This window comes from Desmodus rotundus, chromosome 4 (assembly GCF_022682495.2).
Source record: "Desmodus rotundus isolate HL8 chromosome 4, HLdesRot8A.1, whole genome shotgun sequence".
NCBI classification, from domain to species: Eukaryota; Metazoa; Chordata; class Mammalia; order Chiroptera; family Phyllostomidae; genus Desmodus; species Desmodus rotundus.
Genome location: NC_071390.1, coordinates 155664882 through 155736970, shown reverse-complemented (window position 1 = coordinate 155736970; position 72089 = coordinate 155664882). Strand labels below are relative to the sequence as shown.

The window sequence follows — 72089 nt, the reverse complement described above, 5'->3', positions numbered from 1 at the left end:
TATAGAAGCAACAGAGAGGTTCATTCTCTTCCTTCTTTGGGTGATGTATTGTCCTTTAAAGCAGCATGCAGTTCAGTATTCTCTCTCTTAGCCTCTTAGGTTCTTGTCAATCAACTTTACTTTGTTGCTTCAGTGGGCAGACTCTGTGTTTGGGGTCTTGTAGCTAGAAAAGCACCAAGCACTTCAGTAGCTTTACTACGCGTTCTTTTGGAGGCAAAACTGTCATGTATATGCTGATACGCACTGAGTGTGGGACATGCCATTAAAAATCAACTTGTCTTTGAGGAGCCGGAATCTGAGGGTAGAGTTGTTAATTTCTTAAGATTCTGGTGGGTCATGGAATTGCCATTGAGGGTTTTGAATGTGAGGTTTGCGTGCCTTTTGGTTGTGAGGTTAGAATGGTTGGAATTTGGTAGTGTAAAAAGTCATTGGTTTCCTGAAAATTGACTTTTACCAGGATTCTCTCGGGTTCCCATGGGCCAGTTTCACTAGCAAATATTAGCATGTTTGCATGAATAATCGCACAGGGCTAGCAGGTAGTGTGGACATCTTCACCCAGTTTGGAAAAAACTGGGACTTAAAATGTATTTCCAGATCAACTTGTTTTTTCCTCCCATCCTCAGTGCCTGCCCCACCTGTGCCCACCAGACAGACAGCAAGAGGACAAACAAAGGCAGAGGAGGAGAAAAGGAACCCACAGGTCTTGGAAACCTGACTAGACTGCAAAGGAGCTGCGATTCATGATGCAGAAAGTAGATTTGGCAAAGCTCTTTGACTGAACTATTGTTACTGAAATCTATGGAGCATCGAGTAATTCAGAGCAGAAAATGATCTTAGAATTCTGAAAAGATTGCAGGTGATTAGACAGAGAGTGTGTCCGGAGCTGGACCACTCACTTCATTTAAGGTTTGGGGAGTGACTTAAGTCCTTGCTGAGAGCTATAACAGTTTCCTTTAGGCTCCTTGAAGATAGGGCCCAGGTCCTACCTCTTTCTACACCTACAGTGAATTACATACTTCTGTAGTGGGTGCTTCCTACATGTCTGTTGGATAATTGAACTGTTGGCTCCTAGTGTCCCAGGAGGATGAGACTGTCTGTTCCCATGTGGCCGTGGTGCCCCAGCATTCAATTGTGTGGTCCCTTTCAGTTTTTCCGGATCCTTTCTGGAGTGTGGAGGGATGACCACTCCTCTCTAAGAAAACATGAAAAATAGAAGAGAATATTGACTCACTGCAGACGCTGAGTTTCCGGCCTCACCAGTTGAGTGGGAAGAGAACACTAGACAGAGGAACAAGCTGGAAATGGGAGGAGGCAGAGAGATCACATACTTCTACTTTGGATGAGCTGAATTATGCTCCTATAATAAATACATCACAAAATCAAGGGACTTAACCCAACAAAGGCTTAATCCTTAATCACACAATGTCTGTTGTGCCTTTGGCGGCTCTTGAGGACAGCTCTCTTCCAAGCAGCGAAAGAAAAGCAGTCCCTTTCATCTGGTGGCTCTGCTGTCTCACCACGACTCTCAGGTTCCCAGGGCAGTGGAAGAGAGACCGAGGTCACTGCCTCAGGCTGGAAGTGATGCACATCACTTCTGTTTTCAGTCCTTGGGTAGCACTAGCCACGTGACTGTGCCTAACTCCAAAAGCGGCTGCGAGGTGTTGCTTTCCATGTGGATGGGGAGGAAGAAGGCAATCGGATGTTAACATTGAGAATATCCATTGTGTAGATAATGCATTTAAAATACCTGTTAAATATCCACATAGACATATCCCGTAGGAAGTTGGATACGTGGGCCCCACACTCAGAGAGTCTATTTCAGCAGATCTTGGATTAGGCTCTGGAATCTTAACTAACAGTCTCTGCAGAGACCAGACCATAATTTGATAAACACTAGTCTAGAACATTAAAAATTCATTAGTATAAGGGTAGTACTTGCTGCCATTGGGGGAGATGAGGTCACCTACAGAAAAAATAGAGGAGGGTAGGATGAGAAAAAAAATCCAGCTAGCCCTGACCCGGGTGGCTCTGCTGGGCATTGTTCCACAAAGCGAAAAGTCACCAGTTCAATTCCCAGCCAGGGCAATTATCTGGGTTGTTTTCAGTCCCCAGTCAGGGCGCGTGCAAGAGGCAAACAATTGATGTTTCTCTCTCACATCCATGTTTCTCTCCTTTTGTTTCTCCCTCCATTCCCCTCTCTCTAAAAATAAATAAACAAAGTCTTTTTTAAAAAAAGATACAGCTTAAAACCTCAGGAAATTCCAAAGAAGAGAAACTGTTCTGAGACAGTGGGGAGTGGAGGGACCCCTTATGGCAAATGCTGCTGAGAGATCTCATGGGATGAGAACAGAAAGGTTGATAGTGTTTAGTGACAAGGTCGTTATCGGTAATCTTAGCAAGAGCTGGGGACTGACACCAGGTATGTGTTCGCTGAAGAGTGAGTGGGATAGAGCAACAGTGTAGACCACTCTTTGAGGAAGTTTGGCTGCAAAGTGGGGGGATGATGTGGGGCCATGGGGATTTATAAAATATGTGAGATTTGAACATGGGAGGAGCCAATAGTGAGTGTGAAGTTGAAGAAAGAAGAGACAAGAGATCACCACTAGATTTCTTGACACGGTGGGTGGGATGGAATATGGAAGAACAGTGAGGAAGGATTTGCCTGGGCTCCGCAGAGCAATGCCCCCTTCACTCTAACAGGAGAACAAGAGGACAAGATGAGTATAGATTGGCTGTCGAATTTAAATATTTAGTGTGATCGCCTAGGAAGCTTCAAAATATACATCGTTGCCTTGTCCCGGCTTTGAGACACTGCTGTAACTGGTCCGCCGCACAGCCTGGGCATCAGGATTTCAAACAAGCTCTCCCAGATGACTCCAGTGCACAGCCAGTGCTGCCAAGGCGTCCACTGGGTGAGAAGCGGGCACACTCAGCTTGTGGTGAGTGTAGATTCGTCGATCACAGCTTAGGCAGCACTTCCTTAGAGAAGACTTCGGACACCCGTTAGGTTAGGACCCTGATGTATGTTTCAACAGCACTGTGCTTACTTCTTTCAGTTTTAATTTCCTATTTAAATCACGTTTTCTTCATTCGATTGTACACAGGTAGCGGTAGCCACCTGTCCTCTTTGCTACTAAATCTCCAGCTGGTAAAGTTGACATTCCTGGATGTTTTCTGAACAAATGCGTCGCTCAGACCTGATGTGGCAGGAGAGGGCACAGGCTGCAGGAACCCTGCGGTGGCCCGGGAAACTGTGCCCACGCCGGCTGCGATGGGTCTGGTGGCTGCTGCGCAGCAGCTGTGCGCGCTCTGCGTCTCTACACAGCGAACTCACCCAAACAGCAGCAACGTAGAAGCCCACGTAATTGTAGCTGCGGGGCGAAGTTGATTGCAGTATTAGGCGATAACAATATCGAGCATTTCTTGTATAATCGAGCATAGTTATTTTGTCTGTAGTTTGAAGTAGTTTGGAGTTTAAAATTACTTAATTATAAAATTCTGGTTTGTTTCCAAATGAGTTCAGGGACTGGGAAAGAAAGGAGCCTTTTCATGAGATAATTCAGAAGCATATGTCTTCTTAAGGGAGCATCACAATCCACGTGTCAGTTTCTGTAACTAAATGGGTAAGATAAACTGTTATAGAGAGACATCTGTTATTTGTGCAACCACAGCGTGACCCTTGTCATATAGTTGTAGTGCGGTTGGTGTGTGTGATGATGCTGGGTTGTACTTATAGAACCAGGGGGTTGCCGACTTTTTCTGTAAATATTTTATGTTTTGCAGGTTTATGTGGTCAAATAGGTTTCAGCTACTCAGCTCCACTGTTATAGCCTCAAAGCAGCCATAGACGATACTTAAACAAATGAGCACGCCTATCGTATTGCTTTTATAGTCCTGTAATAAGTTACTACAAACTTAGCGACTTAAAGCAGATTACGTTTATCTTTTGATTTCCGTGGGTTAGGAGTCACCTTAGCTGGGTTCTCTGCCCAGGGTCTCACATGGTCACAATCAAGGTGTCAGTATGGGCTGCAGTCTCATCTGAGGCTTGGGGTATTTTTCCAAGTTCAAGTGTTTGTTGGCAGAATTCATTTGCTTGCAGCTGTTTAACTCATGGAAGCCGGGCCTACCTAATTAGGGCAGGCCCACCCAGGGTAATTTTCCTTTGGATACCTCAAACACAACTGCTTAAAGACCTTAATCACATCTGCAAAATCCCTTCATCTGCTTTCTAAGGGAACATAGTCATGAGAGTGATAGCTTCTGTTCACTGGTCCCACCCACACTTAAGAAGAGGAGAGATTCTGTAGAGCATGTATACTGGGGGGGAAGGGGATATTGGGGACCATCTTAGAATTCTGTCTGCCACATCTGTGTTCAAATAAAACAACAAATGGATGCTGAAATGTGAAGATCAGATAATTTTTCATCTGTGACACAAATAATATTCTTTTGATTATTTTTCTAAGACTTTAAAAATGTAAAAACCCATTGTTGCGGGCTGCAAAAAAACAAAAACCAGACAGTTGGCTGGATGTGGCTTGTGGGCTGTCATCTTCCATCCCCTGAAATGATTTGTGAAATGGGGTAAGACAGCCGTGGTCGCTCATTTAGAAGTGGTTCCCAGGATTTGATGCCAGGTCTAGGTCCTGCGACTTTGCGACATATGTGGGAACAATGCTGAAGTTTAAGGGGAACCTGTTGGTGTGTGAGACACTAGGTTCCAGCCCTGATTGGTGTGGTTCAGTGGATTGAGTGCCAGTCTGCACACCAAAAGGTTGCCGGTTCGATTCTCAGTCAGGACACATGCCTGGGTTGCAGGCCAGGTTCTCATTCGGGGCACTTGAGAGGCAACCACACATTGATGTTTCTCTCCCTTTCTTTCTCCCTCCCTTCCCCTCTCTCTAAAAATAAATAAATAAGATCCTGTTTAAAAAAAGACACAAGATTCCTTCCTTCACAGGTTGCTTCCTGTGACCCCACAGGATCCGGCCCTGAACAGAGTGAAGACCAACCACCGACCAGAGCCTCTGCCCCCAGTGCACCTCTGGTAGGAGGCCAGGGGGAAGGCCGAGAATGTGCTCACTGAACAGCACCCAGCCTGCTATCTCTCATTTGCTTTGTGAAGTTGCTTTTTTGTGCTTATTGATGCAAATTGTAGCTTCTTTGCTTTTATTTGTTCAGGTGCTTGTTTTCTTCCAGCCTGTAACCTAACCCTCCGCAGAGCTACTGCGGCTCGCACACTCAAAGATCAGCATGCTCTTTAGTTTCACTGGAAGGACAGTTCTGCTGACGTGGAATGTGTGGCAGAGAAAACAACCCACAAGGCACCGTCACAGATTCAGATACTCAGATTGTACATCCAGGCTAATTTTCATATTGTTTAAATCCAAATTTTCGTCTTCACAAACAAAAAGATTAACAACTGCGAAACACATCCTTGTTCCGGAAGCTTAAGAAAACTGTAATAATGTGTGAAGCGCTGGAGCTTAGAATCAAGAGATAATCGAGGCACAAGTGCCCTTAAATGTTCTTATGGTGCTTCCTATGTGCTGTTCTAAACACTCTACAAATATTCATATATTTATTCTCACAGTAACTTCTTGAAGGCAGTATTATTATCCTCATCAATAATAAGGAAACTGAGACCCAGAACACAGTTAAGTAACTTGACCAATCTTTGACTAGTAAGTGGCTGAACTGGGGTTTGAACCCAGCAATTTCTGCCCAGAGTCTGGTCCCTCAAACACCATCCACACTACTTCTCCAGCACATAATAATTTAAAAATGTTTCCTGAATATGCTGGTGCTATTCAGTGTACAAGTAATTAATAAGGTATTTTAATGAAAACACTGAAATTAGTGTGAAAGTTCTTGAAGGTGACACCTGGCCAGGTGACTAAAGTGGCCAATGCAGTGACCACCTTTCCTTCGGTCTGAGCCTCAGCAGCCTTGTTGGTTAGCTTGTCAGGGTGTCATCCGATATTTCTAGCGGCAGCTTTGAGCCTCGTTTCCAAGAATGGCAGTATCAGAATCCTGGTAACGGCCAGTTGCAGGCACACATCTGCAACCATCACATTAATAATTCATCAGACTTTTCAGTTGATGTAGAGGTTATTGTAAAATTATTCCAAATTTGTTACATTTCTATAATACAAGTAAAGACACTAAAATAATCGTGTGATTTTATCAGACAAATTTGGTCCTATTCAAACAAGATTTCTGGCACAGATGCCTGTTCTTGGAAGAATACTAATAATGTTTCACTCGTCACAGGCTTCGTTTTTATCAGCTGAAAAAGTTCCATTGTCAAGACATTTTCCAAAGACCCTAAATCAAAACAATGCCATCGCAATTTTCCATGACACTTTTTTCCTCCAAAATGAAGGGGCAGAATATTTTTCTCCATGTGAATCTTTGCATTTTAATCAGAATTGAAGAGAAAGATAAAAATGTGACTGGTTTCATTCCAAAAATAAAAGATTTAAGAAGAAAATTGCTGATAATGGTAAATATTCATTATGATGTGGATTTAGGGAACAAGGGAATGGGAATCGAGTTACCTACCTTTAAAAGGCACGTGTGGAAAAGCCCTTAACAGTGCTGCACAAGGACTTGTTAAAGGCCCTGGAAAGAATGACCTTGAAGGAAGCGTGGGATGATGTCTGGAGCATTTTATTTCGTTACTGTGAAGACTTTTCAAACTGAGACCCCTGTCTTACATTATAACTTGAATACTTGTTTGTTGAATAGAAACAGGGAAAAAAACACCCCGAAATTCCCCAGAAAGATTTCCAGGGAAAAACATGTTACTATTCTGAGATTTCTTGCACACCACCTGGTGTGACTCCAGTTCATCGGGTCATCTTTGCTAACAACTTTTGGAAATTTCTCAAGTAATTTATAGAAAGTCTCTCTTGATAATCCAGATGAAGTACTCAGACTTTCTAAGAGAAGTTTGAAAAAATACAGAACAAATTCTAATCTCACAGGTTGATTCTACAAATCAGCACAAAAGCGGAAAACCCTGTGATTAGCGTCAACAAAGATAACTGAAAATGATAAAAACTGTCTTAACCCATCTGCACTTCCCCCAGAATTTTGTATTCATTCTCATGCACCTTTACTGTCGTCCATAAAAGGTGATTGATTAAATGGATAACTCATAACATTGAATTTTTCTAGTTTATGAGTCTTTCTACAAATAAAAATCATTTGTCAAAATATGAATTCAAATTTGGGGCTTATAAATATGGTCACTGTGTGAGCGTTCTGGACCAGAAAGAATATTCTAAGCCAGAAAGAATGAAGCCAAGGAGTCAGAGTAGATGAAAATGAGAGAAAATGAAGCGTGGGTGACTTGAGGATTAATGGGGACTTTCTTCTGTCCAGAAAAAAAAAACAGTGAAGACACAAGATGATTCTTGATGAGGTAATAATTGCTTACTATAATCAAACTCTAAGTACTTCAGCCAGAAACCACCGAGCACCAGGAAAGAGCTATTAGGCATTGTTAAAGCAATTGATCACTTCCAGTGTTATTTGTGTGGCTGGAACTTCACAATCAGAACTTATCATACTGCATTATGAGGCCTGCTGAAATTCACAAATTTGGAGGGACAAATTGGCTGGATGATTACAAAGCTCTAAGGCTATCATTTCTGAATTGAACATCGACAGAGAGTAAAAAAACATCATAATGCACATACATTATCTAGGCGCCCGTGTTGGAATAATGCTTATAAATAAGACATTAGGCATGAAGAAAAGGAACAAACAGTCTAAAACGTCTGCTAGTTAGTGTTTGGTAACAACTAGAGGTTTCTGCCTGGGAGGGTGGAAGACACTCCTATTTCCTAATAGAAAGTTATGAAATGGTTCATTCATTAGTCCAACAAATACTTATTGAGTGTGTACCATGTGACAAGCACCGTTCCAGGTGTCTTGTCCACTGGGGAACAAGATGACTCGCAGGGCTACGGGGCCAGCAAAGCCACAGAGAGATAAAAATATTACTGTGTGAAAGTTGGACTGCCTCTAGTCAAAAAGGAACATAAAGCCTGTGAAGAAAAGGTATCTAATTGTATTGCTACCATTAAACACTACTTAATGTCATATAAACACAATAAAGTTCTAATTAAAATTTCTTTTGCATGGAAGTTATATTTGAATAACACAGGTTATGCCAGGGAATTGCATGTTCTTCTTTTTAAAAGCGTAATATTTGAATTTTGTGCAATCCCAGAATTCTATCCACCTACTTTTTCAAGAAAATTTAGGCCTGTATACATGATTATCAAAACGAAAACCAATTTGCAAAAAAGTGGATTTAGCTGGCATGTATAACCTAGAAAAATTCCAACTTTGAAGAAAACACAAGTTCCATATAGTTCCACTTTCTACCTTCTTATAGTTAAAAGTGTGCCCAAGGAATCTACAAATAGTAAAAAGTATTTATAATGTACTGAATTCTAGATGTTTGCATTATTTCTTAGACGCACCAGGAAAATATTCTGATAGTTTTCTGTAAAGGGCTAGCTCTGAAAAGCAAGTAAAAAATTACAAGCACTTTACACAGTGCTTGGCACATAATAAGTAAATATTAAACGTTTATAGACAAGAGCAAGTAAATTGGATATGACAAGTTAGCATTTAATAGGTAGGTAGTAGGGGCAAATTCAATTTTATGGAACCTAAAACTTAGGCTATTTTGGGGTCCCTCTTTAAAGAAATACAAAATTATATGTATATGTGTGTGTGTGTGTGTATATATACACACACACACACACACGAGAGTGAATATCCCATTTAGAATGAGGAAATAAACCACTACAAATTATAATATCTCAAAGGATTGAAGGGGTGGAGGGAGGTAGAAGAGGGTATAGGGCAGATTAATGGGGGTAGTTAAACAATACAGTGAATAGATGATGTATTATAGAACTGTACCCCTGTAAACCTATATAATTTTATTGACCAGTGATACCTCAATAAATTCAATAAAAAAGGAGATACAACTACAAACTTTGTTTTGATATTATGCTTTCCTTTTTATTGAATTTATTGGGTGACAGTGGTTACCAAAATTACCCCAAGTCAAGTCTCCTTCCATCACCATTTACCAGCCCATCCCCTCCTCCACCTATCCCCCACCCAAGGCCCCCCACCTTGGCCATCACCACACTGTTGTCTGTGAGTTTTTTCTCTCTCTCTCTTTTCTATTCAATTTGTTTTCATGTTATGTTTTTGGCTTTGATCAGAATGTTTCATTTAGTAATATTTAATCAATAGACTGCAAAGATACATGAAATGACCCTGAAATTAAGGCATACAAAAGAGAAAAACGAATGCCTTGTTTAGAAGGCTGCTGTGTTGAGTTGAGCTACGTAATTGTGTAATGAAATTACTCATATTACATGCAGCGACTTAAGATTTTTGTCTCTGGAATGCTTGTTTTTCAGGCTCTTCTGCTGTGATGGTGGCAAATGTGTGTGCCATTTCATCAGGAACTGCCAGACTTCATCAGGACAAAATCTATCAGATAAAGTAAGGCGTGATCCAGTACACGTTGAGATGCATAAAACGTGTGACTTCACACACAGACGTACTCGCTGCTTACGGTACTGCTGCGGGTTTGTTGCCTTCAGTCTCGGGAATCCTAGTTCATCTCTAAATTCTAGTTCCTGAGGTTGCCATCAGCACATGGAAACAGTTGTATGGTATATTTATAGTTGTATATGCTGCATTATTGAGCATGTCCCTAACGGAATAGAACTCCTGTTTTGACTAGGCATTGTTGAGAACTGAATCCTCCACTTAAATTGTACATGTGTGATAACTGGAAGAATTTTCCAGAGACTAGCTATATTTAAAGTTCTGTTTTTCCTCCACTAGCCACAATCTGTCCGTGCTGGATGCCACAGGTCACGTGCATATTGCAGTTCTAACCCTGGCCTTGAACTTTCATGTCCTGACACCTGGTGAGTCAGCACAGCGGGTGAGGGGGGTGCGGAGGTGGAAAGGGGTTGAATGGCCTTCTAATTTTAGGCAGACCACTTTATTCAATATGTTCTCAGGCTGGAGGTCAAGTATAATAAATAGGTCCTTAACGTGGCTGACAGGTTCTGCGACCTTAAGCAAAAAGACATAGAATGAAACCACTTTCACCAAAGGCTACTTGATATGAAGGAGTTAGGCTTCTTCAGCATCTCATCGATGTTGTGATGAACGACCTTATTTGAGGACCTGCTGTATCAGTGTTTGAGACCATGGCATTGAGATAGCTGCCTGGGGCCAGTACCACCTGCTGGGAGGCCAGCTCCCTTCCCAGACCCGAGCTCCGGCCAAGGACACTTTACCAGCGTGGACACTGATGTGCACAAATGGTACAAAAAAGGGCATCTCTCAAGTCCTTTTTGTTTGTCACTTATCAATAAAAGGAAATTAGAGCTTACACGGCCACTTGGAGAGGAGGAGCCGTGGGCGGATTGTGTTTTTGAACTTGGGGCAACCATTCGAGAAAAGGAAGCTGTCAGCGGGGGCTCTCAGCCTGAAATACCACCTCTTCGGCACTACTGGCGTGCCCTAAACCCTTGGGCTCAGACCTGCCAGTTCTCTTCCTTCAGGGCTGGACGCTACCACCCACCCCTGCCGTCCCTGACTAGGGCCCTGTTCCGTGCTGCACGGACAGCCTGGACTTGGGAAAGCTGCCACCCTCCTGTCCAGACACTTTGCTCGCCCACCCAACCTCCAGATCCATCCAGCCCAGCTGGATCCTGAGTTCTCTTCCTCTGGGTGCTGAGATCAAAGAGTGCCTGTTTCTTTCTCCACAGAAAGCAAACCTATGACTGAGCTTGCCTTCTAAGCTCAGGCACTGACCCTCTTGTCCTCGCCAGGCACCAGTGAGGCCTCCGATCCCTGGTGGTCGAGATCCCTGCTGGGCTGTCATGGGCTTCCTGGTGGATCCCATGACAGCTCTCCTCACACCCGTGCCTGAGGAGATGGCACAAGACCACCTGGAGGCAGGCTGCACCTTCCTGCGTCCCGTCACCAAGGGATAGCAAAGCTTTACCTTTTGGGGGGCTATGAGGACAAGTACAGTCTACAGACAGCGGGGGGCCGAGGCCGGGAGGAGCTGCCCACCCCGGGTGCTGGGGGCTGAGCCCGGCCCAGGGCTCTGCATGATGCCCCCTGGGAACTAGTGACCTTGTGGTGGTGGTGTGACACTGAGTCGGGTCCCTGTGTGGTTCTGTAGGGAGTGGCGGAAGCAGAAAACTCTGGGGACGTCCAACACTCCTGTCTTCAGGGTGTCTGTGATTACACATGGTCTGTGCACCTGTCTCTCAGTTTAAAACCTGACGTCTTTATATGTATGGTATCGATGTCCACTGTAAAAAAAAGCGCCCAGAATGCATTTGATTCCCCCAGATCCAGACATCTACTCCTGATAATAAGCTGCAGATGCCACTTGCCTGACACTTTCCCCACTGTCCCCCTGGATTCCAGGGGGAAAGCTTGTCATCACACTGCACACCTGTCTTCTCTCATGTGACTTTCTCCTCTGCCCAGGGTACTCTTTCTCCCCTTCTTCATCTGGCTAATATGTCACCCTTCAAAATAGTCCTCATCCATCACCTTTTCAAGGAAGTCTTCCCTGACGGCCCCAGTCGGATGCCGCTGTGACAGCCACGCTGGCCTCCAGATGGCACTTAACCCACTGCAGTGAGACGGGCTGCCCGCTCTCCTCCTTCCCAATAACTCTGTGGCACCTTGAAGAGAGAAACTGTCTTTTATCTTTGTATTTCTATGTCAAGTGCCCAGTAAATATGCACTAGATGTTTGTTGAATGAATGAATGAGATTTATTGACCTTTTTATCTTCAAACTATTCCAGACCTCAGTGATCTCAAATCCATCATCATATTCTGCACAAAGTGATTGAATATTGATCCCTTGCCATTGCTTCAAGTTTTAAAAAAGATCCTTTGGAAAATAGGAGGTGCAGCTATAAAACAACAAACCGGACTCTACAAGCCGCACATAAATACCAGTTTCTTTAGTTTATACGTATCCCTCACAAGTGACTAAGAACACGGAAAATGACTGAGTCACAGTCAGACTCAAGCACAGGCCTCGGGAGCCCTACCTTTGACGGCTCCGTATCAAGCTGATCGCTCCCATTATAAGTGTTGGAAGAGACAGGCTCGGCTGGAGAAGATTTGCAAATAGTACCTGATTTCATTTCCGTTGTAGCTTTACCTGGTTTTTTCCTGTGTCCTGATCCTCAAATTCTCTTTCTCAGTGAAGACTATACCTGTGTCTTGGAGACTCTCTTTGTCGACGTGCACCTACCGCACCTGGAGGGAGGACTCTCTGCAATTTACTCAATTCCACAAAAGGTTATTGAGTACTTACTATGCGCCTTGTGCCGCCAATGAGATATGGTCCTGCAGTGGGCGTGTCTGTGTCCAGGATCTTTGTGTCTCCCATTCCTTCATTTCTGTTTGTTTTAATTTTTTTATTGTTGTTCAATGACAATTGTCCCCATTCTTCCCCCGCTACTCTCCCCTGCCCTACCCACCCCCCACCTCCTACAGTCAATCTTCCCCCAACCCATTGTCCTTGTCCATGGTCCTTTATACTTGTTCCTCGACTTGACCCTTCCCCTTCTTTCCCCTGTCATGCGCCTCCCCCCTCTGGTCACTGTCAGTTTGCCCTTTATTTCATGTCTGTGGTTCTATTTTGCTCACTTGTTTGTTTTCTTGATTAGGTTCCACTTGTAGGTGAGATTATATGGTATTTGTCTTTCACCGCCTGGCCCTTCATTTCTTAATGCAACAAATATTGTATAGCTTTCACGAAAGTTCATAAGGCACTCCTCTGAATGCCGTGGGGGGACAACAGATCAACATGTCCTGGATTCCAGAGAACTTATCACTTAGGTAGGGAGAAAAGGCACACAGGCATAACAGGTTTAACATCGACACTGGAGTTTAGTAACAACATGAACTGATGCTATAAGAATCACGCTATGATGAGCTCCCATCCTCTCTGGCCCTCCCTGCCTCTCGGGTTGTACTAGAAAGAGGCTTCAGACACAGGCCAGTGTTTGAAAATGGGGGCAAGTTACCAGCTTCAGTTGCTACAGCTGTATCTGCTATGCATAGAATGATCAAGAAGAGATGTGGAAAAGCATGGAAAATGGTGGTACTTGTGGAGGAGGGAAAACATCCTGTGTGCCTCCCTCTGGGGAGGAAAGGCCCACAGGGGACTGAAGGACAACAGTGTCCCAGGCCCGAGGAGGAGCTCTGACAGCCAATTCCTTACAAAGCAGGCAGAGAAGCAGCACCAGCCTCTGCTGGACTCTGTAAGGAGGTCTGGAGGGACTTCCTCTTTTGTCCTATAATCGGGGCTGAGACTTGAAAACAAGGAACCGAGTACAGCCCATGCTAAAGTCACTGTATTCCAGTTGACGGCCACCCCTTCCCCAGGCATATGAAGCAGCCTGGCCACAGCTCCCACACAGTCAACCCCCAATCACCCTCCCAGGGCCAGAACACAGGGTGGGGGTGGGGCGGTGAGAGAGGGGTCTCCAGATTCTTCGGTCTGCACTGTGGTGCTGGTGAATGAAGACTTCCACTCTGCACTGTTGGGGAGGGAAAGGCCCCCTCCAGCCCCAAGCCTCATTAGGGGAGAGGGGCCTTGAGAGACTCTTGCACAGACTGGGGATGTCTGTCATAAGGGCAGTAAGGCATCTTGCTGCCCCGCTCAGCTGCCATTGCCCACCCTGGAGCTGCTATTGGCACAGCACGGGGTGTGTGAAGCATCACTTGGGAGATCTGAAGATGAGGGTTGTCCTCAGCCATGGAAATTAGTGTCACTTCTCTTCAAGAAGTAGGAAGCATAGTGAATGAACCTGGGAAGGAAAGGTTGAAGGCGGACCCACTCCCCTTCCCAGAGGCCCCTGGAGGATATGGAGGAAATAAAGCAGGACCACAGGTTCCCCAGATTCCTGGGGAGGGGCAGGGAGTTGGAGGAGGGGTCAGAAGGGTCACAGAGTGAGTGACCCAGGTAGCTGCCGGGTCCAGCCAGGCAATGCCTTATGCAGGGAAGTGGCTGAGCGCTTGGTCTCCTGGTGGGGCCAGGAGTCATGGCTGCCTCTTTGAGGTAGTCCTAGAGGCCGAGGAGCCAGGTTGGAGCTGAACAGCACCCCACGAAAACCATTTCCATTGTCTGTACAACTACCATATGAAACCAGAGCAAACCAGAGTGAAGTCTGAGACTCTCCCTACCATCAGGGAAGCCATCTTTGACGGGGAGGGGACTGGAGGCATTTCAGAGCGACACTGGGCCTGATGCTTTTCCCAGGTCTGTGCTGGAAGAAAGGGCAACATGTGAGATTCAACGTGCTTTTGAGATAAGCCTGCAATTGGACCGGACCTTTAATAATCAAAAGTGATTGCACATTGTGGGGGAGCTCTGCCCGCAGGGTGAGGAAAGGTGGCCAATCTGTCAAAGGAGAAGGGCCAGAAGCCTTTTCCTCAATGGGCTTTGATTGGGTTTAATTTGCATAGGAATACAGGGCGTATATCACTGTTAGGCAGTAAGGATCAAACAATAGATAACAAACAAAGAACTCTGAGGGCTTATTCTGAGTCAGGGTCAGTTAGCTAAGGGGCTATAAAACTTTGGGAAACAAACTCATTTCATGCTTGGACCCTTATCATTTAAATTGAGGGTATTAGCAAAGCAGGTTTCACAGGATTTTATGCATTCTTTCTTAGGCCTGATGGCCCCAGGGAACCCACCCTTTCCGGCACAGGGCCGCACCCACCTCCAGCATTGTTTCAGGCTTAAGTCAGGCAGGGGAAGTAAGGCAGCCAAGAGATAGGAGACTTCTTGCAGGCAGAATGACTCAGGCTATGTCAAAGCTGAGGGGTGAGGCTCCATCACCCTCTTTTTCTATAGCCCCCCAAGTCCTTCCCTGTGGGCCTCTCTGTGACCATGCCTGTCTCAGGTCATCCCTCCCTTGAGGAATCTTACCTGTCATTGGCTAACCGGTCTGGCTCAGGGCCAAGCAGGGTAAAGTGAAGTGGGCAGAGGTGGCGCCCCTGCCAGGGAGATAAGCTTTGTCTCCCTAGTGGCTTAGGGTCCCAACGTCTCCCACTCAGCCTTAGCCATGGGGGGTTACAGCTTCTGAAACCAGGCAGGGTGGTTGCCAACAGCAAATTATAAAGTCTACCCAAGACATCATTGAGGAAGAAGGAAGGGGATTTGATGCAGCACAGTTGGAAGGAGTAATGGAAGAGTAGGAAATGATTTTGTGTTTGTACCACTACTGACATCTTTTAACAAGCTCCAGACCCACCCAGGACACACACCAAGAGAGCTGTTCTTCTTCAGGGAAGGAGTAGCCTTGGGCAGAGACAGTGCTGGCTGATGACTAAGGGTGCCCTCCCCACCTCCACCCCCATCCCATGGTCTTCTCTGATTGCCACTCCCCACAACCCAAGCAGGAATAAGAACCTCCAGCTTAGGAGCATGAAGGCTTGGATCAAATGAGATGAAATTGAATTGATGAAGGCTCCCTGTGTAGTGTTGGCACCCAGAGTCCTGTGTTCTTGGCTAATTTTTTCAGCCTCAGTTTCTCCACCTGTAAAATGGGGATGATGAAAAAAACCCTGCCTTTGAAGGTTCTTTGAGGTTGCTTTGGAAAGAAAAAGTTTGTATTTATAAAGCACTTAAAATAGTGCTTTGCATATATTTAGCACTATACATATATATTTAAAAAATAAACATAAAATAATGGGATTTTTTTGACTATCTTAATTTATAAAGTAAAAGATATACCTGCAACTTTCAGTTTCCAGTTTGGTATGCAAGAAACTGAGAAGTAGCCATCCACCCTAACAGCAAGTAAAAGGATAAACAAACTGGAAATTAACAAGACTTAGCTCTGGGGGGGAAAGGGCAAACCTAGCTGCAGAGAGACAGATGCGAGAATCACACCTTGTTGGGGCAGGAAACCCCAGGCAGCAGGTCAGGTAACTGCATTTAGTAAATAGCAGAGGTTGGTTTTGACCACAGGCTCTCCCCACATAGCATGTTTTATTCATGCAACGAAGTTGTTACATAAATACCAAGATCTTTGATATGAAATGGGTTAAGATGGTTATGTTCTTACCTTACCTGCATGGTCGGTGACCTTGATGTCTACCTGGGCAGAGGCTGTGTTTAGGAAGATAATTCCCTGGGTAAACAAGAAAAGCAAGTGAAGCTCCTGGCTACACGCTCCCACCACTCTACCGGTGAGGTGGGCTTGCTTCCCAGGGCTTCGCATGCATAAGCTGACATCCCTGCCGCACGAGAGTCATCCTTCCCCTTGTCTCACCTAACTTAACAGGCATGTCTGTAATGGACAAAATGAGCGTCTGCTCTGAAGGAGCCAAGATAACCTTGAAGGGAATAAATGAACATGCATATTGATGGAGCAATTTGAGTGCATATTGATTCCTGGTAGCTGGTGCCTGGATTCTTAGCTCATACAACAGGTGGTAAGGGTTACTTATAAATAAAGCTATAGAATACTTTTTTTTTTTTAACCCAGTAAACCCTTGAGAGATTTTGTTGTTTGTGTTTGTGAATACTCAATTGGTGGAGAATACAGTGTGGCCTGTGGCTTAGTGGCCATTGATTTATAGGCATGATTAACAAAGCTCAAATCCTATAGGTGGCCAGAGAGACAATCCTGAGCAGAAAGTGGTCATGCTAGTGGGAAATTGCTAATGAAAAGAGGAAGTCTCCAGATGGGGGTGCCCGTTGGACAGGTGCCATGTTGACTTTCCTTCTGGAAGGAGGAGGCTGCAGCCCGGGAAGTCTTTACCTCATCCTAAACTGGATCAAATGCAAAAGCGAGGGGCGAGATTGAATATGATGGGCTCTGCACTTCTGCTTCTATTTCTAGTCAATCATGCACAGTGGTTAAGTCCCCTGCATTTATTTAATGTCTGGCACTCTGAAAATAGCCTTCCAAGATCTCTCTTCCATTTTTCCATCACTGTCATGTCATGAGGGAGACAGAAAAGTCATATTCTTGGCTATGCCTGAGAACAGAACAAGGCTGGGAGTCCATTGGTGATTCCAGGGGAAAGGACACCTCATACTATTGCAGTTGGAACATCCGTTCATCCACCCATTCATCCATTCATCTGTCTGTTCATCCAGTATGCATTTGCTGAATGCCGAGCATTGTGTTTATGGCTGGGGTTGCGTAGATTAACAAAACACAAGTTGCTGGCTCAGGAGCTCACGGTTTTGTAGGGAGGAAGGGAAGACAGCTGTGCAAGCTAATGTAGACACCCTCGTCATCAAAATCTAATCTTTAAAAAAGATTTGATCACATGTTTTCAGGTAGGGGAATCTATACTCTGTTGTTTTAAATTGGAAAAATAATAATGTGTTCCCATTTAATCCAAAAATCCCAACCAGTTTCTCCAAGAATCTCTCAAAACACTTGTAAGCACCTGTCAACCTACATCCATCGACTAAATATTTCTGGTTTAGTATAAATCAACTTAAACAGCAGTCATGTAATTCTTTAGCACGTAACGAACTTATGGTTTTGTGCAGTGAATGCCTGCTAATACTGAAGGGCGCTGGCTGTGCACCCTGTATTTTTTCAGTATCTCGAACATCCCCTCAGTGCATCCCATTCCGATGGTGGCCGTTGGTCTACTGAACGTGGTATTTCTCTAGATTTTAAAAATATCATGCTATGTCCAGGGTAACTTTCCTGAACCAACACCATTTTCACGTTTTTTCTGCATATTCTCGTGCATAGAAAATAGTATGCACAGTAGTTGGGCATGTGTGCATGCCCCAACTTGGGCCCTTTGTGGGTACGCTTCTCTCCATCCACTTTGCCACTTCTAATGTATGGAATTGTCCAGGCATCTTACCTTTCCCTGCTGTTTCTGATACATCTCTGATGACGTTTTCACTGAACTTTGCGGGATATGTGAGAGCAGTACCGAACAGCGGAAGCTCACAATTAGGTCCTTTTGGGAGAACAGCGGACATGTGACCGCAGGGCACTCTAACCCTTCTTGCCTGCATTTGTATGCAACCTAAATATGCAGGTTTATTATGATGGCTTTCTGATTTGGTTAGAAAGTATTGGGTGAAAAATTTTGCAAGTCACTACACAGAACATTCATACAACAAGCCCTCAGATAACAAGGGACACCTGTCATTTCACGAGCAAGGTTATAAGGTCATAGGCACACGGAGAACAGTGATGAACTCAGCCTGGGATGGTCCGGGAAGGCTGCCCAGGAGGAAAGCAGGACCGGGGAGAGATGCAGGATGATAGTTCAGCAGACAGGCCTGGTGGAGGTATTGAGCGGAGGGATTTTAGGCAGAGAGAAAAAGTGCAAAGTCAGAAAGGCAAAAAACAACAAAACCCCCATTGTACTGTGTTCTGGGAACTGGAAGTTCTGAAGTGTCAGGTGCGCGGAAGGTGGGGCTAGAAAAAGGCCTCAGGCTGAACGGAAGGGCCTTGCTTGGAGTTGATTCTGAAAGACATGGACCACAACTGAAGGGCTTTCATCAAGAGAGTGTTAGCACCACATTTAAACTTTGGAAAGATACTCATGGAATGAACAGAAACTGGGTCTGAGGACAGAGACCTGTAGCCAGAGATGATGAGGACCAGAGCAAGGGCAAGGGCAGAGATGCTAATACAGAGGGTGTGAGGACTGCATCGAGGCCGGAGAGGCAGGCCTGGGGGCAGTTAGCGATCTTGGTGAAAGACAAGGCTGCTCTTTCTATCCCAATGACATACATGAAGAAGTTAAGATCAGAGGTCGTGTCTTTTCCACTTAGTGTCTCCCAAATCAAACACAGTTCCTGGAAGACACCCAAAACATGGGAAATGGATACATTCCATTGCTCAGCCAGCACGTGGTCAGCTGAGTGGATGAGCCAGGTAATGATCAGTGAGTAAGGTACTACATTAAAGGACTCCTGCCTTGGAAGGGTCTGCTGTTCTCCCGTAGCATTCTGACTTCTCTTTTCCATTTCTCCCAACTGTCCCCACCACTCGAAGAGCAGCACCGCACTTGGAATGCTGCAGTATCCTTTTCACGGACCTGGCAGCTTGTTTTCTTACCCTGAAGCAGGCTCTCCTGACCCTCAGTCTGGGATTTTCTTGACCTCAGCTGAGCCCCAGCCACTCAGCTTTTCCCTCCGTTTCTCTCTCCCCGATGGAAATAATGATCCTTATTCATCCACCTCGCACAGATGTTGGACAGATTGATTAGTTAATGTGCAAAAATGGCTGTGGGGATGAAAAGTGCCGATTATTATTACTATTATGCTGTCTAGGAGACATCTTCTGCCTCTGAAAGGGAGCTGCAGGGTGGTCACTGGCACGTCATTGGAATGCTGTGTATCTCGCAGGTGGAATGTGTATGTACCGGCAAAGAAGAATGCTCCACAGAGAAGAGCTTCTTGAAACTTGGTCATTTGTTTTTTAAAAGATCTGACCAAATTGCCCCCGTGGAGTGGAACTGGGCAGCTTGGTTAAGGTCACTACTGTCTAGGCCTGTGTCAGCAAGGGGTTTGCCATCTCACCCAGGGGTGCTGATGATAAAGCTCAGCTTTGCCTGCTGTCAGCCCCAGGTCACCTCAGATGCTACCGACATCAACCTGAATCAGATGCAGGCTGCCAGAGATGTCTATATACGTTTTTTTTTCCTTCCAGAATACTTTGAACTTAAAACCTTCCACCTGTGTGAGTAGTGGTTTCTCAGAGGCATTTTTTACTTTTCTTTCTTGTTTTTTACAGTTTTTATTGTAATTTTTCCATTGCCACTTATCCCGTTTATTCCCCACTCCTTCCTGCAATCACCACACTGTTGTCCATGCCCATGAGGCCTTTTTCCTTTGTGCTCAGTCCCGCTGCACGCTAACCACCACCCACAGCTGTCAGCCTGCTCTCCGTCTCTGAGTCTGTCTCTATTTCACGTGTTAGTTCAGTCTGCTCATTAGATTCCATGTGTGAGTGACATCATATGGTATCTGTCTTGCTCTGACTAGTTTATTTCACTTAACACAATGTTCTCCATGTCCATCCATGCTGTCTCAAATGGTAACATTTTCTTTTTTATGCCAAGTGGTGTTCCATTGTGTAAATGTCCCATATTTGCTTTATCCACTCATCTACTGATGGACACTTGGGCTGCGTCCGTATCTTGGTGATTGTAAATAATGCTGCAATGAACATAGGGGTGCTTATGTCCTTTTGAATTACTGTTTTGGGTTTCTTCTGACATATTCCCAGGAGTAGGATCACTGGGTCATAAGGCAGGTCTATTTTTAATTTTTTGAGTTATCTCCGTACTGCTTTCCACAGAGGCTGCACCAGTCTGCATTCCCACCAACAGTGCAAAAGGGTTCCCCTTTGTCCACATCTTCGCCCGCACTTGTTGTTTGTTGATTCATTTATGATGGCCACTCTGACAGGTGAGAGATGGCATCTCGTTGTGGTTTTAATTTGTATTGCTCTGATGATTAGTGACATTGAGCATCTTTTCATATGTCTATTTGCCATCTCTATGTCCTCTATGGAGAAGTGTCTATTCAGGTCCTTTGCCCATTTTTTAATTGGGTTGTTTGTTTTTTTGGTGATGAGTTTTATAAGCTCTTTATAAATCTTGGTTATTAGCCCCTTATCAGGTGTATTGGTGAATATATTCTCCCGTTCTGTGGGTTGTCTTTTTATTTTGTTGATATTCTCCTTTGCTGTGCAAAAACTTTTCAGTTTGATATTGTCCCAGGCATTTTTTTCATTTGTTTATTTCTATACCAAGGTGATTTTTATCCATACACCTGAGAAGGTTTGTATCGAATAACAACAAAAACAAAAAGAAACAAACAAGTGAACATTTTCATTTTTTTAAGTTTGGGGTGTGCTGTAAAGTCAGGGAAAGTTGTCAGAAAAGTTTAAATTACTTTGAAATAATGAGGGGAAACTCTTCATTTGAAATGTGTGAATGTAGAATTGATGCTGGTGGCTTGATATTCCGAGTTTGATTTGCTGCTAGTTTTCTTCAGCAACTTGGGCTTTTAGCGTGATGTATGCCCAAACTTATAGAGTGGAATTTATGAACTGCATTAAGTGCTAAGAAACAAACATAAAAATCAGTAATTTGAGAGTCTGGAGCTGTAGAGTGCTGTGCACCGAGAGGCTAAATGGAAATAATAGGCTAATAGAAGTGTCAGAGAAAAGAAAATGGCTTTCTGACATCAAGGAAGCAGAGCTTTGGGAAATTCTTTAATTATCATCTAATTGGCTCAATGAGATAGTGTTGCTAAAGATATATGACATCAAAGACGTGTCATTTTAAAATATAACAACTTTGGGTAGGGAAATGGACAAATGGCAGTTTCATGAAGATGGTTGATGGGACCAGAGAAGCCACATCTGAGGACTTTGCCCAGCAGGCAGCAGAAGTGAGGCATCAGGACCTGGTGTATTGCCCCGCCAAGCCATCATCTGTCTTCTAAATCTGCCCCTGTGCCTGCTGATGCATTGTTTGAATGGACAGGTCTGCCTGAGCAGGGCTCTGGAGCCATCTTCCTGAGACGATAAAGGCCATGTGTGTGTCTGGAACAGCCCTCGGTGGGCCTGGTCGTTCCGCACCTTTGTTCTGGCCTTTTCCCAGTTGTGCCAGGGCCCTTTCTCCTACTGTTCTACTTCCCAAGGTTTCTCTGCTAACCCCGTGGGCCCTTGCACATATCTATGCACGTTTCCTCCTGTCTGTTCTCTTTACTGGAAAGCAGTGGCTCCGACACTCTGACCTCAACTCTTTTTTAAAAATATATTTTATTGATTATGCTATTACAGTTCTCCCATTTTTTCTCCCCTTTATTCTCCTCTGCCCTGTACCCCCCCTCCCACCATCATTCCCCTACCTTATTTCATGTCTGTGGGTTGTACATATAAGTTCTTTGGCTTCTACATGTCCTATACTGTTCTTAACCTCCTCCTGTCTATTTTGTACCTACCATTTATGCTTCTAATTCCCTGTACCTTTTCCCCCTCTCTCCCCGCTCTCCCTCCCCACTGAAAACCCGCCATGTGATTTCCATTTCTCTGATTCTGATCCTGTTCTAGTTGTTTGCTTAGTTTGTTTTTGTTTTTGTTATTTTAGGTTTGGTTGCTGATAGTTGTGAGTTTGTTGTCATTTTACTGTTCATGGCTTTGATTTTCTTCTTTTTCTTAGATAAGTCCCTTTAACATTTCATATAATAAGGGCTTGGTGATGATGAACTCCTTTAACTTGACCTGATCTGGGAAGCACTTTATCTGCCCTTCCTTTCTAAATGATAGTTTTACTGGTTCAGTAATCTTGGATGTAGGTCCTTGCCTTTCATGACTTGGAATACTTCTTTCCAGTCCCTTCTTGCCTGTAAGGTCTCTTTGGAGAAATCAGCTGACAGTCTTATGGGAACTCCTTTGTAGTACCTGTCTCCTTTTATCTTGCTGCTTTTAAGATTCTCTCCTTATCTTTAATCTTGAGTAATGTAATTATGATGTGCATTGGTGTGTGCTTCCTTGGGTCCAACTCTTTGGGGACTCTCTGAACTTCCTAGGAAGTCTATTTTCTTTGCTAGATTGGGGAAGTTCTCCTTCATTATGTTTTCAAATAAGTTTTCAATTTCTTGCTCTTGTTCTTCTCCTCTGGCACCCCTATGATTCAGATGTTGGAACGTTTAAAGTTGTCCTAGAGGTTCCTAAGACTCTTCATTTTTTTGAGTTCTGGTTTCTTCATTGTGTTCTGGTTGAATGTTTATTTCTCCCTTCTGGTCCAAGTGGTTGATTTGAGTCCCAGTTTCCTTCCCATCACTGTTGGTTCCCTGTGTGTTTTCCTTTATTTCACTTTTTCCTCTATTTTGCGACCATAGTCAAGCATTTCTGTGAGCATCCTGATTACCACTCTTTTGAACTCAGCATCTGATAGGTTGCCTATCTCTTCATCACTTAGTTGTATTTTTTCTGAAGCTTTGATCTGTTCTTTCATTTGGGCCATATTTCTTTGTCTTGGCACACCTGTTACATAGTAAGGGGTGGATCCTTAGGTGTTCACCAGGGCAGGGCAACCCATGTCACTGTGTTGTGATTCTGTCTGTGGGGGAGGGGTCCGAGAGGGAACAGTGCCACTTGCTCAGCTCTTGGCCAGCTTTCAGTCATTTCCCCCACTACCCACAAGCAAATTGGGCCCTTCTGGTGCTGCTTCCTGGGTGGGAGGGTTTGTGTTCGTTCCAGGACCCTATGGGTCTCTCCAACAAACTCTCCCATGAGGCTGTGGAGTTTCTCCTGCTGCCTCAACCCTCACAGGTGTTTTCGGTCAGAGGTTCTGAGGCTTTATTTCCCACACTGGAACCCCGGGTTGCGTGGTCTCTCTTGCTCCCCAGTTGTTCCTCCCAGTGTATCTGCACGCAAATGTGGGACCACCTGCTCCACCAGCCATCACTTGCCTGCCTGGGTCCTCCAGCCACTGCCTTGCTGTAAGTCCTCTCTGCCCTGGCTGCAGGTCTCTGCCCCTCCTACCGGGTCTGGATGAATGTTTTTTCTTTAACTCCTTAGTTGTCAGACTTCTATACAGTTTGACCTTCTGGCAGTTCTGGTTATTTTTTATTTTAAATTTGTTGTTGTCCTTCTTTTGGTTGTAGGAGGAAGCAAAGTGTATCTACCTTTGCCTCCATCTTGGCCGGAAGTGACCCTGACTCTCTTTGTTGCCCCAAGGTGCCTTCACCAATTCCTGTAGGATTTAGATTTCCTGGCATCATTGACCTCCACAGCCTCAGGAAAGGGTTGTTACAGGAACTGTTCAGGGGGCTCAGCGCATAGAAAAACCGGGGAGCCAGTGGTAAGTCCCAGTCTGAGTCCAAAGGCCCAGGAACTGGGAGCTCCGATGTCCAAGGGCAGAAGCAGATACAGATGTCTCAGCTCAAGCAGAAAAAGCAAAGTTGTCTTTCCACCACCTTTTCTTCCTATTCAGGCTCTCAGCGAACTGCATGAGGCTCACCTTCACTGGTAAGTGTGAACAGCCTTACTCAGCCTACTGATTCAAGCTAAGCTCCCAAAGACTCTCTCACAGACGTACCCAGAAACAGTGTTTCACATGGTCTGGGCATCCCTTAGTGTAGTCAAAGTGACACATAAAATTTACCCTCTCAGCTGTGGGGGTAAGAGTAGGGAAAGGAGGGGAAGTGAGGAGATCCAGTAGGAAGGGGCCTGAGAAAGGAAGAACCTTATACCTTATCCTCCAGGGGAACAAGGGGGTGAGGACCAAGGGAAAACAAGAGCCCAGCTAGTTTTGGGGAACAAGGTCCACTGTCTGATCCCCTTTGCAGGTGGGGGTGAGACTCAGGCACATAGCTGAGCCGTGCCTTGGCTGCTGGGCCTGGGGCAGCCTCACCCGGTTCCCCTGCAGGGGAGTGGTCTCCCCTGCTGAAGAAGGCACAGGACCCATGGGGAGGATCAGCACAGAAGGTGCCTTCGGGAATATGAAGGATGATCTGTAGTGATTGTGTGGGGTGACAACTGAAATCTGGATGGGAAGGGGAGGGCTCAGTGGATGACAAAGGGTGGAGATAACTAAAAAGACTAAGCGCCAGCCTGCCATGCTTTGAGGTCACATAATCCCTTCTTCCTACAGATGAGGTGGAGAAACCCCGGAAGTACTGCAATTGACTCAGGTCCTGATTTTGCCCCCTGGTGGAACGGGGGCTCGTTACAGAAATTAGACAGAAAAAAGTTCCTGTTCCCTGCTGTGGCCTGGAGTCTGTGCCCTCAAAGTGCGTTGAACCCAGGGTGTTCTGACTCCGAAATCTGCTCCTTTCATTACCTCAGAGGGAAGCAGCACGGCCAGGTCCAGGAGTCCACATGAGCTGAAACAACTGCTATCTCTGAATTACCTAGATGCCTCGTATTATGATTATTTTTAAAATAATGCACAATTTTAACCAAGTCAATTTGAGGTTCATTCCCTCCACATAATTTCCATTCAGTGTAATGAGATTTTAGCCCGTATTTTATTAAGGTGAACCATCAGGGATCTCTCTTAAAATATTTTCAGTGTGTTACACAAAAAGAAGGCACTCTCTATGAGGAAAAAATAATTTTCTTCCATGATGACATGAATGGCTTTCTGATAAGTTTCTAGTCACACCATACATCAGGGCTTCTCACATATGAATTATTCATCTGTGCGAAGTGAATTTTTGCACCGTGGTGTCAACCAGTTGTTCTCAATCCCCTCGCAGCATATTTAAGAGTTCGAAGGACATTTCTATCAAGATTTTATCCGTTTATGTCCCTCTCACCACATAGCTGCTGGTGCAACATTTCCAGGATTGCCCCAGCCTTTATTTTAAGAAGTTACATGACTTGCCCTGGGTCATGTGGGCTGCTAGTGGCCCAAATAATATTGATTGGTCCTTTGCCTTGGTCTGTGCAACTTCAGAGGGAGGGGAGTGAGGTGGTCTTGCAGGGCTGGCAGAGATTCACCTTCCAGGCAATAATGGATTTTGCAGGAGCTGAAGGGTTGTCTCTGCTTGGGGGATACCCCCCACCCCGCCCTCAGCAGAGAGAAAAACTTAACAAACTTCAGGCTGCCCAGCTGTTACTCTGATCACAGCACTGACTTTGGCTCTGAGTTACAAACCACAAGCATAAAAGGAGAATCCAAAAATGGATCAAATTTTGCATAACCTAAGAAATTCATGCTCTCAGGCGTTGAGCCGGAAGCGCAGCTCTCCTGTGCCGGGTTCCTCTGGGTGGAGCTGCAATAGAGCCAGAATTCCTCTAGAGGGCACTCACAGCTTCTCCATGAGTCCAGAGCCCGCGGGTAACACAGTTTTGCACAAATGGCAGAGACTCTGCACGGGAGCAAAACGGGATTTATATTAATAGATGAATGTGGACGTGCAGATTTTTTTCATTAGCAAATAATTCCTCTTTGTCTTTTTCGGGTCAGCATCAGTGGAAATCATGCACATGTGGGAAAGTAAAATATGGAGGATTTCTTTTTGTTTCCTTTGTGAATGAATACTGAACCCTCACCTCTGGGGGAGCTTGCTGGAGTTCACGGCTATGTCATATTTATAATTATCAGGAGAGGGAGAGAAATTAAAAGATTTAACTGCTTAACTCTTCAGCAGTTGAGCTGCGGCCCTGGGGATGCTTTGGGAACTGCATGTTCTGGTGGAACTGTGTGGAAAAAATCCTCAGGAATGGCCATTTGACCCCTTGCTTGGCCACCTGAGGAAATCAGCTTGGGTTAGGTTAGTGGACCATAATTGGCTTTTGAGCTGTTGAAGCACATTTGGGGTGCACACTTCTGTGTGTTTTGAAATGCATATGTTTAAGTTGGATCAGCGCAGTGTGGAGGGCAGCCAGTCACTGCCTGAGTGGGTGGGTGGACCTGAGTGTTGTTTCCCGAGCTCTGCCTCTCAGCGTCCCCAGGGACAGGGTGCTCGCCCAGCCTCTCCTTTCTACCTCCTCCCCTGCAAGCCCAGGCTTAGGGAGAGGGTTGGGCCATTGCCGGTCTGCGTTAGAATGTGCCCAAGGAATCTGGTCTGGATGATTGGCAGGGTTCTTTTCAACCCTGAGGGCCTGTGAGTCCATGAACCTGTGGATTCTGAACTGAGGAGAATGTAAATGTAAGTGTGACTTCAGCATGGTAGATGGTATAACCGTTTTCCCTGCTCTGGCCATGTCCCTCCCAAAACCATTCTCCAGGAACCAGAAAGATCCTTCAGAAAGGTGTGTGGGATCACAGTTTCCTTTTCTGCTTAAAACTCTTCAGCGGCTCCACACTGCCTGCATGAAAAAGCCCAAACTCCTGAGCACACACGACTGACAAGGCCCCTTATGGTCTGCCCCACAGCCTCGGCCCTTCCTCCTGAACGGCAGGTAGCTCTCTCACTCACGGCCCCGGCTGGCCCTTCCGCCTGGAACGCACTGCCAACACCAGCATACACACTCCATTGCCTGGCTGACCGTTCTCATGCTTTAGGCCTCAGTTTAGGTGCTTCTTCCTCTAAGAAGCCTTATCCGACTTACAAAGACTGAGGGTTGAGGAAGCTGACCTGAGTTTCCTTAAGAAGGTGGAAGGGTCTCCTTGAGGACGCCTGGAAGCGCTCTCTAAGCATTCGAGCCCATCTGGAACATGGTGCAGACGATTCTCTTCTACCTGAGAATGGAACTCTCTACCCTCACGCTCAGCCTGGACGCCGGGAACCGGTGCCTCCCTTCCCAGTCTGCGCGAACATGACTTTGTACTACGCCTCTGTCTTCGTTAGCTGACTTTATTTTCCCAAGAGTTGTTTCCTGTGCAGGCAAATGGTTGATTGTTCCTCACAGGGTCGTCCCCAGACGCGCCTCCCAGTCCTTCCATGGAAAGCACCGACAGACAATTTGTGCCTAAGAGTCTTTGAGCTCCTTGCCTCAAAGTTCTCTCCTTGCTGCTCCCACTGCTTCTGTACCTTTGTGTTATGACCCCTGCCTCGTCCTAACAGGCTCCGTCCTGTGGTGACTGCCTGTGTCAAATCAGACTTCTGAGCCGGGTCCGATCTCGCCGTCCCTTACTCCCACGGAAACACTGGCGAACCTCTGCAAGGTGTTCTTGTTAGAAACGCGTGAGAGATGGATGTGGGAGGGGCCGCACGATCTGATCCAAGTGACTTTATTTGATGCTGCACTTATAGGTGGGAGGTGGGGGGGGGCAAGAATGGGGTTTTTTAAAGAAAAAGCACGGGGTTTGTCGGAGGGGAGAGGAGGGGTTAGTCTCTTGTTCTTCTGGGCGACTGGCTCAGGGTTTCAGGATTTGAGTCCAGACAATGGGTTAGGCAAAGGGCCGGGCTGTTCCCAGGTGCAGGAGGGTCAGCCTGACCACTGGCCATTGGGGCTGGCGCCAGATGTCTATTGTGTGAGGTGGGAGGGAGTTTTGATGAAGCCTCGGGCTAGCAAGCGAGTTGGGTTAGCTGAGTCAGGGGCAGTCTGGTGGGCTGGGAACCTGGCCGGACCCTTTCAGTTCTCCCTTCAGGTGGTGAGCAATCAGCATTATTGTAGCAACAGGTTAGAGTAGTCATGTCTGGGGAGCCAGCTTTTGGTGCACCTCTTATGCCCAAGAGGGCTGGGTGCTCACCCCTTCAGACAGCATAATGAACTTTACTGAGCTTCTGAGAAGCAGTTGGCCTGAATGGGGGTGTTTGAGTTCTGAACCTAGAGTTCCCAGGGATGACTCAGGAAGTAATAATCTGGTAAAGCAGAGGGCTCCACGGTCTCTGTCAACTTCAGAAGCTTGTCTTCCGCTCCCTCCCTCACTCATTCACTCTCTCCCTCACCTCATACCTTTTTCGGTGTCCCAGTTGGAGATCTTGGTAAGGGACACGAATTCATCCACAGGGCTCTGTGGAAGGCATGAGGGGGAATCTTGAAAACCAAGACCGGGAACTGCAGCCAGGCTTTAAGGGACCTGGAAGTCACTACAGAGCCCGTGAGGCCCCATCTTACTCTCTAGGACCAAGGGGTTTAGGCTGCGCTTCTCTTGGTGCAGGTGTCACATTCTCCCTCCAGCTCCTTTCAGTTCTGGTGCCACAGTCTGCAGCTTTCTCTTGCCATGATGCCAACTTTGACCCCGACTCTGCCTGATTTGGGGGACCCAGTGTCCACTGTCATCTGGCTCTCACTTCTGTCTTTGGTGGCTACTCATGAGAACTTCTGATTAGTCGTGGACCAGCCGGGAGAAGTTGCTTGAGAGGAATTTAGTCCAATCTTCTCTGAATGGTGGTTTAGGGTCCCCTGACCTCTTACCCTTTCAGCAAGGGTTACAGAAGGCAGCAGATGGAGGAGGTTTTTACGCTTCGGAGTCAAATTTGCTGATGTAGCAGGGGTTCTACTTGTTGAAATATATGAGTGTCCTTGTCTCTTTCTTACTCCCTTGAATGGGGGCTTCCCCACATTCCGCCAAAAGCATTCTAGCAAAAATGCAACAATAAAGAATCTGTTTAGCTTTGACTTTCAAACAGAGCCTTGAATTCTGCAATAAATTAACAATAGTCTTGCTAGACAGACTTTGTTGAGAGAAGAAAAGAGATGTGTCAACCACAAACGCTTCTTTTATACATCAAGAGCAGAAAGAGGAACGCATTCCAGTTGGTGATCCGAACAGTTTTATTTTAGACCAAAGACCGAGGCAACTCAGGATATTCTGTGAGCAAAGTCTCCTCCAGGCTTCCAGGGGTAGGGGGCAAACCAGGGATGCAGAGTGGTGGGAGAGAACAAGAGAAGCTTGAGATTCCAGGGAGGGTCCTGGCTCCCCTCCCCGGCTGGGGGTGCTGGGTGCTGGGGAGGAGGTAAGGGACATAAAATACAACCCAGAGAGGCCTGGGGGCTCCTAGTGTAGTGGGCCTGTTCCTTGTTTCTCAGGGATAACAGAACGTTATCGCCCCTTGGGGAGGCCCTGGGTTTGACATGGAGCCCTTCAGGGCATGGTTTGAAGCTGGCTGAGTGAGGAACGGAGGTGACAGTCCTGAGAAGCAGGGACCTGTCAGTCCTCTGAGGTGTGAAGGAGAGAGAGCCTGGGGTCAGGATGAGTCTGCATCAGGTGGGGATCACACCATATGAGACTCGAGACAGCCAGGTGGGACAAGCTCTGTCTCAGTGAGGACCCGCTGGGACATAGCACCAGCCAGGAGGGACTGTGGGGACAGCGCCTGGCCATCAGGACGGTGGGGACGCCTCCCCTGGTGCTCCAGAGGGTATGGAGAAGGGAAACTGCCCTGATGAAGGAAAGCTGATCTTTGACTCAAGTGAATTTTTACTCACAGGAGACTGGGTTCAACAAACAGAGTCTGCTTTAAATGAGAAGAGAGTGAGTCATCTCATTTGCAAGTTTAAGTTTCTTTTCTAGAAGATCATGATGCAAACATTTAGAAGACAAAATAGCTTTTTTAGTTTTTGCATATCTGAGTCATTGTGTAAACGTTACCTTTATCAGTGTTGGGTCAACTGAATTACACCCAGGTCCTCCCACCCCTGTTGTTTAGAGACAGGCAAGGTGTGCACACCTGACTTATTTTTCAGTCAGTATTTCTAGAACAAATACCGGGTGCTGGCTCCAGGGCCGTGGCTGGAACTGACTGGCCGGGGCCCTGCCCGGAGCAACTGCTGATCTTTGGAGGAGAGGGAAGGGCTGGCCATTCTCCTGTGAGGGTAAGGATTTGTCGCTGTTGTTCATTGCACTCCGTGGCCACTGGGAGGTACCTTCTGCCCACTATATGAGGAGTTAGTACCATCCTACGCATTGGGCAACATGGGACAGTGCTGAGTTAAAACTCCAATTTCATATCATTTCCTCTGCTCAAAGTTTCCCAACACCCACTGCTTTCTGAATCATTCCGACTTGCACTTGTTGGTCATTGTTGGCCCAGCAAATATTTACTGCACCGGGCTTTGCAGGCACTCTCTTAGTCGCTGGAAATACGGAGATAGAGGAGGCCCTGTCCCATTCAGTTGTTGACTGTCTGTTGGAGGCCAGGAATAAAGCAATGGGCCCGGAGATAGGAGCGCGGCGCGCTCTGCCTGGGTTGTGTGGTGGGGAGAAGGCAGCCTGCCCGTGCGTGGTGCAGAGTGTGCACCGCACAAGTGTGCCAGGCCGGAGGTACTGAGTGCCCTTTGCTCCCCGAGGGCTGTGTCCCTCCATCTGCTGGTCTGCGCCTTTCCCAGAGGGATCGACTCTGACTTTGCATGAAGGCGCTGTGAAACCTGATAAGCGGTCCTAAGAGAAGAGGGGGTTTGAACTGAGTTTAAAAGACTGGATAGGAGTTGGGCTAAAGAAGGAAGTGGAGAGCCTTGAAAGCAGAGGGACAGTGAGGGTGGACCTCCCGGAGACTGAAGGAGAGGGGGTGTATTTCAGGAACAGCACACAGCTGGTAAAAGAGACCATGGAGGGCGTTCTGGGATATTACAGCACAAGGGCGGGGGGAGCAGAGGCCATCCAGGAGGGAGCAGGTGTGCTGAGAAGTTTGCCATTTGTCCTGGAGCTTTGGGGAGCCTTGCAGGATTTTAAGTATCACCAAATCAATATATTTCATGTGCACTCATTGTTCCTGGCCAGCCTTCTCTTCCCTACTGGCTTCTCTGTTTTTCTGACTCACGCTTTCCTTCCTGCCCTGGCCACACACTTTGGTATTTAATTCTCGTCTGCCTTGTTCATGATCTATCCATTTCCTGGGAAATCTTTCTCTCCCTTCATCTCTCACCAGCTTACAGCTTTGCAACAGCGAGGGCTAGGCTTTATACTGCAGAAAAACCTCTCTTTCAGCGGCATTCCTCAACGTACGGTGCATGCGCCATCTGTACTGAATGAGGTGATTTTAAATAGCATGCTAACAAATATATTCCTTTTATATATTTATTTTTAGAGTATAATGTTTTATGAATACAAGGTCTGGCAGAAGTAAGGCCTGCGTGAGTGTGGTTGGTACGGTAATAATGTGGGTGTGATAATTTATAGTTTTAATTTGAACATTTCACCTAAAATGTCATAGGGTGTGTTTGAGTGTGATATTGTTATGTTACAGAATTACATGCTTATGATTGTATAGTAAAAGATTTTATAATAAAAAGGGGCTATGTTTGTGCTGGACCCTGTATATTTAATATATTTATTTTACTGTGTAGTAAGAAGAAAGTACCCCTACACACCAAATCTCTGCTTCCACTGGTGTGTCTGTGTAGGATGAGGCTGAAACAAGGTTTAAGAATTAGTTGATATAAAGAAAAATATAGTGGTGGCTCACAGACACAGAAAAATGGCAAAGGCGGTGCACGAATGAGGTTTATCATCGAGCCCAGCCTCGTACCTGCCAGGGAGGGCTTCACAAATGGCTGTTGTTGGGAAACTGACTTGATTTTAACAAGTTTAGTGCTACATATTCAGGGTTGTTTGTGTAAAAGTAGCAGTCAGTGTAGGAACTTGGAAGGAGGCAAAGGAGAGAAAGAGGAAGGGAGGAAGGGAAGGGTGGGAGGGAACAGTGCCAGCTGTGGGCCTCAAGCCTGAAGACCTCTCAAGGGTCCCTCCTGCTGGGTTGGGGGACAAAGAGATGGCCTCAGAGTCTGGTGTGCTAAGGGGATCACCTGGTGGCCAGGAAGAGGTTGGAGTTTCATTGCTAAGAGATGAGAAGGTTACTGAGCATAGGAGGCAGAACTGCCTCATCATCTGCTGGTCTTCCTCTCCCCGAAGATGCCCTGTTTCATCCTCGGTGGTAACTCTGCCTCCACTCTCCCCTCCCTACACACACACACACACACACACACACACACACACACACACACGTGCGTGTGCAATACCAGGTTGTGATGTCAAATACATTTCTCCCTGAGATGTCTGTTCCAAAAACTGAAAGCACTGCACTAGACCACCACTCTTTGTCCACTCTGTGACAAGTTTATTCTTCCATTCATCTGTTTGTTCACCCCACTTACCAAATGCCTTTTACGTGCCGGGTCCGGAGCTCAGGCATCGCCAGATCTGGACTCAGTGTCCCCAGATTCTGAACTGAATGTCACCATCTGCCGTGCACCTCTTTCGGTGTGAATTCATTCTGCACTCTCTCCTTTCATGCCCTACATCACTACTGTCGCTTCCCTGAATTACACACGCTGTCCTTTGTGTTAGGGGCCTTCGCAAAACTCTGCTCGTCTCTCTTTCCTGTCTTTGAGCTGCTGATGCTTCAGCTAAAGAACCCTTCCCTTATCCTCAAAGACTGGCTTTGGTTCTTGAAGTGATTTTATTTTATTTTTAATGTTTTTTTGGAGGCAGTAAATTCACAGATATTTTTATTTTATTGCTATGATCTGAATCCTGGATGTGATTTCTTTCTGTGCGTTAATTAGTTCATAACAATAAACGTAAGACTTTTGGAGAAAACAGTCAAAGATAAATGCTAAGTTAAATACATAACAAAATCTTGATAAGTATCAGTTAATTCTAAAAAATAGCCTAAAATAAAAAATCATTTTGAACATGATATATCATAGCTTAAGTATTTTAATTTGAAACAGATAAATCTCCGTTCACTTGCCATTTCTGTGGAATAAATTGGTCTACAGATTGGAATTTATTAGGAGTGACTCAAATTTTTAATACTCACATTTGATTTATGGTCCAATTAATCAACATCTCTGTCCTCACTCTTATGATAAAAGAACCTGAGAAACACTATACCCACCACCTTACATATTCTTATCTGATAGGGTCCACCTAGCATTCAAAATTTTTCACAGAAGCGCAGCACCAACCAATCAGAACAGAGCAAGGCCCTGGAGGCCTTCTGCGGGGCCCAGGCCCGGGGGTGGACGCCAGCGGCTCTGCAGAGAGCTCATGTTCTGCGGCAGTGCTGGGACTGGCTGGACACCAGCCGCAGTGCTAACCTACCTCCTAATCCACACCCTCGTCCCTTGTAAAGAAAACTTTATTGTTATTACTGTTTTTACAGGCCTTGGTTATTTAGAGCTACGAAAGTGTTAGAAAAAGTTGTTGCTTCTTGCATCCCAGCCCTTCTTTCTGTATTTAGTTTTCTTTTTTTTTTTTTTTTTACCAAAAGAATACGTTATTCTTTAGAAATTATTTTCAAGTAGGATATACCGTCTTCCTCTTTTCGCCTGATGCGGATCTGCAGTGTGGTGTCGGCAGCGGAGAACATGTTTTTGTGCTGCAGAGCCTCAACGTAGTGTTCCAGTTTGGTACGAGGGTAAAGCACAGATAAATGTTTGTAAGCATGTGCTATTCACAAAATACTTTCGGTGCCTTCGCAGGGACTTGGCGTTTTGGACACGGAAGCGACATTACTCACTGAATCATACTAAAGGTTAGGACGCTGAGTCTGGGTTTTAGGAAATGTAGTTCTTTAGTATTACAGCAAATGTAGTTACAACTATTGGCGATTAATGTTTAGAAATCGGAAGTGTGAGGAGCTGTATACAGTTTTCATTCCTACTGCTGTTTAATGGGACTTTTGCCCTCACTTTATCCATGGAAATTATTGTACGTGCTATTTGTATCTTTCATATAAATGCTTAAAAGGTTGTAGAGGGGAGAAATATACTTTTCTTGATACCTGCTGTATGTTATGCACCAGCATACATATTATGTAGGGCTACTTTTGCGCTACAACAGCAGAATTTAGTAGTCTCAACAGAGATTGTATGGCCCGCAAAGCTTGAAAAATGTTTATCATCAGACCTTCTATAGGAAAAGCTTGCCAACCCATAATATAAGTGATAATTTCTTTGTTTTACATGTAATGAACAGAGGTCAGTTTAATTTCACAAAGTCACAAATAGGAAGAGACGAAGTCTGGATTTGAACTCAGTTACACCTGGTTCCATTGCTCATTCTTTTTCCGTACCATATAGTAAAATATGTTACTGCTATGTTTAATTAATTTTAAAACATGAAATTTTAACATACTAACATCTCTGGAACTGGAATGCATTCTTTCCTTCATGGTGCAATTGATGGCCTGTTAGAATGGATGGTATAAATATATTCCAATTTAAAATAAACTAGTTGAAATCACAGTCATCTAGACTTCTTTAGCTCAACTGTCTTTCAGAAGTAAAAACAAAATTAAGGCACTTAGAAGCAAAATAAGAGAGTTCACCACTCATATATCCTACTTGAAAAAATTACTGAAGAGTAATAATTTTTGTTGGTGATTTTAAAATAAGGCTGCAAATTCTCTGACACTTGCTCCCTAGAGAGCCGGGAGCTGTGTCACCCCCAAGGGTAGCCAAGGCTGTCCCGTCTGCTCCAAGCCACAGAGCGTGGTGGAAGTGAGCCTCTGTGACTTCTAAAGCTGGGCCATAAAAGGTCACGCAACACTCACCTTATTTGCGGGAATGCCTGCTTTTGGAGCCCTGAGCTGCCATGTAAGAAATCCAAGTACCCGAGGCCACCATGCTGGAGAAGCCAGGTGGAGGTAGGTGCTTCAGTGGCAGTCTCTGCTGGACCCAGCCTCCAAGCCATCCCTGCCAAGGGGCCACGCACGGGATCGGACTGTCTTGTACCCTCCAGACCAGCCCACCCCCAAAATGGGAACCAATGAGTGACGTTGGTCGGTGCTCTGAGTATCAGAAGAGCCCCCCAGCTGACCCTGCCTGCATCTGTGACCTACAAAACCAGGAGCTACAATAGAACGGTGGTGTCGAAGCCACCACGTTTTTGGGGGGCCTGTTTTGTAGTGTGATAGGTAACTGCAACAGTTTTCTTTATCTTTGTTTCCGTAGCATTGTATTCTGTCCCTTGCCGAGCTTATTGTGCTGTAGCTTCCTTTCCCGGTATCTACCTCTCTGTCTCTTTCTGGTAGGAAATATGAGGCCAGGAATAACATTTTACTAGCTGTTGTATTTCTAATATCTAGCAATAGTTTTATTAAAAATATGAACCTAATAATCATTTTTGTAAATTTGGGATGAAATGGAACAGATCTGATCACAGTAAGGTGTCCATATAACCATGCTTGCCTATGCCATAGTGACTGATGTTATTATTAATAAAGTCCCCTTTTATGCGCAGGTTTAAAGGCTGAATTACATAGGCACCCTAATTAGAGGGCTCTTGGTGGGATTGGGGAAGGACTCTGAACAGTACCTGAATGATGCATTAGGGTTTGGATCTGGCTCTAGTTGAATAAGAAAGTTGAATTTTCAGACGAGAAACTTTAAAGAGTGGCTTATGACTTCTGTCACCATTATATTTTGATTATGTGCCCTATAATTAGAAGTTAAAAATGCTAATGCATATTAATACTTGATTGATTTGATTACTTATCCTAATTACACTTTGATCCCTTTTGATAAATATATTGACTCACATTTTATTTACTTCACAGAATTCTTTGTTTAACTGTGCTTTGATAATATCTGATTACATCTTAATATTTGATTGCTTTGAGTAGCTCTTGTTTGAACCACCGAGACGTTGGATCATGTTACCGCTGATGTACCTACCAGTGGTTATGAACATACATTTTGCAGTGAAACACGCCTGACTATGATATTTCCTGCCACTCACCACTGTGTGACATTTGGTAGGTTACTTAACTTCTCTGGTCTTTAGTTTCCTCATCTGTAAAATGGAGATAGTAATAAAAGTTACTCATAAGGGTGCCAGGTAGATTAAATGAGATGACGTATACTATTAGTGTATTCCGGCTGGCCCTGACTGGCGTTCTAGATAATTCTAACTTGTAGGTGACATTCCCTACTGCCACCCAAATACCTATTTGCATGAACTGACATGCATTAAGCCTTTTTGGGTTGATGTTGCTTCTGCAGGGGGCTTAAGGGGAAGGGAGGGATAGTTTTAGGTACGTTGCTGGTGAGCATGAGAAGGGAGGAAGAACCAAGGGGATGGCATGGTGTGGGCCCCATCTGTCCATTCCAGTGACCAGGTGCCGGTTCTCACTGGGAAGAGGGCCTGACTGCAGGGCCGGTGGGATGGAGATGCCTAGCTGGCCCCAGGGCTGCCCTGGCTTCAGGGGCGGGGTGTCTGGTCTAGTTCATCCAGAGGGACCCTGAGAGCTGCTCAGAGGAGCCAAGAGAGAGAGGGCCTTGTGCCCACTGGTTTGAGATCCAGTAGAGAGAGGGAGAGACAGAAAAAGAGAGAGGGAGGGAGAGAAACAGTTGAACTACTTGTGGGTGTGTGAAAGATTCTGCCACTCTTGGCACAAGAAAGGCTCTTTTGGGGCCTAGGAAGACACCCCCACCCCACCCACGCACCTACCCACTATGCTGTGGCATTCTGCCCTGGATGCCAGGGTGCCTGGGGGGAGAGACCTGTGTCTGGCATCTCAGCCATCTCGTGGAGTCAGAGACAAAGTGTGCATGTACGTTGGAGGGAGGGGACGTGGAGCGAGTGTGCGCAGAATGGGGGAGTGCCTTTTCGTTCCTTTAATAGCCAGAAATCATGGGCTCTGGGTGCTCTGCCAACACTGTCCGTGCTCTCTCCCTTCGAATGGTCACCACATCCCTGGGACGACAACCACTAGTACTTTTATCATGCCCCTTTTGCAGATGGGAAACAGAGGCAGAGCGGGATTGAGTAACGTCCCCCAGTGCTACAGCAACTAACTGGCAGAGCCAGGATCTGTGTCCAGGTTGTCGGGTGCCAGAGCCACTGCTCCCAGCCCCTACCCCACATGGCGTCCTCAGCGGGGAAAGTGGGCGTCCTGCCCGCCCCGCCCCAACCCTACCCACCCGACCTGTGGGGAGCCCGGGACTGGGGAGGAGCTGAATTCCCACAGGGGCTTGGGATCCAAAAACTCACTGGCATCTGGGCAGCTGTGCTAAGGGGACCACATGTCTTCCCTCAGCTTGGGGACACTGTGTTTTTGGGTGGTCAGCACAACTGCTCAGGACCTGGCCGGTGCTTAGGCCTCAGTTGAGGGGCTGTCTTTTCAGGGATATGGGTGATTGGCCCAGCAGCGCTTTCCTTCAGTCAGGTGTTTAGAGACGAGAACGTGGAAACCTCCCAAGCGCTCCAGTGCCCTCCTGGGGAGCTTGTGCTCTTCTGTGACCCGGCCTGAGGCCCACAGGGCACCAGCAGGGACTGGGAATGGGGAATGGTCCTCTGGCATTGGGCCATCAGCTGGGGTCACTGGCCGCTTTCCAGAAGATCCGAAGGCCCTGGCAAAGTGCGCAGCCGTGACCAGCCACGGGCCGTGTGCACGGAACGCCAGAGTGACCACCCTGGACGTGTTTCAGGCTTCAAGGACACGTTTACAGACTCACACACGAGGAACACAGACTAGCAAGCACCTCCCTTCCTTCCTTCACGGGAAACCATTTACCTATGTCCTTGACGCTGGGATGTTAGCTTTCTTTTCTGTCATTCTACTTTAAACTTTCTGAGTATATATAGTATTATTTTTAATACATTTAGGATCTTCAAAATTAAAATGTTGTTTTTCTCCTTTATTTACAATGTTACACACTTTTTGTCATGCAAGGATTAAAAAGAAAACAAACCTTGGCAAAAATGCTAACAGGTCTGTGGGTGATACAATTATGGTTTTTTTTTAATTTTCTTCTCTATTTTTCTCAGTAAGCATGTTGTGCTTTTATAATATGAAAAGAAGTGGATTTTGTCCGTATGAATGGTTTTTTCCTTAGGTTTGTGATTATTTGTCTCTTTTTGTGCAGTTATATCTATCAGACAACTTTTATTTTGAGTATTCATGATATTTTTTGTAGTCATGGTATTTTTTTGCTTGTCCTTCATTCACACCCTGAAGTCCCGCTGTGGCTGACCCGTCAGCTGAGAGGGAGGCAGAGCAATGACTGAAAGTGCCGCCCCAGCCAATTCGCGTCCGTCCAAGAGTTGAGTGGAAAGAGCTTTGCACTGGGAGCCTGAGGGTGAGATCTGGTTCTGCCGCCCCACGCGGAGCACCTCGGTCTCCAGGTGTGGTAGTCCACCACTCCTTCCCGGACCAGCCTTCAGTGAGTCGCTGGTGCCTTCAGGAAGTCAATGGGGACATGGGCAACAAGGAACCCGCAGCTGACTTCGTTGGACCATACCGTTGTAATTACCTGGATATCCTGGTCGTTCGAAGTCAGTCTGAGGACAGCTCTTCCTGCCGCAGAGCAAAGGCAGAAAACGCAAGCAGTGGTGATCTGGCAGGGTTTCCCGACAGTGGTGTTCAGAGTGATATGTTTAAGGGACCGAGGGGCGTAGACAGGCTAGGGAGCCAGGAGGACAGCCTGGGGGCTGCGGGCAAAGGTGTCAAAGCGGACACCAGCCCATCGCGGGCGGATGATGTGTGGGGACGAGAAGAAAAATCACAAAGAGGCAGCCTGCAATGTCCCAGCTGTGGGGAGCACGAAGTCGTGGGTGTCCAGCTCCTCCCTGGCGGTGCCCGGCGGTAGCCACCCAATAACAGGCGCTCTCTGTATTCTGTGACAGTTGACTAATAAATTCTGTTTTTCTTTCATTTAGCTGTAAGTTTAAAGTAAATATTGATATTTTCCAAGATATAAAGCCAGTCACTCATCACAAGGCATTTCAACAAAACCAAACAGTTTGGTGCCCTAGACTTACAGAGGTTTCTGCTAATTGGATAAAAAGATGAGGTCTGTGCTTTTTCATTTGCCTGATTAATTACTGCTATGAAACCCTTGAAAACAGACATGGCCTGTAAGTGGTATCTGTTGTTTAATCGAGCACAGATGTTTTTAGAAACCTTTTAAATAGGCCTGGAGAGTTACTCTTAAGTAAAATGAATCATGGAACTCCATGTTTTAAAAGTGACTGTACCACGCCAGCAAAAAAGCAAGTTTTGCTAGTGTTCCAGCAACGGTCACTGTAGTTGGGGTTTGTCCTAAGTCCACCAGCATCAAGATGCAGTGCGAAGTTAATGGTAGAAATGGCGTCCCCATCCACCCAGGGGTCTAGGCTAAATACTCAGTCATCCACAGCTTTTCCTGTCCCTGTGCTTCCTTCCCTGGTCCATGCTGTGTCCACGTTCATCTCCTAAGTATCTCTCTCTCTGTTTCCTTTGTCTGTTCCCACCACCACCACCTTGGTTAAGGCAACTCTATTAGTTGGGCTTGACATGTGTGTACATGCCATTGAGTCGGCTCTGACTCCTGGTGACCCTGTGACTGAGCGAGGTCCCCAGTGTCCTGTCCTCGGCAGCCCTGCTCTGCTCCTGCAGACTCCTGCCTATGGCTTTTTTCATGGCATCAATTCACCTCCTATTTGGTCTTCCTCTTTTCCTGCTGCCTTCTGTTTTCCTAGCATTATTCTTTTTTTCCCAAAGAACCCTGCCTTCCCAGGAGGTGCCCAAAGTAGGACAGCTGCAGCTTTGTCATTTTGGGCTCCAGTGATGTTCCAGGCATAATGTGCGCTAGGACCCGCTTGTTCGTCTTTCTGGTGGTTCATCTGTAGCGCTCTCCTCTGACTCCACACTTCAAATGAAACAACGTTTTCCTATCAGTCTTCTTACACCCTCCAACTTTTGCATCTGTATGGTACTAATTTCACCCCAGATGGTTTGGAAAAAAGAGTTTAATGGGGGGACTATTTTGGGGGTGTTGGCAGGGCCAAGGAAACAAGGAGAGAGAGGCACACAGAGAGCAGGAACACTGGTCCACCAATACCTCTCATTGGCTGAGGGACCGTGGGGGACATCGTGTTCCCAGAGCCCAGCAAGAGTGAGGGAGGCAGCTGTGTCAAGGAAGGGATATGGAAGGGAGCGGTGGCAGGCTAGCTTCCCAGCCTCCGGAACTGTGAGAAATACTTTCCTGTGGCTTGTGGGCCACCCAGAACCTTAGAGTTCACTTTTAAGTCATATGGTTCTATGGGCAAATGTATAAGGTCATTTATCTACCATTACAGTATCATATGGAATAGTTTCACTGCCCTAAAAATCCCCTCTGCTTCACCTTTTCATTCCTCCCTCCCTCTCTCTGGACACTTGACAACCACTGATTTTTTTCTTGTCTCCATAGTTTTGCCTTTTCCAGAATGTCGTAGAGTTGGAATTACTATTGAGTAGCCTTTTCAGACTGGCTTCTTTCACTTAGTCATATGCATTTAAGGTTCATCCATGTGTTTTCATGGCTTAATAACTCATTTCTTTTTATTGCTGATAATATCCCATTGTATGGAGGTACCACACTTTGTTTATTCATATATGTTGAAGGGTTTGATTGCTTCAGTTGGAGCAATTATGGGAAAAAATGTTCTATAAAACTAAATCTAATAAAATAATCTGTAACAAATATTATCTTGGCAGTAGTGTATTGAAATTTATATATTCATTTCCCCCAATCTTTTCAAGTATGTCAGATTACACAAGGTGTCCTGCAGTGAAAACATTTTTATAATTAGTATAATGTGTATAAATAGGGGTTGACATATAAGTCCTAAGATATTCTTTTTAGAAGATATCACAACCATTGAGAAAGTGAGTGACTAATACCAGGGTACAATCTTTATGCAAGTCTGATAGTTTCTAATTCGTTACATTTAAGAAAATTGCAACAGGATTTAATTGGGTTTTCAATGGATAGGACTTTTAAACTCAGCTTTGATAACCGCTAACTCTGTGATTTTTGCATTTACCTCAGAAGAAGTTCAAAGAATCAAAGGACACGGCTATAACCAAATTCTTTCCATTCCCATTAACTTACATTTAAGGGCACAATTTCTTAGCTCATATCTCTCTTATAAACAAGGCAAAAATAAATAGAATTGAAAAAAATCTCATGATGTTTTTAAAAATGTATTTTATTCTAGTCCACCCATGTGTCAAAATTCACTCGGTAGGTGCCTCTCTCTCTCCCTCCACTCTCCCCGTCTCCTGGTCTCCTGATATGCTTGCTGTCCGTCTGGGCTGTTTGGGCAATCAGGCCACTGAGCAACCACGCCCTTGCGTTTGCTGGGAACCTGGTTGTCTGGCCAAAAAGATCTCCTCCTAGAACAGGGCTACTCAAAGATGCAGCGTCACCATCACCTGGAGTCTGTTCAAAATACAAGTTCTTGGGCCCCTCCGCAGGCTGTGACTCAGAACCTCTGGAGCTGGTGGCCAGGTACCCTTGTTAACATACCCCCGCCCCACACCGCTGGCGGTTCTGAAACATGCTGAGGTTTGAGAACACTGTCCCAGAGGCCACCCTGTTTCTTTTAGAGTTTGGTCATTACCCTGAGGACTTGGCTGAACTGCAGTGCAGGGATTGGGCTTTGTTTTCAAGCCTCTCTTGATGGCCATACCTTTGGCTTGATCTTTGTCTCCAGGCCATCTCGTATTTGAGACCTTTATTGACTGGAACGTCTGGGAAAAAGTCCTACTTTCCAGCCCGGCCAGTTCTGGGCTTTCTCATGTATCCCGAGTCCTGCTTGCCAGCAGGCCAGTTCCTCCCCGGTGGTTTTGTATCGCATGCAGCCGAGAGCAGCTGCCAGTTGTGAGCTTCTGCCTCCCAATCTTCTTGCCCAAGTCTCAGGTTCATTAGGTACATTTCCTATCTTCCAAGTTACCTCAGGTGACAGTTTTACCGGATGTTTTACTGCTGTATAACAATGTCCCAGTCTCTGTAGCGGTTTCCTTGCTATGGTTTTTCAGCCTCTGTCTGCCATCAAGGCCCAAAGCCAATAGCGTATATTTTAAGATTGTATTGCAGTACCGATTTCTGTGAAGGTTTGATGTTGCTGTATAACAAACTGCTCCAGAACTCAGAGATGTAACCCAATACTTATCGCTGCTCACAGGTCCATAGGTTGATGAGGCTTTGGCTAATAGCTGGGCCGGCTCAGTGGCTCTGCCTCTCGCTGCCGACCAGTGGGTCTACTGCATGGGCCTCACGTCTCCTTTGGACCAATGAAAGAGCCAGGGCATGTTTTTCTCTTAGAGGTTGCGGGGGTGCAAGAAGGTGTGTGGAAATATGTGACACTTGTTAAGTCCTAGGCTCAGAACTGGCATGCTATCACTTCTGCCCACACGCCACTGGCGAAAGCAAGTCACATGGGCAACCAAAGCCAACGAACACCCATGATAAAGCCACGGCCAGAGCGTGGATGCAGGGAGCATTAGAGAACTGAGGACAATACTTCAATCTGACATCTAGGATAAAAATAGGAATTTCTCCTATGTGTTGACATACCTTAAAAAAATTATCCTCCCAGAGCAGTTGTGTCATTGTTTTTTATTTCTTTCTACCAGCAATTAGGCTAAGCTCCAGCAGAGCGGGAGTCATATCACCATTGTGCCTCCAGACCTCAGACAGTGCCTGGCGCAAAGTAGATGCTCACTGAATACTTGTGGAACAAGCAAATGGCTAGAGAGGTGAACGAGTCTTTTTCCAACAGGCAGTTTGCCAATGTAGGTCTGCAGAGACCAGAAATTAAGTACTGATTTGAAACCTCATCTGGATGTTGAATTTGAACCTTCAAGATTTTCATCAGTATGTCTTCTTAGGAAAACGAAAACTCACTTTTGCATTTGAACTTCATAGGAGCAAAGTGACGCTTAGCATGTGGAAAGTACCATAAATCGAAAAAGAGCAATAAAAGAAAAAAAAAGAATGTAACCAAAGGGAAATGTTGAGAGGAAAGAGCTGATGAAATACCTGTGTGGGTTTTCATGCTACTTACTTTCTTTTTCTCAAATTCTTCCTTTAAAAAAGGATGAATGAGGGAGTGTAAGTAGCTGTCTCAGGGGCGCCCAGCCTGTCACTGCTGGTTTTGCAATCAGAGCCAAGAATCAGCTGGGAAGGGGGCCGGTAACACCTCCCCGTGAAGTCTGGTTGGCAGGCTGAGTCCAACCTCGGGGAGCCACGTGGGACAGCGTGGTGTCTGGTGAACCTGTCCACACCGTCCTCCCATCTGTGCCTGCCCCCTGGCTTTGCTGCAGATAACAGGCCTAATGTTTCTCCCCTTCAAAACCCACTCCTCTCTGTCTACTCCCTCAGCATTTTGCTGTTATGAACATGTTGCAGGGGGAGGGGGGGACTGGGGCTGAAAGGAGAGAGAAATAGTTAAGTTCCACCTGACTTAAAACCTTTGAAAATCAGAGGACCCCTCCATCAGGACAGCCTGAGCCTTCCCTGCTTTTCGGTACGAGCCCTTCGTGCAGCCTGTCTCCTGGTTTTGTCACGCTGTGCCTTCGCCAGTCTGCCCTTCCCTGCCACGCTCAACAGGCCCTCCCCGTCCAGCCTTCACAGGGGAAACCTCTTAAAGAACACCGGCAAGGGGGCGGTCCTCATGTGGGATCCGATTCCAGCTATGGTGCTTGCTTGCTGCATCTCCTTGGGGAGTTCTTCCGCCTCTCTTGAGTGCTATTTCTCTCATTTGTAACCTGGGAAGAGCAGAATACTATGGGGAGGTTAGACATAGTGCACAACTTTTAAAAAAAGAGACCCATTCAAAGGCTTTGCCTTTTCTTTCCTCAAACTTCTCGGGCAGGATTTGCCATCTTGTGTGGTCGTATGTTATTCCATGGACTTATTCTTGCCCAACCCACCAGGTTAAATTTCCTGTGAGTAGAAATCATTGATTGTATTATTTCTTTCGTGTCCTTTACAGCACTTACTGCGTGGTAGGTATGATCGATTGTGTTATCTTGGTGAAATCTTGGCTTTTTTAAAAACCAACCTTCTAGAAATGTTGTACAACATACCATTTTTGTAAAGTTTCTGGTGTTTGAGGATACAGGATAGAATTTCAGAGGTCTTTTTTAGAGTGCTTTATGCTGATATGTGACGTCAGAGTTAAGAAAAACGTTTAAGGAGCCTGTGGTTCTGACACATAGAGTTTGTTTATTTGAAACATTTTTATTTAGTGCCTACTGTACACCTGGCTGGTTGTTCCATGTTCTGACCTGATGAACGAGAGGTGGGGGGCTTGGGGTGGAGGATCAAACAAACAGGCAAAGCACACTCTGCCTACACAGAGCTTATATTCAAGTGGTTTTTGGTACTGGAAGATAGAGCAATATTTCTTGCACTTTTATTAAGAAGGAATCACAGAGAGATTGAGTTTCCTAAAGAAAAGGATTTCAAATCTAGATTTATTTGATCGAAAAGACATTTTGCTCTTTGCACAATATGACACCGTCCCTGCAAGGACAGGAGTGGAGAAGCTGGTTTGGGGCAGGGTGACGATGATGGGGGAGTGCCGGAGGCGAAGGCAGGGTGAGCTGCAAAGCCCGGTGTCACTGTTGGCAGGAATGTAAATGGTGCAGCTGCTGTGGGAAACAGCACAGAGGGCTCTCAAAAAAATTCAACGTAGAATTAACATACGATTTAGCAATTCCACCTCTGAATACAGCCAAGGGAATCGAAAGCAGGAACTTGAACAGATTTTTGTATATGAATGTTCATACCAACATAATTCACAATAGGGAAAAGGTGGAAGCAAATCAAATGTTCATCGATGGATGAATGGTTAAAAGTGATGTGGTGTATACACACAGTTCAGCCTTAAAAAGGTAGGAAATTCTGACATATGCTATGCCGTGGATGAATCTTGAGGGCGTTATACTAAGTGAAATAAGCCAGTCACAGAAAGACTGATGTTTTATGATTCTACTTATATGAGGTACATACAGCAATCAAATTCATAGAGGCAAACAGTAGAGGCAGTTCTTGGTGGTTGCCAGGAATTCCAGTGTGGAGTGTGGGGAGAGAAGAATGGGGAGTTATTATTTAATGGGTGCAGAGTTTCAGCTGGGGATGATGTAAAGAATTCTGGAAATGGATGGTGGTGATATTATCAGGAGACCCAAGTCAAGGAGCTTCCCCTCCTGGGTTCTTGCCTTGCTCACAAGAGAAGAATCCAGGTGAGAGACAAACACATACAGTGGAACTGAGATAGCACATTTATTTATGAAGCACGCGTGAGCAGGAAACTACAGGCTGGCACCCAGCTGGTCTGAATGCCCCATGTATAGAGGAAATAAAGTCGTTAGTAACTGTGTTCTACACACTTGAGCACCTGGCTACAAGTGGGCACTCAGCTAATCTGAGGGCGCTCACTTTTGGGGCTCAGGGGTTATATACTTTTGTCAGATTCTAGATTTCCCCTGCTCCTCCCTCTCTCCACACCTTGGGATCAACACACAGTTTTAAAGGTTTTATTTCCCAGCTAGTGGAGACGATGCACACAGAATTTCAAGGACTGCCCCCTCCCCCTGCTGCCCCCCTGCCACCCCCCATACACTATCATAGTTTTGCCTGTGATGTTCGGAACTCCTGGCAATCTTACTGGTCCCGACTCAGGACTGCTGGGTCAACAAGTGAGACATGTCTCCCTTTTTTTTTGTTTCTAGCCTCCTGTTTTAAGTTCTTTATTAGATTGTAGGGGCAGGGCCCTGCTTCAGTTCCCCTCCAGCCGCCCATTCCTGGCTGCTACCTAACAGTGATGAGTGCACAACAATGGGAAAGGGATTTGATGCCACCAGACTGTACACTTAAAAATGGCTAAGATGGTAAATTTTATGCTATGTGTATTTTATCACAATTTTAAAAAAGAAAAGGAAACCCTGAAGAAGCTCTGGGAGATGTGTCCTTCAGACCTAGGAATTATGGGAGTAGTAGTTCATCCTTTTCTTCTCCCTGTGCATGGGCTGTGCAGAGACCATGGCTGCAAAGATCGCGTCTGAGCCCTGGTGGTTGGTGTCAAACTCAGTTGGGAGAAATGTTTTGCCTCCTGGCCTCTGCCCATTCACAAGAAGAAATGGCTCCCTTTCCCCTCCTGGATCCTGGTGTCAGTGGAACCAGCTCAGGCTCCATGCTCCACAGTGGAACAACGTTCAGGAGTGGCGAGGTGGGGGCGGGTGGGGGTGATGAGAAGCTGTTCATCTGGCAGCTGCCTTTCTCTGCAACAGTGTAGAAATGCTCCTTTGCTCCCTGCTGTGGGCTCAGAGCACTCCCACAGGTCGTCCTGCCCCTGTGTGGGATAAGGCCTGTCAGCGAGAAAAGGAACAGATGTGCTGAGGGAGGAGACAGGGCTTCTGTGAAAGGTTAGGCCCCCAGCCTTTCCAGGGACCCCATGCAGGTCGCCCAGAATCTACACACCTCCCAGGCAGTCCCTGAAACCACGGCTTCAGAGCCCACCAGGGCTTGAGTCTCCTCAGTTTTCTCTCAAGATAAGGGGTTTGTGGGGCTTAGAATGAGGGGGTGCTTGGGATGAACTGACTCTTTGGAATCAATGACCAGGGCTGAGATTCGAGCTGACTGCTTGGCCCAGGGGAAAAGCGAGCTTCCCTGGGCTGTGTTTCAGAAGGTCTGAGAAAGCATAGGGCCTCTGCTTCTGTAGGCGCCAATTCTTGCCCTCTAGGAGTGAAGAGAGCTCTTGACAACTGATGGACGTATTCCAACAGTAACACATATTCACACTGCCATAGCAGCTTGTCCCAGGCTGATGCACATTTTATTTAACCAACCCTTCCCCTGCACTCCCTAAGTACTTCACAACTGTTAACTCCTATAATCGTTCTAAAAACCCAGTGAGGTATCTATCCCTCTGTATAGTTGAGGAAGCGGAGGCACAGAGAGGTTAAGGAACTTGCTCAAGGTGACTAAGCTTCTAGAAGGTAGAGCCAGGCAATTTGGTGTCAAATCTAGTCTCCCAACCACCACTCTGGACTACCCTTTCCCGTGGTCTACCAGACAGACCTGGGAGCAAAGACCAGGGAAGTCCAGCAAAAGGCCTTCTGTGGCTCTGCCTTTAGGAGCTGCAACTTTGGATGTCATCTGGCAGGTGGCTGTGCGAAATCAGCCACAACTTGAGCACTGAAGGCTCACTTTTCAGAGGCTCAATATGCTCTTAGTCCTTCTGAGATAAAGGGGGCCAGCACATTCTAATTTGGTCACTCTTTGGGGGAGCAAACACCCGAGCATCTCAGAATTGGGGCCTTGTATATGCAGGGGTGCATGGCATGGAGTCTAGCACAGACCTGAAACACCAGCCCCCAGCTAGCAAACACGTGATTAATGCTCATTAAAGGGATTGGCTACTCATAGGGGTTCCTTGATTTCTTGCAGGAGCTGCATGATAATGATGGAAAGAATACAAGTTTGGGAGATAGAGGCCCAGCTGTGTGACCTTGAGTAAGTGGCTTTATCTCTCCAAGCCGAGTTTCCTTGTTGTGGAATGGAGCTGCCGAGACCTTCTCACAGGGTGTTCATTCACAGTGAATGACATAATATATGGCTGATGTGATGATCAGATGGCCCTCAGAGAGAGGTGACACTCCCGGAGGACACACAACAGGCGGGTTGGGCATCTGGGGATGTGATCTGGGGTGGGAACTTGCCCATCCGAGCAGAAGACCAGCCCCTCAGCTAGGTGTTGCAGCTCATTCAGGGACTTAGAAGTCAGCCACTTTTGGGTTCAGCTTCTAGCTCTGTCACTTACTAGCCGCATGACAGATAATCCTCTAAACTTTCTACATTCAGTTCATCGTTAATAAAGTTGGCATATTAACACATATCTCTTAGCACTGTAAAAATTTTATGAAATAATGACTGTAGAGGGTGTTAAAAATGCACCCCCCCCCCCCAGAGTCTGTAGCTTCATCTGTAGTGGAGCAGTAACAATATCCGTCTCTAAAGCTTACAGCAGAAAACGCCAATTCCATGCCTGTTGTGCCTATTATTTTTAGCCAGAAACCTTGCTGAGTCACAAAAAGAGGGAAGTGGACCACAGCGACTGGACCTTGTACTAGCAGCCAAACAATGGGGGAGGTTCTCCAGGTTCCCCTTTGTTAAGGTGATTCCTATGTGTCAACGGCATGTGCTTAACTTTTGTACTGGGGCTTGGGCCCTGGCATTTGAAGAAGACAAAACCGAGCAAGTCTTTCTTCCCTTCTCTCTGTAAAATCACTTCTTAAAAACGTCCTCCAGTTTTGACCCAACTGTGGGGCACTTTTGTTCCATTAACACGGGGATCTCTAGAGGGTCTACAAATAGGTTTAGAGTGGGGTGCATTGACCCCCAAAACCATTTTGCATCTCTCCAGGGAGGGAGAGGGTCTGCAGCAGTGGCTAAGCCCCGGGACCCCACCTCGCCCACTGGGGTTCAGGAACACTGCTCTGCGAGAAGATGGGTGCAGAGATGCCGCTCCCCTGGGCACCCCTCACAGTTTATTTCTGCAAACGGGTGGGAGGCAGATTTCTCTAGAACTTTTCCTACTTTCTTTAACACAGAAGTTGTAGCCATAAAAAGAAGAAAAAGATCGACATCTTTTGTGCAGTTTCTTTCCCCCAAGTATTTATTTTTGCTCTCAGGGGAGGAAGTCCCGTGTTTTGGGCCCATCGCTGGGCCTACCCACAGAGTGGGTAAACTTGCCTTTTCTAGAAGATCTTTGTCCTTAAAACCCTTGATGATGAATGTTGTCATTAAAAGTCCACAGCTGAGCAGAAGCCCTCCTGGACTCTTGAGTTATTGAGCCTTTCTGCCTCTGGGAGGTGGTTGCTGGTGAGGTAGCTCTGGGTGACCCTCTGAACTTCCCTTCCTACCGCAAACAGCCTTACCCAACACGCACCAGCTCCAGGGGCCAGAAGCCTAGCTGCGCCATCGAAGGAGATTTCTTCTCATTAAGCTTTAGAGGGTCCTAATTTGTGACTTTTAAAGTAATTTGGCCCCAGATAAGCACCATAGACTGGTTGGCTCTCTTTGGAATTTGTTTCCCATAAATCCAGTTCAGCTAAGGCGAACCTCAACTTGGACTTGACGGAGCATGTGTTTAGTTATGTCGGGCTGGAGGCACTAAATTGGGCCACATTGTCACTTTTCTTTGGTAATATAAACAAGCTCACAGACTGCTCAGCTCTTGTCAGTGACTGTAATCGGTCAAGTCTGCTCGCTGAGCTATAACTCAGAAGGAAAAAGTCCGATAACTCAGTCTGAGCTTCACCTTTCATGAGCCATCAGTTCATACATCACCCATGACATGAAAGGGGCCTCGTTCCCACAGCGCTATCCCCAGAAGGGTTTTCCTGGTGTTAAGTTCTTAAAAATAGCATCTGTGCTGAGGACATTAGTCTCTAAAATTGTACCCAAGTGCCAATGATTCTGCTAAATCAGCCTCGCGGGATAATTCCTCAGGGCTCCTATTGCTTATTTAGGCCAGAGTGACTATTCAGGAAAGTAATATTTTGCAGGTCAATATTTTATTGCTCAATCAAGCCTACGATAGGCACTACACCTTGAACACTGGTCAACAGCGGTTTAGAGGGTATAGGTTCACCTGCTTGTCGTTTAGACCGTTACTCATTCAACACATATTTATTGAACATCTTCTCTGTGCCAGGCACAACATCAGACATGGGGCTAAAACAGAGAGGAGGATGGCAAGGCTCTTGGTCTTCTGAAGTTTATATTCATAGGGAGACAATAGACCAAGTAAACCTATAAAATAATTGTGGATAGTAGCACTGTGAAGGAACTAGCGAGAATGATGTAAGGAAGAGTCACGAAGACGGGGGTGGTCATGGAACCTCTCACAATTGAGACATTCCAGCCAAGCCTGAAGGAGGAGAGGGGGCCCCTGGGCCAGAGGGGAGAACTGAGCCAGCCAAGGCCTGTTCCTCGGCTGGTCAACCATTGCTCTTGCTTCTTTATCCACCAGCTCGTTGGAGACTTGAACTTTTTTTTCACTTGAACTATTGCTTCAAACTAGCTAGATGTGATGTGTGAAGACCCAGAGTTTTACCCTGAGTAACTGAGCAGTTGTAGAGAAGAATCTCCTCCCGCAGACCCTGGGCTGGAGCCCAGGGGTTGGGGCGGGGGCGGGGTGTGTTCTGTCTGCAGGAAGAGTGAACCTGGATCACCCCTGCCCGAGTCACCACAGCCCTGGGAGAACACCAAGAAGGAACTGTGTTGACTCACGGCCTCCCAGTGGAGAAATTACTTCCTGGTTGTAAATTAGTCACCAGGGGGGGTTGGCTTTCCTTCCAGAGGTCAGGCGTGCTGTTTAGTGCCCTGATTCCTGACTTTGGGAGAACTGGGACGCCCTAATGTCATTTGTTAGAGTTCATGATTACCTCACCCTCTGAAAGTGCTAGGAGGCTCGTGCTTGTTTTAAGCATTGAACTAAATAGAAAATTCACTTCACTTTGAGGAGTTTTGAGGAATGGATGAAGTCCCAGGTGTTGCAAAGCCTTTGCGAGGAACTAAATAATTCAGTGATTTCGTCTGGGACCCTAATAGCCAGAAAGAATAACTATTTTCTTAAGATGCTTATTAGGTCAGGAAGGGAGGTAATCTAATTACCTGAGACAAGGCAAACCCTGAAGAAAAGAGAAGTGCGAGGCTTACATTTGGACATCTGTTTGGGTAAAACGCTGGGTAATCTGCCTCACCTCTGAGAAGCAAAGACAGTTCATGGGTTTGCCTTTGTGACTCGCGAGCGGTCCAGAGCTGCTGCTCTCCGCCCACAGCCCCTGTCCTTCCATCTGCGGACCCGGAGGTGCTGAGGCTTCTGCCCCCACTCCTTTGCTCTGCCTGTCACGGCATTTCCAGGGAGATGCTCGGTGAAACAGTCGCTGTTAAGGGTTGCACTGTATTCCCTAAAAAAGATGTTGAAGTCCTAACTCCCAGTACCTGTGACAGTGTGACCTTATTTGGAAATAGGGTCATTGCAAAGATCCAGTTAAGGCCATTCACTCAGGCCTTAATTTAATTTGACTGTGTCCTTATAAAAAAGAGAAATTTGGACAGAGAGATGTGCACAGAGGGAGGGCTCTGTGAAGACGCAGGGAGAACGCCAGCTACAGGCCAAGGGGCCTGCAGGCGCCAGGAGCTGGGAGAGACACAGAGCAGACTCTCCCTCGCAGCCCTCAGAAGGAACCAACCCTGCCGACACCTTGATTTTTGACGTCCGGTGTCCAGACTCCAATAAGTTGCCATTGCTTTAGGTCACCCAGCACTGTGTAACAGAAGCCCTAGGAAACTAATACACTCACCATGCATTTTCTCAGTAGATGTAATGTAAACACATACCTGGTACAAGAGACTTCCTAGACCTGCCTTTACCTTGGCTTCAGAGGGCCCTGAAACTCAAAAGTCTCTGTCATCATTGCCCTCATAGTCATTACCACTATTTATTCTGTGCCAAGCCCTGTATCAGGTGCTTTGCTTCCATTATTTCATTTTTTCCTTAGAAGGGGAGGTATCAATATATCCATTTTACAGTAGAGTAAAATGAGATCACCTATCTGACTAATGATGGGACTTGAGTTTTAACTATTATCATGGGGGTCCAGGAAGCTGGCGCTCAGGCCTTTGAATGGCCGGAGCAACCAGTTGGACTGAAATACACTTCCTTGTGGGTAGAGGAGACTTAGAGGATTGGCCTAGAAGGCTATCCTCCAAATATAAGGTTATGTTTTTGGAAAAGTATGCTCTGAGTTTCATGTCACTGGCTTGCTAGCAAATCTTTGAAACATGTTCATAGTGAGTTTACTTATAGGTTGCCTGAGTCATTAAGTTGAAATGTTACATTACTTATAACAACTATTCAGATTTTTTACTAAAAAATGCAGATGTGTGCTATACGTTTTGCTAAATAATGTCAAAAGATTTAAAACATATCTCCCTCCCCCTTCCATGCTGGGTGAAGTGACCTGTTAATGTGGCTATTTGATTACAGATTAGCAGGATGGGAACTAAATATTGTCAGAAGTGAAGTGAGAAAAACTTATATTTCACTATAGGTGATAACTTTTACAGACTAAAAATAGGGATAACAAGTGAGACAGGTCCCAAGAAATCAAATCATTATACTTCTTGGACTGATGAAGATAGCCTTCTTCATTCCCTTTTCTCCCCATAAACATTTGATTCAGAATAAGGGATATAATCATGGTAAACAAGTATACAGAATACGTTTTTCAAAAATACAAACCCTTAACCCCATAACTAGAATTAGTTGAGAAAATTGTAATCATAAAGTTGGTTTATATGGTGATTAGTTATAAAAGTCAGTTATAGATAATCAAGAGACTGACTTTCTCATTTTCTTCTTGGTCAACACATTTTCTGAGATACTGTATTAATCAGACCTCAGTGGCATACAAGCTCAGAAGTTTAATCAAACTTGCTTAAAAGGTGGCGACGCAAGGGAGTGGGATGAGTTAAGTACCCTAAATGAAAAGTCAAACGCAATATCTATTAAATCAACAAAGATAGATCTATGAACCTAGATTATAGCCATTCTCACTTATTGCTAATGAAAATGCGGTGTGAATGTAAATCTAAATTTCATAATTCTCTGTATGTTATCTTTTGTTTATAAGAGTTTGAAATCACCCAATGGCAGCTTAAAGATAGACTGTCAATTTTGTGTTGTTTTTTTATTACCATAAATGTTGTTGGTTGCTTTCAAATGTCTGAAGAGTAATGTTTACATTTGAAAAATGTTTTAATTTGCTTATGAAAGATATTTTATCTTTCAATGTTAGGAAGCATGCAAAGTGGTACAAACTTAACTGAATAATTCTAGCACTACCAAATAAAACAAATCCATTATATCCCAGAGAGTAATCTAAAATACAATCATAGAATGAGAGGCATGTGCAAAGACCAAGAATGTAACTGCCTTTTCACTTTTTTCTCTCCAGACCATTGAGTAAGACAGTGCTGAGGGTTGTGTCTCGTGTGTGTGTTTGTGTATTTTGTTGTTCTTTTTTCTATTTTTGCTTCATGATCCTGTAACATTCCTAAAGGATGCTAAGTGAACACAGCACCAGCATGGCAGGAGAACATAGTTGGAAACATCTATAGACAGAAGCCAGCAGTTGGAGCACCAACTACCACTTCTTAGCTTAGCTCTGCGACCTGGAGCGAGTCATTGAACTACCCCTGCAAAATGCGGGTGAGGGTATCAACCCCCCCGTTTGGTTGTTGTGAATATCCAATGAGATTATGTTTGAGAAAGTGCTTTGTAAAGTGGGAAATACTGAACAAATACTACTTGCGACTACTGGTCAACTTGCAATGGAGAATGATTCTCTGCTCTTCACTCCCATGGGGTTCTTAGTACCTCCTTTGGGACCACTAACTTCTGGGAGCCAGTGCAAGGCGTGCCCAAGCATGGAAATGATCTCATCATTACCCACCATAGAAACTGTGGGAAAGCACCAAGGCATTCGAGAACACATTTGTAGTAACCATTTCTGGGCTTCTTGTCAAGTTGAAAACTCACGTCAAAAGGCCTATGCTTCACCATGCTGGTTTTTTCTCACTCTTCCTAGCACCTAAAAAGGATCATATAGTTCTAATTAGGCCTAGAGAGGCCAACAAAAGAAATGTGTTTCCAAGAGGTTTGCACTTATGAACTGCAAGCGGTAGGCTACTGTGTATTTTAATAGATTCAGAGAGACAATTAAGATTACTTTAGTTATGGTTTTGGAAAACAGTCTGGGCAGCATTCAACGGAGTGTGTAGCTTTTCTCTGTCAAAAACCAAACTGAAATGACATTTTTGGAATCACTCACTTCTTTAAAAGCAACCAAGCACCTGAAAACACTCAGTGAATTGGAAGAAAGTTGTACAAAGTTTTGCGATCCTCAGGAGACAAACAAAAGTTTGGAAGAAAGTGTAGCTGCCAAACTGCAGGAACAGACAGTTCAGCAGGAAGGGAGCGGAGTGGCCTGCAGCGTGTGGAAAGCCGTTCGCTCTCATGGAACAAAGACACGTCCGCCCGAACAACAACCAAATGGCATTGACAGAGACAGAAGTGCCTCTCAATGCTCAGGGTGAGCCAGGCTCTGTAAAATGGGCAGGCCTGCGCTCTGTGGGAGAGAGGGGGCGGATGTAAATCAGTACAATCTTTTTTAGATAGCAATTTGTCAAGGTCCAAAGTAAAACTTTACATTTGGAACCGCTTCGAGGAATTTGTTCTAACAAATTTATCATCGAGTTAGAAGAACTATGAGTGAAGGTATTCCCTGCCATCTTGTTCATATTAAGGAAAATTAGAAAAACCCAAATGTTCAATAATAGGGGAATGCTTAAGTACATGGAGGCCTAGCCATCCGTTGTGGACTGCATGTTCACCAGCCCCTCCCCCTTCACATGTTGAAACTCTAGCCCAGTAGAATGGTGTCGGCAGATGGGGCCTGTGGGAGGTAATCGGGTCATGATGGGATTATATATGCCCTTCTAAGAAGACGACAGCAGTCTGTAAAACATGGCGTAGGTCTTCACTAGGACCCGACCATGCTGGTGTTCTGCCCTTGGACTTCCAGCCTCCAGAACTGCGATAAATAAATGTTTGTTGTTTAAGTTGCCCAGCCTAGGGGGTTCTGTTAGAGCAGTCCGAACAGTCTAAGACAACATACAAAATATTACTCAGTCTTTAAACTAGATTATTTTGAAATTTACTTGATAACATCAGCAATTTTATTCTGTACTGTAAATTATAATAAAGGAGGATGAACAACTACACACCATATGTAATAACTATCTGGGAAATCTATGTAGAGGAAAAAATGAAAGAAAATGTAATAAAACATTAATAATAGTTACCACTGTTAGATGAGGATATGCATGGTTTCTATTTTTCTTTGCATACTTTTGTACTTTAAAAATTATATATAATTTAAAAAATAAAATTATATGTAATTGACACATGTTATTATTTTAATAATTGATAAAATGTTATGTTAAAAAGAGTAAATATTTCACGTAGCATAATGCTCTCCAGTTCCATCCATGCCATTGCAAAGGGTATAAGCTCCTTCTTTCTCTCTGCTGCATAGAATTCCATTGTGTAAATGTACCATAGTTTTTGGACCCACTCATTTGCTGATGGGCACTTAGGTTGCTTCCAGTACTTGGCTATTGTAAATTGCGCTGCTATGAACATTGGGGTGCATAGGTTCTTTTGGATTGGTGTTTCAGGGTTCTTAGGGTATAATCCCTTCTACGCAGTGGAGAGAAAGAAGGAGCTTATATCCTTTGCAATGGCATGGATGAAACTGGAGAGAATTATGCTAAGTGAAATAAGCCAGGCAGTGAGGGACAAATACCATATCATCTCACCTTTAACTGGAACACAATCAACAAAAGAAAAAAGCAAACAAAATAAAACCAGAGACATTGAAAGAACAATGTAACAATAGCCAGAGGGGAGTGGGGTGGGGATAGTGGGGAGAGGGGTCTACAGGAGTTACTACTATAAAGGACACAAGGACAAAATCAAGGGGGAGGGTAGAGGTGGGGGAGGGAGGTGGGACTGGCTGGGGTGGGGTGGAGGGATGGGGAGAAAATGCAGACAATGTAACTGAATAAAAATAAAAAAATTTAAAAAACAGAGTAAATATTCAGTGTTTTAAAAATTTCAGCTGAGCCAGCTGGACCTGAAAATGGAGGCTGCACCTGCCTGGCGAGGAGGGCCAGCCCAGCCCCTGCTTGTTTGTCGGAGAGGGCCCCAGCTAAGGCAGGACAGGTGTCATCACCATGAACACTGGGGACTCCCCATGCTGCCAGCTGTCCAAACTGAGTAAGGGTGACAAGAGGTAAAAACACAGAGGGTGAAAAAAATACCCTTATAATATTTCTGTTCTTTTCCAGGTTTTTGCTCCTTCCCCTTCAGGGTAAATTCTAAGTGTTATCTTTACATTTTGCCCAGTTAATATCCTGAAAGTGAAGATTAAGAGAGTGAGACATTTAGAACTTTCCCAGCAAAGTTAATTAAAGTGTCCTGGGAAAAGGCATGGCTGAGATTTCCTTGTATTTAGGTTTGAGATGAAGCTGTGCATTTCCAGGCATTAGCTGCCCACTTGTGAGTCTAGCTGTTTCTAGTTTTGTTGTTTAAAAAATGCAAAAAACTTGCTTTTTTAGGCAAAGTTGAAAGAGACTCAGACTTTGCCCAGTACTTCTGAAAAATAGGCTGGAAATCACAGAACCAAGAAGAGAAGAGCTGGTTATGGTGTTGTTGGCTGCTTTCCCTTTGTCCCTCCAGATACACTTTGCAGCCCTCACCCCGGTCTCTGCTGACAAGGCCAGTCTTTATGGACTGAGTATAGGTAGGGTCAGTGCCTTCCAAATTCCAGCTGGGTTTGGCCAGTGGAAGGCCCAGGCTGGAGATGGGAAAGACCTTGAAGTATTTACTCTCCTGCCTCACTGCCTGCTGGGCCAGGGCTGGTCGGTGGCTCTTCCGACGGCTGCAGCTCTCAGTGGCCGATTCCTTGCTCTCTCCAGGAAGTGGGTCATAGAACTTCCTGTTGGCTGTACTTTAAAATAGAGCAGGAACTCTGGACACTGGCTTTTGTCTTGGCCTTGCTGAGGACGGCTGGACTTTTTCCACGGCAGAAAGAGGAGACGGTCTTTGAGAGCAGAGTCCACCAATCTCCCATGTCACACAACGTTTCAATAAAATCTCTTTCCTTTTGCACCAGCATCTGCTTCATGAGTTTGGCTTTTGTGGTAACAGGCAGCTGAACCTCTGTTTTTGTTCAGTTATAAGACCAAGGTCAATAGTTGGCTTTCACTCTAGGCCAGCCAGCTCTCATCTCTCCCCATGCTTGGTCTTCCATTGGTATTTTAATTCCTTAGACCCAAAGAGCACTGAGTGAGAAATCCATACAGGTCACAGAAAATGCATGGTTGAAAAAGCAGTTGGAGACTCTAAGCCTTTGGCAAGAATGAGAAGAAAGACCTCTGCTGGGCCCTTTGCCCATAACACTTCTTCCTCCACCAGTTTCACCATTGAACTCTTCAACATCCTTCACATCAGGCTAACGGTCACCTTTGGTACATCATTTCTTATGACACCCCTCTTACCTCTCAACAATATATTTGCGCCCTCATCTGTTTTCCATTAAATTTTAAGCATGCTTTTATTATAATTTTAATCACATTATATTACAATTCTTTCACTGTTTGTTTATTGCTCTCTCTACCAACTAGGGTTCAGATTCCTGGAGGGCAGAAATATGTTCCATTCATCCCAGTATCCTCAGGATGTAGCAGTTCAATGGAATGAAACTGACCAGAGGAAGAGAGTTGAACTTTTTTTCTGTTCACTGTTTTACATGTATTCGTCATAGCCTCAGCACAAAGCAGTGCTGTGAATATTTCCCAGCTCACGTTTAGACCAAGAGACCCAAGACAGCCCTCCTTGGTGACAGCATGCAGTATGTTCCAAAGCCTGCAGCTCTGTCAGCCTGCCGAGGAACTCTGAATTGGTTTAATGTGAGGATTAAATAAGGTAATGCATCTAAGGCACTTGTTAGTGAAATTTTATTAAGATATTAGTAATTTTATACTACACAGATGGATGAGAAATATTGGATGATATATAGTAAAGTTATTGAGTCAAAGAGATTCTCTTAATGAATCGCTGTGTGACCCACCTTTCCTCTGCCACTGCATGGAAGATAGGTGACATCATGTGTGGAACACGTCCCCAGGATCGTTCCTGTGGACTGGCGTGGAGAAAAGGACACATGCAGATTACAGGCAATTTCAGGTGCACTTGCTGGAACTCTCTATGCCCTTTCCCTTCACGTGAAGTGTCTCCTACTGGAATGAGTGTGAATAAAAATAGCATCGTTATAAAACAACATGTCTACTCTTATTAATTTATTTTTAGTGCACAAAACTCAGTTCTTCATTATTTCTAATATACTACTCTGGCACACCTCTGTTTTGACACACCGTTTTATGAAGCCCAGTTGCCAAATCTATTATCAGAGACCCTGAGGGTTTCAGGCTATCACCACACATGGTGAGATGCTCACAAACTCTTCCACTAACTATAAGTATGATAAAAAGCGTTAAGTGCACCATCCGAATATTCTCACGGACAGTCGTGGCAGAGAACGAAGCTGCACTGTCCTGTAAGAGAGTGCTAAGGGCATGTGGCCGTGGGGAGAACAGGAGAGTACCTTGTTCCAGCACAGGTCACAAGCAAGAGAGTGCACGTGTCTTTGTTCCCCTGCTATTATATTAGCTTGAGTGTGGGATGGACCAAGCACTTTATCAAAATGACAAATCACCTTCCCTAACTTTCATCCGCTTTGGATGGGTCCACCTCCCAACCAATCCCTTCTTTCCGCAGTTTGGACTGACAGGCCTCTTTGGTCCAGCATGCCCCCTGTGCCTTTTTAACTTCTATGGCACATGTGCCTGCCTTCTCCTGGTTGCATCTCCAACCTGGTAAGCAAGGAGGGCTTTTTTCTCTATCCTCTTATCTTGCTAGTTTTTCGGGCACTCAGAGTTAAAACCTCCCCCTTCTGCCATCTTGGCCACTGGGGGAGACTCCCCAGCACTCCTACCGACTGTTTTATGGTAACAGTCTCAGCAGAATCATGTGCCAACTACCCAACAAAACCAGCTAGGAACCCCTGAGTCTGAAATCTGACAGAAACGTACAGTCTGAGACGTGCACACAACTCACAGGGCCTGCCTCTAGCCTGGTTTGACAGACGGCCTTGGAGGCAATTACCTGTCAGAGATTCTTGTGGCCACATGGACTGGGATCATGAAAGTATTAGGGAGATATTAAGAATGGAGAATTTATAGAAAGAATTTATCAACTCAATACTATTACCCATAAGTATACTGCATTATGTCAGACCACGGAGGGGAAAGAGGATTTAAAAGATCATCCAAGATGTCACAAAGATTGATAGAGTTTACTTGACCAAGAAAAGCAGACAAGTCAAATCCAATTTCAGGTTTTTAAATAAGTGAGAGTCCTGCAGCTTCTTATCTTTGCCCCCAGGCACACGCGCATTCTTTCTTGCTAAGACCTGAAGACCTTATTCACCACTGTCTCCTGCTACGTTCTCCTAAATCCTAGACCTACTATTGTTTCTTGTTCTCCCAACAGAGCCAGTAGAGCTACCCACAGGTCATGCCAAAGAAACTGGTGAAGTGGGCAAAGGGCAAAGTAAGTGAGGTTGGAAAAGAATATGTCAGTTTTTATTTAGAACCCAAGATAAAAATGCCTAGAGCAACTTGGATTCAAAAGGTAACAGGATGTAGCAATAAAAGAAGATACGGCACTTAGGAGTAAATTTAAATGTGCAGATTTTATATGGGAAAAATCTTTAAAACACACTTGAAAGGCATAAAAGTAGACTTGAACGAATGGAAAGAAATCCCTGTGCTTGGGCAGGATGACTCAGGATCTTAAATACCGTGGAGATACCAGTTCTTCCTAAGTTAATGTGATCCCAGCACAAATATTAAGAAGACTTTTTTTCTGGAGCTAGGCAAGCTGATACTAAAGTTCAGACAGAAAAACAAAACATGCAAGAATAGTCAGAACACGGAGGGAAAGAGCTGCCTACAAGATATTATAATGCACCGTATTGCCTTTATAATTAAGACAGTGCGATACTGGCACATAGCAGAGAAAGTTGAGGAGTAGACCCGAATATATGTGGAAATTTAGTACATGATACCGGGTTCTCCCATTACTGGGTAAATAATGGACTTTTTAATAAATGTGGTGAGGACCACTGCACAGATATATGCAAGAATAGACTTTGGATGGATCAAGAATGAAACTCACCAGTGTTAGGAGAAAATAGGGTGACTTTCTCTAAAACAGGTGTCAGGACATGCTTTCTAAACATAACTCAAAATCCAGACACAATGCTCGAACTACTTAAAAATAAAACATAATTTCATAGGAAACAAAAATCATTATAAAGTCATAAGACAACTGGGGGGAAACATTTGAAACAAAGAATACCATTAAAGGGCTAACCCTAATATATAAAAAGTAACCAGATGTGGGAGGTGAGCGTGCTTCTCCAGCTTTCTCCTAGCTTATCATTCAGTCTTCACCCTGGGTTTTCTAGAGAGGCCACATTAATGAGCTTGCTGTAGGGCTGCTCTGATTAAACATTTCATGGCCACTTTGTTGTTATTTTTTGCTAAATTGTACTTTCACTCCCTGGGACCTGCTTGATTTATAAGTGTTTTCTCAGATCATATTCTGCGCTGGGCTCTGCACCTGGTGGTTTCCCTGGGACAGTGGAGGTGACTGGTTTGCTGGGCTCTCATTTTGCTGAGGGTTCCCAATGAGATCCGCTCCAGTGTGGGAGGAAGGAGGTTCCGGGAAGGGTGGTGGATTGAAGGGTTCCTTTAACAGATTAATATACTCAAAAAATACACTTAGTTTACAATCTTAGGAATTTCCAGGTGTTGTTAGACACAGAGGGCCCTTTATGCTGTCCCATGAGAGTGGATATGTTTTCGAAGGAGGGGGTAAAACAAACCAGTTTTGGGTCATAGATATCTAAACCAAACCTCCATTTTTGTCTTTGTTACTTGAGGAACCATAGTTGAATGCACACAGACTAAATTTCATTGTCATCAAATTCATTAAAGTGTCATGAATGGACAGCAAGAAGATAATGATGTTCTGGAATGAGAGAATGTTCTGGAAGATTAAAAGAATAGTGCCAACACCGCCCACCCCTACCCCCTTCTGTTAATGGGGTCCAGCTTTAACGAGAGATGCATGTTCACATCAGGGCAGATGAATGCATTTCCGCAAAGCACGTTCTTGCAGATCTTTGGTCTGAGCCTGAGCTAGAGCGCCCCCAATCGGCCCGCTACTACTGCGACCACTCGGCATCAGTGGAGGGCTTTCCTGCTTCCGTGTCATTGGTCTCTTTTGATCTTCACGTGGCCGGGTGAAGCAGGCAGGGGCAGATGTTATACCCCGCTTTTGCAGGTGAGCTAACTGGGGCTGAGAGAGGCTGCAAGACAGCCCGGGGAAGGAGCCTGGGTGGATCAGGAGTCAGGGCACCTGGGAACGAGCGCAGCCTGGCCCTCGTCTTGAGCAAGTAGGCTCATAGAGGTTTCTGAGGCTTCTCTCCAGCTTTAATCAAATGAGAGGCTTGCACAAGATGGGCTTGAGGGCCCTCCCAGGGTCGCAGTTTCAGGATTTTGTCACTTGCTGGACATCACCAGGAATTAGTCAGTGGGTGACAAACAGTGTACAAGGCCCTGGAGCTGCAAAATTCTTCCCCTTCCTCTACCCCTCACAGCACTGAACTGAGGACTCACTTGGGATCGGGGTAAACTTGTTCCTTCTACAGACTACAGATGGAAAGAATGAGCTTTCCAGTCGAATTACAGGAAATTTCTTCAGTTTATTTTCTTTTTTAAAAATATTTTTTATTTTATTTATTTTTAGAGAGGGGACGGGAGGGAGAAAGTGAGGGAGAAAAACATCGATGTGCGGGAGAAACATCGATTGTACGCCTCTTACACTCCCGCAGCCGGGGACCTGGCCGCAGCCCAGGCTGTGCCCGGAGCGGGGACCAAACTAGCAACCTTTCGGTCTGTGGGACAACGCCCAAGCCAGTGAGCCCCACCAGGCAGGGCTTAAGTTTATGTATTTTCTTGTATTTTTTTCAATTCTGCCTATCTCTTTCTTCCTTTTTCAGCTTTATTGAAGTATGATTTACATGCCATTAAATTCACCCATTGTAAGTGTATGATTTGGTGCTTTTTAAAGTAAACTTCTAGAGCTGTGCAATCATCACCACAACCGGGTTTAGAACTTACCCTAAAAAGTTCCTCTGGGGCCGCCTGTGTCGGCCTCCACCCCCTCTCCCGCCCCTGCCAACCACCGACATGCTTTCTGTCTCTATACCTTTTCCTTTGCTGAACATTCCTGTAAATGAAATCATATAACACGCAGTCCTTTCCATTTGGCTTGTTTACGTAATGTTTTCAAGGTTTATCCATGTAGTAAGGATCAGTACGTCATTCCTTTTTATGGCTAAATAATATTCTATTGTATGGGTGCACCACAGTTTTTAAACAACATTTTGTTCATACATTCATGTGTTGACGGACCTTTGGGACGTGTCCACATTTTCACTGTTATCAGAAACGCCGCTGTGAACGCTCATGCACAAGCCTTTGTGTAGACCTGTTTTTGTTTCTTTTGGCAAAAATCCTAGGAGTAGAAATGCAGGGTTGTTTTCTTAAGTTTTTATGCAGAATTTGAATCTCTACTTTTAGCTCTTACACTTGAACAAAAGACCCATAGAAAATATGTGAGAGAATAAATGTGTAACCTCTTTTAATAAGTTTCGTTAAGTGTATTTTACTGATTATGCTATTACAGTTTTCTCAATTTTCCCCTTTATCCCCCCTCCATCCTGCACCCCTTCAACCCTCCAGTATTCCCCCCCTTAGTTCATGTCCATGGGTTGTACATAGAAGTTCTTTGAGTTTTCTGTTTCCTATACCATTCTTAATCTCTCCCTATCTATTTTATGCCTACCAGTTATGCTGCTTATTCCCTGTACCTTTCCCCCTCCATTCTTTCCCTCCCCCTCCCCACTGAAAGCCCGCCATGTGATCTCCATTTCTCTGATTCTATTCCTGTTTTAATTGTTTGCTTAGCTTTTGTTTTTGTTTTTGTTTTTTTTTAGGTTCAGTTGTTGATAGTTGTCAGTTTGTTGTCATTTTACTGTTTGTAGTTTTTAATCTTCTTCTATTTCTTAGGTAAGTCCTTTTAACATTTCATATAATAAGGGCTTGGTGATGATGAACTCCTATAACTTGACCTGATCTGGGAAGCACTTTATCTGCCCTCCCATTCTGAATGATAGCTTTGCTGGATAGAGTAAGCTTGGATGTAGGTCTTTGCCTTTTCATGACTTTGAATACTTCTTTCCAGCCCCTTCTTGCCTGCAAGGTTTCTTTTGAGAAATCAGCTGATAGCCTTATGGGCATTTCTTTGTAGGTAACTGTCTCTTTTTCTCTTGCTGCTTTTAAGATTCTCTCCTTGTCTTTCATCTTGGGGAATGTAAGTATGATGTGTCTTGGTGTGTGCTTCCTCGGATCCAACTTCTTTGGGACTCTCTGGGCTTCCTGGACTTCCTGGGCGTCCTTCATCAGATTGGGGAAGTTTTCCTTCATTATTTTTTCAAATAAATTTTCAACTACTTGCTCTTGTTCTCCTTCTGGCACCCCTATGATTCAGATGTTGGAACATTTCAAGCTGTCCCAGAGTTTCCTAAGCCTCTCCTCATTTTTTTGAATTCTTTTTTCTTCCTTCTATTCCGGTTAGATATTTATTTCTTCCTTTTGTTCCAAATCATTGATTTGAGTCCCAGTTTCCTTCCCTTTACTGTTGGTTTCCTGAATATTTTGCTTTATTTCTCTTTGGGAATCCTTCATTTGTTCCTTCATTTTGGAGCTCGATCAGTTTTCTGAGCATCCTGATTGCCAGGGTTTTGAATTCTGCACCAGATAGGTTGGCTATCTCCTTGTCACTTAGCTCTTTTTCTGGAGTTTTGATCTGTTCTTTCATTTGGGCCATATTTCTTTGTCCCAGTGCACCTGTTATGTTTTAAGGGAGTGGGGCATTAGGTATTCACCAGGGTGGGGCAACCCTCTTTGCTGCCTTGCGGCGCTGCGTGTGGGGGAGGGGTCAGAGAGGGAACAATGTGGCTTGCTTGGTCCACTGTGGCCCCACTTTCCAAGGAACTGTCTTGTGTAAGACTGGGAGTTTCTCCCACTGTGGCAACCCCCACTGTAGTTTACAGTTAGCTTTGGGTCTTAGTTTTCCCTTCAGCCATCCCTGCCTCACTTGCGCAGTCCTCCATCTTGCTGAGCAAACTCTCCGCTCAGCTCCACCCGTATTACCAGTCTGGGTGAATGTTTCTTTAACTCCTTGGTTGTTGGAGTTCCATGAGGTTTGATTTTATGGCAGTTCTGGTTATTTTTTGTTTTTAGATTGGTTGTTATCCTTCTTTTGGTTGTTTGAGGAAGCAAAGCATTTCTACTTATGCCTCCATCTTGGCCAGAACCTGTTTTAATAAGTTTTTATTAAAAGCCTGGAAACTTTTATAAAAATGTAATCTGTCTTGAAGTAATACAATTATATAGAGGGTGGTTATTATAGACCGATGTCCTCCCAAGATTTGTATGTTGAAGTCCTAACTCCTACTACTTCAGAAGCTGACTGTATTTGGAGATAGGCCCTTTAAGGGGTAATTAGGTTAACTGAGGTCAGAGGGTGAGGCCTGGATCCAACTGGACTGGTGTCCTTATAAGGACAGGAAGAGACACAAGGGTGCAGGCGCACAGGGGAAAGACCATCTGAGGACACGTGGCCATTTGCCAGCCACGAAGAGAAGCCTTAGGAGAAACCAAACCTGCCCACACCCTGATCTTGGACTTCCAGCCTCCAGAACCATGAGAAAATGAATTTCTGTTGCTTAAGCCATCTGGTCTGTGGTATTTTGTCATGGCAGCCCTAACAAACTGATACATGGTCCTGTATATATTTTAAGAAATTTACTTTCTAGTGCCACTGGCAGGGTGTTTCTCTCATACTAATCCCCTTCACACATCATATGCTCTAGTGAAACCGAACACCTTGTGGTCCTTCATGTCCTTTTCACAGCCGGCCTTTATTCTGTTCCTTTCATGTGGGAGGGCTCCTCCCTGCATCACTCTAGTTCATGGTCACATGTCCAATTACTCCCCAAGGTGAGAAGCCAACTCCTCCATGAGCACCTCCTCCCATTTGGAAGCGATTCTCCTTTGAATGTCCCCATCCACTTCCCTCTGCATTTCTATGGCTCTGTCTACCCTGTATGGCAGCTACTGAATACGTCTTTTCTCTTGTGCTGGACCAAGAGCTCCTGTGGACAGGGAAAGGTGGTGTTTGTATTAATTGTTCTTCTTACCTGACCTCCGGCCCAATGTCTGACACAAAGTCAGAATTGTTTTAATTAGTTAAAACCAACAACTCCAGCTACTGAAATATTGATGAAGTTTCAGAACTTTGTGAAGATGTGAAATACTGGTTATGAAGTATGAGTCAAACGTATGGCTATAAATGTGAGACCAGTAGCGTGCATACATTGGAAAGTCACTGTTCTGCTCTGGACCTCCGCTTCCGCATCCTTGAGATCTGGAAAAGGTCTGTTCTCTGGTGAGCATTTTACACCCCTAGAGCTCTTAGTGAGTTCTGCAGGATTCCCCTCTTTGAAGTGTCTCCCTAGTTACGTGGCTGGCTGATGAAGTTCAAAATCTAAATTGTGCTATACTTCAATTCAAGTAAGCTTACAATGAATTCTGAGTTTCTGTTTTCCATGTAGAACCTTTCCAAGTATGTAGAAGTGAGATGTGCTAGTCATTACCTTCGGAGGGCCCAAACACTAAAAAGGGAAAGAAAGTATAAGAACCTACATTGCCCTCCTTTTGACAAAGAACAGTTTTAGAGAAACACATGCATGTACACACCACCCCCCACCCCCAAACCAACTTGGAGCTGTAGAGCATCATTTTCAAATCAGCCCCCACCAGGGGAATGGTTTGTGTGGGAGGTGCACTATAAACTAAAATAGGAAAATTCCCCAAATGACAAGAAAACAAGAGCCTGTGTGGTAATCAGCCCCAGAAGGAGCAAGGATTCTGTGCTGGCCTCTGACTTTCTTGCCCCAAGTTTTCACTTCTCCCTTGGGTTTCTTTAACTTTTTCCTTTATTCTCACTACCATGGTCTCCAAGGATTTGTAGATCTTTATTTTTTTTAGGCTGAAGCATAGACAAATATTCTTTTTTTCCCCTCCCTTCACTGAGGAAATTTCTGAAAGCAACGACTGAGAGAAAGCAAGACAGAAAATGAAGGGCGGAGGAAGAGCTGGGCTGAGAACTCAGAGTGTGGCTCTCTGGTCCCAAGGACACTAAATGCCTCCGTCAGAGTCCCGAGGAGATAACGTGTGGGCAACTGGATTGCTCGTGCGGGCATGTGTTTACAGAGGAGTTTTCAAATTAATTGCATTAGTAGAATGAAAGAGAAGCCATCGGGAAAATGGTATCTCTTCATTCCGACCAGAGCAAGAGGTCAGTCAGGGATTCGTCGAATCTGTCAACAATCCGTGCAGGTCTTCCTTGGAGGTGGTGACGGGCTGCACCTGGCTGCCAGAGAGAGCCGGATAGGAGGCCCACGCAGGGAAGGGGAGGACTCCAGCAGCGGCCAGGAGACAAGGAGAGTGGCGTTTTCCAGTTTCACCCTCTCTAGCTACTCACCAACCAGACGCACATCTAAGAGGGAGATTGCCATCTGACTTTCCACAGCCAGTCTCACTGTGGTTGCAGGCGCCAGAGAGTTGGGCTCAGGAAGGAGCAGCATGAGCCAGGCGAGAACAGGGGCTCCCCCAGGTCCCAGCCACATGGGCCTCTCCACCAGCAGCAAACTGGAGTCTGGCTGGCCATCGGAGTCCAGTCACTGAATATATTTCGACACCACCTTCGCTTAATTTCCAAATGCTCTCGAAACAAGCCATTCTCAGAAAGCTGCCAACTTAGAGTGTCTTGTCTTCTACTGTTTTAATTAAATTTAATTAAACTGTTCTAATTAAATTTCTTACCACCTTAGAGCATGCGGTCTGGGAGTCAGATTTAATTTGATTTATTAAAGTAATGTGCTGCTGAGTGAAATTTATATCTGTTTCATTAGGTTTATTGGTCTGTAGATGGTTCTCTCTGAAGCCTCGTGGGAGAAGGCTTTCCCGTTCATTCTTTCCTCATAAGCACCAACTCTGTAGCTCCCTGCTCCAGCTCCTGCCCCCTGAGGGGAAACTCAGATGGAAGCCAAAGTAGGAGGTGAAGAAGAGCAGCAGCAGTAAGGCCAGGGTTGGAGGAAGAGAGCCAAAAAAGACCAAAGGGACTGTGGAGGGAGGAGGAGCATGAGGAAAACCAGAGAGGAAGGACAAGGTCAAACTCCGGGGGAAGAGCTGAGAACTCTTCCACTATCTTCTGGATTTTGTGTTTGACCTGAGCATCTCAGAGTAAGACCTTCTGTCTGCTAATGGACCGGGCCTTCCCCAGCCTCTCAGCCATTAGGGTGACACTGGGTTGGTTACATGCCAACCCCTATAGCCAGGAGGGGGGAGTCTAATGTCTGTCACTTCCCTCCATGGGCTGGCCTCCTTCTCTCCTCCTTCATTTGACCCTTTTACTTCAGCAGCCCCTTGGGAGGAAACTTTGCTCTTTCAATATCCATTTTGTTACCCCCGGGGAAGGATTCTGATTGACCTTCCTTGGGTAATCCAGAAACAATAGTTCCCAAAGTCCACTGACCTCAGTGAGGATGATGGCATGGTTAGCACGGGAGGTTATAGAGAAGGAAGTGGGCTGAGTAGCTCAGTAGCAGATCCTAAGTGGAGGCTGAGGAGTGTTAGCTGTTGATAGCACATAACAGGGAGCCGTGGTGAGTTCTGCTCAGAGCAAGGCCATCCATGATAAAGTGGTCCCAAGAGACATTTTTGGGTCTTATTAGAAAGAGAAATAATTGGAGATGCATATGCAAAAAAATGAACTTTGACTCCTACCTCTCACTCTATACAAAAATTAACTTAGAATGGGTCATAGGCCTAAATGTAAAACCTAAAATTATAAAACTTCTAGAAGAAAACTTAGAAAACAATCCTTTGTGACCTAGTGTTATGCAAAGATTCCTGAACTATGACACCAAAAACGAGATGCACAAAATAAAACATTAATAAAGGGGGACTTTGTCCAAATGAAAAAAACTCAGCTCTGCAAAAGACACTGCTAAGAAAATGAAGAGCCAAGCCAGACTGTGAGAAAATATTTGCAAAACATGTATCTGATAAGAGATGTGTATCCATGATATATACAAGGCTTTCAAAACTCAATAATAAAAACACAAACAACCCAATAAAAATGGGTAAAAGATTTCAATAGACACTTCACCAAAGAAGATATATATGTGAATATATATGTACATATGTAGAGTAAATAAGCATACATCAAAATTACCACCATTAGTCACAAGAGAAATGCAAATTAAACCCAAGTGGGAAACTACTATGCATCTATTAGAATGGCAAAAAACCAAAAAACCCTGACAATACAAGCGCCAGTGGAGATATGGAAAAACTGGAGTTCTCAGACAGTACTGGTGGGCATGGAAAATGGTCCAGCCACTTTGGAGAATAGTTTGGCAGTTTCTCATTTGTAAGGAGAGAGATATGAGACATTAAGATCCATTCTGACAACCTCGGGAATGATGGCTTAGAAGTGGTAAATATAGGCAATACATGGAAGCAAAAACTCAGGACTTTTAGCTAGTCGATTGTCGTTGATGGTAAGAGAAAGGAATAGTGGTTAGATTGCTTGGTGGTTCAGCAAATATCCACTCCCGTTCTGCTCTGCTTCGCTGGTGGAAAGGGGGAGTAGACGTTCCTGTCTTATTGACAGGGGGCATGGACTTACGGCTGGTTCCAAACAGGGGCTTTAACTGGTTTGGCAAATCTATAGATTCAGTGCAATCCTTATCAAAATTCCCATGGAAATTTTTCACAGAAATAGAAAAACAGTCCTAAAATTTTTATGGAGCCAAATAAGACCCAAAACAGCCAAAGCTAATAAATATTGGTAAAAGTATTTTATTTTACCAAAATTAGTAAAAAAAAAAATGAATAAGTGAAATGTGGGATATCTAAGAGAGAATTCTCTAAACGGAGAAGTGAATCAGAATCCGGGTGAAGGACTGAACTTAGCAGTCACAGAATCAATTCACATAGAGGCTCAGGCTGTAAGAGGCTGTGCATTAAATGGAAGGTGTCTAGAGAGGGAGAAGTATAGAAACAGTAGCAAGAAGGTAAGGACGGCCCTTGGAGCTGTCAGTGTAAGAGGGTGGGAGGATGCAGAAGGAGTCTGTGGAGGACGCAGAGAAGGAATGATTGAAGAGGGAGGGGGAGAGCTGGGGTCTTGTAGGCTCATGCAATCCAGGGTAGGGGAGGGTTTCAAGGAGTGAAGGGTCAATAGTATCAACTGCAGTGAAGAGGTCAAGGAGAACAAGATTGGGGGAAAAACCTAGAATTTCGTTCAAGACGAAGTCATTCGTGAACTTGGAGATGCTTTCTAGCATATATACAATGTTGCTGAACATCAAACAAAATATCTAGAGATAATTGAAACAATATAGAAATTAATAAACTGTAGAGATAGCTCTTTCTATTTAAGGTGCCAAACATAACTGAGAGCAAACTGGCTTCTAGGGTCATTGTCAAGAAAATGTCATATGAAACTGGATGCACAGTAATGATTTTAGAAATAGAAAAAGTAGAAACCATCACCTCCTTCAAATACTCTGTTTTTTCTTCATTCTTTCCCTTTTAGGAACAAAGAAAGTAGCTATAGAGAATTCTAACAGAGAAAACATATATTTCCGTCTAAGGCAAGTATTTGGAAAGCAGAGCCATCTAGACTAGGTTAGCAGTGTATTAATTCACAGCAGCAATGGCCTTCATAAATAATAGCTGGATATCAAGAAGAGCCTTTGACATGAACTGGAACTCCAATGACAAGTTGATAGTGCAGGATAAAACTTTTGAGTAAAAATGAACTTGGGGGGTACCACTTTAAATGGAGACTATGTACTTGGCCAAATGTGGTTAATTCATGAAGAGTGATTATGGAGTCTAAGGGATTCATTTATCTGATGGAGAGTAAGAAGCCAAGGCTCAGCCAGCTTTGCCATAGACGCTAAAGAAATGATAAAGACACCCTGTTTGCAAGCAAAGTGTCTTAGTGAGTGGCTAACTCCAGATATACAACCAGCAACCTCTAAGAAAGAACTCTGTTGAAACAACAGTAGGAAATTCTACAACCTAATAAATACTGCAGGGAGAAAGGAGTGAGAAATAGTGATAGTTTAAAGTTCAATTATAATGAAATTATTAGTAATTTAATAGTAACAGAGAAGGAAACAAAACAGTAACTCCTTAAAAAGGATTGACCAAAATATCCCAGAAGAGCGATAAAACATGCCCAATTGTGTTTTGGGGGGGTTCTTATCGTTATAAATGATGGACTATCAAAGCTACAGCGAACCCATTAATCAAGACTGTAAACAATTAAAATCTTTTTCCAGATCCGGGAAAGCATCGGAATGATCAAGACAGTGCCAAAAAAACGGAACATAAATTTCAGCCAGCTCTTCGGATCTGGGAAGTGTTTAGGCTCCCCAGCCAAAGAGTCAGAGAGCAACAAGTCTAAACTAAGCTGATAACGACCGATCATTAATTAGAACTGAAGCCAACTATCAGTCTAGAGAAATGTCTTGGCTACTCAGCTAAGAGCCAGAAAGCCAAAGGTCCAACCTGGGTTCATGATAATTAATCACAGGCAAAGCCACTGCCCAGGGGAAAAAACCCTATTAATGAAGGGGTGCCTTTGAGAAGAAGCAGCCCCATGAGAAGCTGGCAGGGACACTCTTGGGGAGAGAGAAGACAGGGGACCCTGTCCACTCAGCCTAGAGGCTTAAACTTAGCTGAAAGCCATGGAATTAATAATCATGTGTAATAAATTCTAGCATTAAAAGACAAACTTAGGTCTGACAACTGGTCTTTACTGCAAGCATATTTTTACAATGAGATTCTGGTTTTTGAATACCATTGAAATAGGAGGAAGGTACAAGTAGGAGAGAAAAGCAGAAATGGAGATGATTTAAATAAAAGGTGTCCGAAGGAAAATTAAATATTGATAGCCTCAACATCAGTCACCAAGTGCAAATATATAAAAATGACTGGGAGAAGGAACTAGGTAGAGACAGTTTAGGGGAGATTTAAGAATTGGATTTCATTTATAAATTAATGCATACCGATACTTAATTTTAATTCTGCATCTATAAAAAAGCATTTTCCTATTTAATCAGACAAGGCACGAGTATCTTTTAATGTACACATCCATTTTCCTTGTAATAACATCGTATTTCAGGGATTCTAGACCACATTATTTTCACATTTTAATATCTCTGAAGTCAGAATGTATTTTACAACCACATGTCACCATTTAATTGGAAGTGCTTTTACTTTCTTATTGGTACCCATCAACGACATTTCTTACAATTGATGTCACTTGGATATGACGCCACGGATAGCCCCTTGCAGTGCATGGTCTCTCTGCAGCAGGTGGGTGATGTGGCTGCACAGACTCGACTTCCTGCTACAGTGGGGGACCCCCCCTTCCCCTGTGGGGTCTGAAATACAGAAAGCTGGGGTGTGCCTGAGGGCCATTTTCGATGCATACAGAGCTAAGCATTTCCAAGATAGGTCTGCACGTGTGTCATGCAGAAGGAACAGGGCCATCCTGGCTGTGCTCTGAGATGTTTGCAGGCAACACGACTTGTGAGCTTGCCAGCTCACCCTGTACGGAGCACAGGTTCTTCATGGGAACAAAGGGGAGGCATCGGGCTGCACTTGGATTCCTTCTTTACACTAGATACCTATATTGTGCTAAGGATTCATTAAGGCTCAAACAACACAGGAGATTTGGCACTAAGTGGCTTCTCTATTTCACAGATGAGGAGTTGAGGCTCCAACAGGGTGAATAACCTGTTAAAGGCCACGCTGCTAATAGGTGTGAACACCTGTACCCGAACGCAGGTCCATGTGGCTTCAGAGCCCATGTGTTTAACTTGACATCACCCTGACTCTACAAAGACAGTCTTTGGGTGAGAAATACTATTGGCGATTTG

The 72089-nt window shown here is 45.0% G+C and overlaps 1 long non-coding RNA gene across 1 annotated transcript; it reads left to right on the top strand.

Moving 5' to 3' along the window:
• The first annotated feature begins 30179 nt into the window (after positions 1-30179).
• On the top strand, positions 30180-56048 carry LOC123477997 (uncharacterized). The gene is made up of 3 exons (XR_006653090.1): positions 30180-30285; positions 47620-47685; positions 55926-56048. It is a non-coding gene; the product is annotated as an uncharacterized lncRNA (long non-coding RNA).
• Positions 56049-72089: the final 16041 nt, after the last annotated feature.